Below are 56,629 nucleotides of genomic sequence, written 5' to 3' on the forward strand. Positions count from 1 at the left end.
ACACAGGTTTGTAATAATGTATTTTATTTGTATTTAGACCACATACTGTAAATTCTTAATTTTCGCTTTTAATTTATTTTCGCTGGGGGGTGATTCAGTAAAAATAAAATCCAGCAATTATACCTTTTTTCATATATTTTATATTCAACTTGTCAAAAATGAAATTAAACTGCATACAAAATACCCAAAAAGTCTTTTCAGCGAAAATGAATTTCAACTAAAATAAAACATGTTACAGTATACAGAAATAAGTAATACATGTGTAGAATATAAATAATCTCACGACTGATAATAAACAATACTCCGTAAGCTCCAGTAAATTTATCTTAATTAGCAAACTCCAAATTATTATAATTGGTAACGGCCAACTTCATGTATACTTTCAAATTCATTGTTGTACCTAATTCCACACTATTGCAAATTAACGCTATAATTTATTCATTTGTTTGGAATGGTTCTGAGAGAATTTCACAAATAAGAACAGTGGCCAATATTACATGTAAATACGAGGGGCTGGCCATGCCGGATTTAATAAGAATACTATACGGTGTCAGAACAAATTGCGTTACAAATATCTGGGAAAAAAGTAAACCCATGGAAAATTGTTTTTTAACAACTAGTATTATTTACGACATGCTAAAACAATAAAATATCCAAAAACGATATATTATCAGACAAGTTCTCTCAGTTAATGTCGTCAAAGATAACCGTTACTATTGACATTTGTTAATAAATTGATTTCCCAAAGCCTTAAATTAAGAAAATTTGTTCCACCATTAAGCTATAATTACTTTTATCTATGTAAACTTTTTAACAACCATTGATTCAAAGTCACAAGATTTATATTGTCGTATTTTAAATTATCTGGTTCACATCAATGTCACTATAATATACAATGTCACTACACCACATTGATTCTCCTTAATATGTACTTTTTGCAAAAAGGAGGATGAAACATTTACATTTTACTCTCTCTCTCTCTCTTGTTACTTGTGATTGCGAATCTGTAGTAATAATGAGTTGATTCAAATACCATTGAAATTTATAAATATTTTAAATGCCTTTCTTGCGCCGAGAGTACTTTCAAGTAAACGTTAAGTATTTTGACCGATATTTTAGTCCAATTACGTCAGTTTCTAGTCCATATCTTGACTGGGACAGTTCTAATATTATGATTGTGAATACTTTCAAAAGTAAGGTTCTCGTTTTGACAGCTTTCACCCTTGAGGATGAAGCCTCATATTCTAGGTAAGCACATTATCCGATGGACCCCACCAATAGCCATATGGAGTTGCATCAGTTCTTGTACTATACGGTAGAAATACCATTTGCTGTGCCAGTAAATCAATCAGTAGAAGCATGTTTCTTGATTGAAAGTTACTTTCATAAGCTTTAATTAATTGATGCACATGTTTTATGGCTCTATCCAAAATTGCCATTGCTAGGCATGGTCCCTTTTTTATAATTGAACATTTCACACTAACCCACACACTTTCGCTTAAAGCATCATGCACAGAGAAGTCATATCCAGAGAAGGAAATGAAATGTTTATTTTATTATTATATACAATTGCAAGCAAAAGTATGATATAATGAGTATAACTGTTGGTTAACGATAAAACCACCTTAGCCAGCCAAGGCAAAAACTAATGTCTGGAGCAGCATTGTGGGGATTTTACAAAACATTCATTTGTGTTTAGATTAGCATTTCATATTTGATCTATCAAGTGTGTGTGCACACAAAAGCAAACGCATGATGGTATTCACAGGCTGCTCAAAACTAAACCTTTGTGAATCTTCTTGAAAAACAAACCAAAAATAACTAAGTGAACAAACAAATGCGTCAAACATGGTAGCCTCATGTCTGCAATTGTTGGTTCATACAGAATTCAGATACAAAATAAGTAACATCTCAGATTATAGTCTCCTCAGATTACAACTTTGAATACATAGACACCACAGCTAAATCAGACAAAAATCAGTGAAAATAACAATAAATTGTTCCTGTACTATATACAATGTATGAGTAAAAAAAAAAAACAGAAGGAAAAGTCGAATATTAGAATTAAAGAATACTTGCAAAAAAAATTACGACGAATAACAGATTCACAAGTAGGTAGACCATGTATGCAACAATGATGATCTTGAAAGTGGGTAAGGGGGAGGGGGAGAGGCTACTATACTTTCAAATCATAGGCATCCAGGCTTTTGATAGTTTAAATTGAAGTTAAACGCTGTAAACAGAGTACCGGGTATATGCAATCATTGTTGTTTTATAACTATTTAAGAAATGAAAATTCCAAACAGTTAATGAAGAAGCAAAGACATCAGAGGTTAGGAGATTTTGCTTACACAGGTCGAAATGAGACATTATGCAAATTAGCTACTTAATATGCACAGTCATGATTGCTAAATTTGATCAAATTCCTCTAGGACATTTTTGAAATTTTGCATACACAGAAATGAGATAATTGATATGCAAATTATCTACTTAATATGCACAGACATGGTCCAAAATCTAATATCATTGCATTATCTTATGCAATAATTTGATCAAAATCCTCACACCAAACACATTACCTTCCTTATGTACAAGAGCTGAAGATACAAGAAACATTTGAAAACAAAATATTTTATAATACCTTGGAAACCATATATAATGCATGACATCTCTTAATCAGAGAAATCTTGTACAGCAGAAATCAATTCAGCTAGACAACATGAGTAGAATGCAACATTTTGTTTTGTTGGATAATTTACTGAAACGATAATTATAAGCTTATCAAAAGTACAGTCGATATAATATTGATCAGTAAAGATCTGTTGGCAAACAAAGGCACATGTTAACATGGGGCATTTACAGTAATCATTGTCAACCATGTTTATCATAATCATTGTCTACATTGTCTCAGACTTTGAGTTAGTATCTGTTATGTCTAGACACTACTTTATTTTGGCTCACTTAATTAAAAATACAACATTGTCTATCCAATTGTCGAACCGTGCTGATTTTTCACTGCAAACTTGTGAGAAACTGACACACAAAGTTACCCTCTTTTTCTATTGTGGAATTAATATTAACAACCAGATAACTTTAAACAATATCTTTAAAATACCGGTACTTGTTTTCCTATTCACAATTGAAAGCAATGTTTGCTCGAGTTGTTGTTTTGTTGGCATTTTAAGTGAAAATAATAGTGAGATTTCGTAAACTTGACCAGAGCATGCTGGTCACGTGTGTGGGTCATGATCCCCTGAGGGAATTTATACATGACCTATGACTGGTCCGAAATTTGCAATGTTGAAAAGTGTGGAGAGTGGGTTTGTAAACCACGAGATACACCACCAGTCGACGAATTTTGAGTTTTTTCATGACTGCAATGCCGTCTTATGAATTTTTCGACATTGTAATATCTTTATGCTTTTTCACCTCTGGTTTTTAATTCAACATTTTTTGACAATGTAACAATTGGCTTGAGCTATTAGCTATTCCGATTTGTTCGGTTGTTCCACATATTTTATGCACCCCCAATGGTTCCACAGCTTCCAGTAATTGCATCAGATTGTCTGTGAAATGTGGGTACAAACTGAACGAATGTGTGGACAACATCAGCAGCAATTGTTTAGAGCCTGCCATTTTGTTAATAGATGAACTAAACGAGTGTGATTGACAATAAAGATAATACAGGTACATCAAATTCACCAGTTCACCCAGCAGCTTATTACAAGTTGTGTAAATACCATTAAGGGCAGTGTAAAAAGTTACAGTTACAGTAACAGCCTCAGGGTCTTCAAAGTTAAAAAGCAGTGGTCGTCATGGCATACCATGTTCAATATGGGTCCCATGTCACATATCCAGCTCATGTAAAATACATAGTTTCTTAAACAAATTAAAATGCGAGATGCATATTCCAATTCCTGCAAATTAAAATTGCTCAATATTCTCAATAGTTAGGAATATATAAAACAATGAGCTGAAAATTATGTTACATTCACTCATTTGAAAAAAAGAAAAGGGAGAAAAAAAATTTGGTTTAAAAACAGTTAATATGACATAGTGTATAGAAACAAAAACAACCAAATACTGTCACAAAATTGCTCATATATTGCACTTATTATACAACTGGGTACCAGTTTTAGTATTCCAATTTGCTAAATTGTATCACAAAACACATTTATATCAGAATTATACATCTTAGCTCCACTATACAATAAAAATTTTGTAAAACAACTCTTGCCACCAGAGGGCAGTAATCACTAAATGTATTTTATAAAACACTGAAAAGTGTCTGTAAAAAAGGCTTGACACTGAACAATTAAGAGCTGCATTTGAATAGTAGTGAAAATTGGTTAAAGTTCAGCTGAAGTCACATTATTGCCATGGTGCCTGATTTATCACATAATTATGGTGGGCATTGAGATGCGGTGGATGATTTGGATAAGGACCAACATTAGCAGTGTGGTAACTCGATGGGTAGGTTGTTGTTGGATGCGAGTGAATAGGTGGAGGATTGTATCCATGGTTACCCATGTGAGACTCATTGTGGTGATAACCAGCAATGGCAGAGCTGTACGTGTATTCTGATCCTGGTGAGTGATGAAATGGTGGCGGGGTTTGTTGGAGGTTACTTGTCAATGACGCTGAGGCTCCGTGCTGGTGTTGAGTGATGGAGTGGCAAGAACTTGACGTGGTCATTAAAGGCTGTTCAGGCTTGTCATAGCTGGCAGCTGTTGATTGAATAGGGTGAGATGCTACATTAGTGTTCAGCGATATGACATTTTCAGAATGTGGAACAGTGTGAAGATTTGGTGTAGGCTGTTGCTGCAGATCTTCTGTACGTTCTTGTTGAGAGACAGATGAAGCTGGATACTGAATATTGGTTGTCTGATGGTCTGTATTTGTTGCTTCAGTATACGTGTGATCTTCCTCATTCTGATAAGACTGCAGCAAAGTATCAACAGCAATCTTCTCGACAGCATCGGACACTCCTTTTGATGGCTGAGAAGATTGGACTTCTGCTTCAGGTGATCTGTTAGACTTAGACCGAGAGCGAAATATACGTTGTCTCGCAGGTTTTTCTCTTTCTCGGTAGCCAGTTATTGGTGTACTATCATATGTTAGTTCAACCTGTCTCTTAATTTCAGGCATGTTTTCATCTGTGAATCCATGAGCTTTTTTCATGTGGAACTGCAGCAGTTGTTTGGTGGTGGTGGATGAATCACACAGTGTGCACCTGTATGGTCTGACGCCACTGTGCGTCAACAGATGTACTTTTAAACTGTGAGAATCAAAAAATCCCTTGCTGCATTTATCACAGACAAATGGAAACTCTCCCTTATGTGCTCTCAAATGCCTCTCCAAGTATTTCTTAACACAGAACTTCTTATGGCAGTGTTCACATTCATGCTCAAATTTCCCTGCAATTTGATAGGGGAAAAAATATCAGTATTGTCCATTCCACCATGGGATATCTGTAAGCTATCTTATTAGGACATGGAATTCTCAAAATAGAATTCCTCGCTGTCGATTTCAACTTGAATTTCTATCCTGTAATCACCCATACATTAATTTACAATTATTACAAAAAAATAAGTGTTATCACAATTCTAAAAATATAATTTAAAACATTAGTTTTTCAGAGAAAAATTAATTCCAAAATAAAATACTATAATAGTGTATTATTATTATTGTACAAATCCATATAAAAAGTGTACTGCTGCCACACAATAAGAAGTTTGTAGGTGAACAGCGCCTCCACAGGTAAAAGAGTAAAACCTTTTGTTTTTAGGATCGGTACTCACTAGTATGGATGCATTCAACATGTCGACGAAGGTGAGCTCTACATTTAAACATTTTCGAACATTGATCACAGGGATATTTCTTGGCTTTTTCCTCTGGCAGGTGAGCCTTTCTTTTATGTTCTTTCAGATAGTAATTGCTATGAACTGCCTGCAAATAAAGACGTGAAGTTGAAACAGATGACATGGGACCTAAGATAGACAAGAGTATGACAATATTGATTTTGTCCATTACAAAAAGAAATGAGATACCTTTATAGTGAAATAGATTTTTGGATTAAACTTAATGTATTTATTCCATTGGCATGTGTGGTTTTTTACCCAAAATAAGAAACAAATCTCCTTGTGTGCATAAACATTAAAATTTGGGCTGTAATATTTTTGTTACACGCCTCTCAGTTGATACACTGAAAGTTTGCTTTCCAAAACGGTCGCAGACTTTACATTAAGATAAAAACAAGCTAAGCTTTGATGATGGCTGCCATCTTGAACAACAGTTCACTATATAGCAGTGGCAATGGTCAATACAAGCAAGCTTCAATGGACCACAAAAAACTATAATCCTATTAGAATTCATGTATTGTATTTGCATGAAAGTAAAGGCATGTAATATTTTCATTAGGTCAGTCATGCACTGACCATAATACGCAATGAACCAACTTCTACAGACGTTTTAAATTTCCTGCAGTTGATGTGATTTGTTGGTAAGAATCAGTCATTCACCCCCCCCCCCCAAAAAAAAATAATGGTGTTGTTTGTTGCTACTGTTATTAAATACACATATACATAAATATATCCCTGTTAATGAAACAACTTATGAACAATATTGTCCCAGCAGATCACAAACTAGTATTGATCAGTAAGCAACATTTGTGATCAAACAGTCACATGCTAGTTAATTGTGTTACTATGTATTTGTCTGGTAATTTACCTGTCCAAGGCTATATGACTTTAATATCCTTAGTATCACGCCCTGGCATAATACAGACAGATTGGTTTCTTTTCTAGTATATGCATGAATTATGACAAATTATGTGCTTATGATTTCATACATACCGGTAATGGTGTAAAATTTATCTTATAACAAATCTTGTTGCGTGATTGCTTACTGAAGCTGTTTAAAAATTTAGTAAATAAAATACCTTGCCACATTCATCACACTGCCAAGCTGACGATGTGCCATGTTCCTCCTTCATGTGGCGTATTAGTTTCTTTCTACCATAGCAGATTTCCTTGCACTGATAGCATGTGTACTTGTCAGTTTTCAAGCCATATGGATGGAATATATTTATATGCTTCTGGGTATAGAGAGCATTGTCAAACCGCACATGACACTTGTCGCAATCTAACAGGAGAAAATTTAAAACAATCAATGAACTGTCACCACCACAGTATCTGTACTACACTACATCAATGTGGGGATGTGAACAGATTTTTATGAGAATAAAACAATACTACATCACATAGCACATAGCCAATGAAACTACAGTATGAGCAATTGTTTTCTTGAATCCAAGACAGTGGCCAATCATGAAACAATTCTCAAACTAGAATGCATTTAAGTAAACAATGTATATAAATTTCAGATCAAAGTTAGTGGGTTTGAAGTATTTTATGCCATTTTTCTGTAAAATATTCTTGTAAAGTATTGTGACATACCAGTACGGTAGTTTTTATTCATGATACTAACAGCACACATGTCAATGATGCTACAGCAAAAAAGTCAGATTGGAGCAATTTATTTTTTATTTATTTATTAACACACAACATCCCCCGGAGGGGATGAAAAGGGTTACAAATCAGATATTAGTAAAAGAAAAATAACCACATAAAGAGTAAGGGAACAAAAAGGCATAAAAAAAAAAAAAAAAAAGATAATAAGTTGAATACAAGGAATGTATTACTGGCTTAGTTTATGTAGGTGCTGCTGTCTTGTATTAAAACAGTTTTTTAAATATTGCGCTAAAGGAATAGACATTTTCTCGTCACTTAGTAATGATATGAATTTATTTTCATTACTAAATTTGTCAAAATTTGGTATACGTTTATTAGCTACAATGTAAAGTTTTAATCTTATTTCATTGTAATGAGGACAATTTGTGACAAAATGTTGTTCATCTTCAACATGGTCATTGTCGCACATATTGCAGACTCTGTCTTTAAAATCCAATCCTGTATGCCGGCCTGTTTCAATTTTCAGACAGTGGTTGCCAAGTCTAAATTTTGTTAAGGATTTGCGAAGTTCACTGTTTTTCAATAGAGTACCGGTACATTGAACCATGTGACCCAACTAAAATTAACCCCTATCAACATAAAAAGTTTGAGATCATTCCTTTCAGCGGTTCTCTCACACAACCTTATGAAAAAAAATGGAAGAAAGATGGTCCCATAGACTTGGACCACTAATGACATGTGCCCCTCCACCCTGTGATCCTTAATTACAATGATAAAAATGAAACCTGTCTGAAAAACAAAATTTTTTTTTAGTGTAGTGACTTGAAATGTTGGGTTTTCCAGGGTTGAATTGACTGCCACTCATACTCACCAGTACGCAAGACCTGTCGTTCAGGATCACAAGGTACACATAGAAGTTTACAATATGCAGGTGAAAACCAAAACAATAATTCAGTATTTGGCTTGATATTTCTGATACTCACAAAGAAGAGGGTGTTCTGTAGGTAAAGAACAAAAAAATGGATGGCTTTTAAGTAAGCATGAATGTTGCTAGGCTGAAAACTATGCACATTTCCAAAATAAAATGTTTTCTATTTTCCCATTGCTAGTGCAACAATGTGCATTTTTACACATTTTTTCTGTTTTGATAACAGTTTTGCACAATATCTATCACCAGACGGGTTTTGCCTAATGCAATTTCCCAGCTATACAATGACTTCTACTGTAACTAAGTACAGATATACAAAATCCATATACCGGTATCACCAAAGTGGTATTACCAGCATTCATACTAACCTGTGTATAGCGAACTTCAATATTTTGTAAATCTCTTTTTGGAGCTGGATTCAAATAACGCAGCCAGGTTGATTTGCTCTCATCAGACAGATCCAAATAGTTGGACACTTTACCATTCTCATTAAAAACCTAGTGAAGTTAAAAATATCATCTCTTTAAAGCTTAAAATGTGCAATTCTAAAAAAAATTTAGAAGTCAATGTAGTGGAGAAAAAAAGTCCTTAAAGGGGCACTCCAGTTAAGCCTAATCTCACAACAAATTTACTTTCTTGATTAAAATTACAATGGGTAACAAAAGATAGTTAATTTTGTAAACAACATAAACAATAGTGTCCCATGATTCTTTGGTGCAATCCCTGGGCTTGGAAGGTTTCCCTTCAACATTAAGAGAGCTGTTGTTTGTTATGCACCAACAAATAACAAGTTCAAAGAAGGATGGACAAAATAGATAATAGACACAAAACAAATACAATTATAGGATTAGTTTGCATCAGTGCTTCTTCTGTTCATACTTTCCATCATGAAACTGATCAAAACGCAGTGCAACAGCTTGTAGTACTACCACAGTTGTCTACTATTAAATTCTAGTTCAGTGCTTTTTGTCCAAGTATGTTCTCTGTTTTGACTATTTTATTTATAGCTAATCACGCTATTCCAATAATCTATTTAAAGCTAAAATAGTCCTCCAAATATTTATTTCCAACACTATATTGTTGTCTGAGTATGTCATCAAATTCACCATTTTATTCATCCTATTTCATAGCTATCCATGCTATATTCACTAAAATAGTCCTTCAAATATCTATTTCCAACACTATATTGTTGTCTGAGTATGTCATCAAATCCACCATTTTATTCATCCTAATTCATAGCTATCCATGCTATATTCACTAAAATAGTCCTTCAAATATCTATTTTCAACACTATATTGTTGTCTGAGTATGTCATCAAATCCACCATTTTATTCATCCTAATTCATAGCTATCCATGCTATATTCACTAAAATAGTCCTTCAAATATCTATTTCCAACACTATATTGTTGTCTGAGTATGTCATCAAATCCACCATTTTATTCATCCTAATTCATAGCTATCCATGCTATATTCACTAAAATAGTCCTTCAAATATCTATTTCCAACACTATATTGTTGTCTGAGTATGTCATCAAATCCACCATTTTATTCATCCTAATTCATAGCTATCCATGCTATATTCACTAAAATAGTCCTTCAAATATCTATTTCCAACACTATATTGTTGTCTGAGTATGTCATCAAATCCACCATTTTATTCATTCTAATTCATAGCTATTCATGCTATATTTACTAAAATAGTCCTCTAAATATCTCTTTACCACTCTGTTGCAATTTTAAAGTACAATGTACTGTGAAATCTCGACAAACTGACCTTGATGACATGAACCAACTAAATGAGCCTATGAAATACTGACATACATGTATGCAAACCAAAACCCAACAACAAGCCACTGCAAACAATCCAAAATGGTGGATTAAGTGAATTGCATCAAATACTACATTGCCGGTCAGGAACAAGGTGAGCAGCACACAGATATTAATAAATATACATGCAAGTTAAAATTATGAAAATAAATTAACCATGTACTTACAGGCCACAAGAATCTTGTATTTATATCTGTCGTAATATCATCCTGCATAATAGTCATACCAGTCAATGGCTCAAACACTGTATTATGCTTGATGTGCATTTTACTATAGACTCCAAGTTCACCACCACATGCATCTGATTGCCCAACAAATAATTGCTGTATTAGAAATTAAAACATACCCATTAATTTGTTACTACTGTTATTACTGCCTCAATGGAAGTGCATATACATGTAATTCTTTCTGAAATCGGATGGTTATTACAAATAATTACCGGTATATCCAATGGAGTTATCATAAACTAGCTTCCGAGAGAATGACTACGGTAATATAAATATACTTCATAATCAATTTGTGTGGTTTTTTTTCACTTAATAGCTTACCATAATCATATCAGTAATTACTGCTATAATTTTATTTTAATATGGTAGCTTTGGAATCTTGATGAAGCTCAGAAAAAAAATGGAAATACTTCATTGATGAAGTACACTTGTATCTGAAACATAGACCCCCACCAAAAGATGCACGGTATGTAGTCAATCAACTACCTGGTCATTTAATAACAAAATACAGAACTTTTCTCTTGTACTACATAATATAATTATTCTGGGTTTTGAGAGGCTTGAAACAGGAGATGGCAATTGAGAGTTTTGTCCAGTTAGGACACAATTTCTAACTGTATCTATCAGTAACTTTATATAACTTACCCATGGTAGTGAGCTAATTGCCTTGCTTCCAGTCATTCTGTCTGGCTTTAAAGTATCTCGAACCAGATTATATTTCAAATTAGTGCCATACAATTTTTTCATCTCATTGTATACTCTCAAAGATGGTTCTGATGGTTCTTCATCTGATAGCAGAATGAAAATGAAAGATAATGTAATATAAGCTGAAACACCAAACCCATGTATAAAAGATTGGACATTATACCCACAAATATTATTACCAAATGTCTATGGAAACATATTTTCCTGCATTTACATATTTCTTTTTTCATAAATTTTGATAACCTCTGATATATTTTGAATAGGTCACATAATATCATCCCTGAAAAGAGGTGGTAATATGTATGACAACATCTGTTGTTTCTTTTTCCTGAATGATGTCACTTTGTTTTGGAATCAGAAGCATTATAGAATTCTGTCACTGAACACAAGTTATCCCATAGAGTAAAACATGATACATTGCATTATAATATATTACCCAGTAGGACTTTTTGGCTGACTATAATCTCAATGCCCATTAAATCTAAAAGACACAGTTAGATGTGAAGTGAACAAGACCATACAGAACATGTTTTGGCTGCCACAGTTGTTAGTATTATTGAAATCTAATTGACACATATCATGCGTGTATTCTGAAGCATACAAGACATTTTAACATTATTATCGATATGATAGACTGTTGTACAACATTTCAAAAGCCAATCTTGTGCCTTCCTAGTTCCCAACTCACTCATCCTACCTTCTGAACCAGGGTTACTAGCACAGTCGTCTCCATTATGTAGCATATGCTGCTGTATAACACCAGTCTGGTTAGAAAGAAAAATCCCAATATTGCCAAGTTGTTCATCATCAAGAACTCCAGTCTCACTTGAAACACCAGCACTGTGATCGTGACTCGTTTTCCTCCTCTTTACAGCTTCCACGACTTTGTTCAGATTTTGTCTTTTCTTTTGACGGACTCTGCTGGCAATGCTGTCTGTTTGCCTGCGCTTTCTGTGCTGTGTTTGCATTACATTCTTATTTTCCCTTCTCTCCTCATGACATCTTTCAACAACATTATTATCACCATTTGGGCAAGCAGTTTCTATGGTAACGCCATCCTCGTTTCTGGAACCTTTTTCTCTAGTTCCTTTAAGTCTCATCAAACGTATTTGGGCAGCACGTATTGCTCCTATTACCTTTCTGCTTTTCCTACCCATTGCACGGTTTATTTATAATTCCTAAGAAGATGAAAAAAGATGCAGGTCGTATATTCAGAGCGCAACCAGACTTACATCGTCAACACAAGTTCAAGGCCCGGATATGTTATGTGCAAAGTGGAGTTCCCACAATTTGTGCAAGACTTGTGCCGTTTCTAACATTTCTGAATAGTGCAAGTAACATACAACTGAAATACTCTGACAGTTTATTGTATTATATGCAATTACCTTAGAACGGTCTCGGTCATGTGGCAATTAGTCCCATCCTGCCAAAATATTCGATTTACCAGCGAAAATCTGTCGAATATCAATAATACAGACAAAAATTGGAGAGAGGAAATGACAAACCATCGAATGAACCCAGAAAATGAACTGGGCAGGCGCACAATGTTGCCTTCTGGGAAATTGAAATCATTCGCAACACATAACAGTGGAAGATGCATGACAGCTGACTGTGGTGGTTGTTTCGCAGTGATATTGTTGGATTTGTTCTAGTTTCGAGCATAATACGTAACTTTACGGGAGATCGGAGTACGCTGTCTATATCTAAATAGTAACCGTGATGATGGGCAGGTAGAAAACGTTAGTTTCTGAGCATAACAAACGGACCCGACTTTACTCTGTGAGTGACCGATTGTCGCATCGCGCTAGTCGTGTCCGCCGATGTTGTGTAATCGGCTATCCACCATGGGTGCAACAAACATCGGGAAGCCCTACGATTACATGTTGAAGTTTTTAGTCGTCGGCGATAGCGATGTTGGAAAGGGAGAAATACTAAGTGGTTTAGAGGACGGGGTGGCAGATTCGCCCTATGGCCAATACACTAATGGTGAGTGACGTATTATTTATGTGACCGGTGGCACGATCTTGGCACGGCACGGCGGATCGGTTTCATAATAACATCATGTTTATTTGTCCGTATCGTTATTTTATCGACACGAATGTGCCGAAGTTTGCGGCATTGTTTGGAAAAACATGGCACAGCCATTTGGTTTTCGGACAGTTTTGAGGTATTTTATCATCAATTGCGTGAAAAAAAACACACATTGCGGATGTAATATTGTTTGTAGATTCATGTACACAGTAATTAGTCAATACTCATCATTCGTAACAACGTGTTGTTTATGATAAATCGCTATCATCAATGTTTCAACCGGCTCGAACAGATAGTTCTTGGCACTGTGATGTCAGTGCTACCAAGAAGGATCGTGAATGTAGATTGGTTCTCTGGTTTGCGGATCGAAGTGTTATTTGCGGTCATAACGATGTCAAAACATAGCTCAGAGTCGGGGACAAAGAAATGAACGGGAGCCCAAAACATCACCCAGTATCGTCGATTTCAACATATGCTGGTGTTATTGTTCCGTTGAATTCAAAGCGGAACAAGCCGAGCGTCTTACAAAAACAAAGCCGTGACTCAATTAACAGGGTATTGCGTTTCACCGTTATTCCGTCTGCCACTTGCCACTTCTATTGTATTGAGTATTGACTGGCAATGTGCAAAACTACGAACTTGTCAATTGGCGGGGTGGGGGGTATTTGTTACAGAAAAGTTGCTGGCATTTCATTGTACACTGTCAGTATCTCATTCACATCATGGATAAATCTTGTTATTTTTGCATGTGTGCGCAAATATTGGCACTATTTTTGTTTAGTCAGATTATCATTATTTCTTTTATCCCACAAGCTACTTGTGCAGTATAATACATTGACAATTTTACTGTCACCTGCCAAAGCTAGTCTTACTTTGTGTCAACATGTGCTAGACATTACCCCACATGACCTCAGTTTTCCTTTCCAATTGCTTTGTGTGTGGTTTTCTGCTAGTTATTGGAAGGATGACACTATAATTTATCATTTCAACAAATCATGATTACTAAAATAAGACCGCAGCAACCAAATACAGGGTGATAGATTTCTATGTCCTGTAGGGTATACAACAAGTTTAAGCCACACACTAAGATTAATAAAATTATGACAAGACTGCTCACAGCTGAGACACAGGAGAAATGTGTCTGTGGTATTGGTAATAGATTGGTATATCTTGTTGCATGTACAGATCCAGGCACTAACAAGGGTATAATTATATGGCAGCAGCTGGACACGCATACCACTTTTGCACTTGGCTCTTTATCTTGTTTTTTCTCCAAATTGTTTAGTCTTGCATGATTTTGGTATGTTAAAGTTCTAAATCCAAGTTGTGTATAATATATTCATCAGTTAAAATTATTTAGGTTATTTATTGTCGTCATTTGAAACATTATCGTTGATATTATAAATAACCCTTATCGGTATGTCTGGTCTATAATATTCTAATTATTGTTCATAGATATCACATTTGTTGTTGTTGGTGATGGTGGGGTCTTTAAGTTCTGAATGGTTTGCTGAAAATTGAAAGGCTATGATTGTTATGCAGCATTTGTTAAAATTTTGTACATAAAAGTACTACAGACTGCTTTAATTTCAGAAGAAATAAATGTTCATGAATTTCACGAGTCAATGATAATCACAAAATTTTGTTGCAGTGAAAATTTCTCTGGTGTCTGTGATTTTTCCGAAATTTTTCCATGAATGCCTTAAAATCATGAAATCGCGAGAAATTTCCAGCAGTAAAAACGTTTTACAGTATTTTACGCACATATACGAGTGTCACATGGGACCCATTTGAAACACAACACAACACAACACTTCACAATGACCATTTTGTAACACATATTATAATCTACAGTTTCATACCCTCCCTCAACAAAACATGATGGATAATACTGTCCCTGGGGGAGGTGAAAGTATGCAATACTTCAATCCGTTTCCATTTCCTACAGTATTATTTTCATTTTTCTACCTCAACCTCTAATTAATTAGATTCCACAAACATACAGTAATTGGTTTTGCAACACAATGATCTACTGCATTTTCTCAAATATATTAACATGATGGTTATAAATTTTGCACTATTTCCTGTTGCCACTCATATCATCGCTGATTACATGGTCTTCTAAAGTATCCATAAATTTGCTCTTAAATGTTGTGAATAATGCATGAGAATACACAATTTTAATTAAACAAATTTGTAGAAGGCAGAAAAATAAAACTTAGAGCTTTGCCTTGTATGAACATGGATATGAAACTAAAGGCATTCTCAATATTTGAACATACTTTAAAACTCAATTAGTTATGTTCATTTATTCAGTCAAGTATTTTGTTTTCAGTTCCATCTTTGACACAGTCGAATTTAATGTATTCACCTTTGCATTGCTGTATTTTTGAAAAACATTTCAGAGTTCATTCATTGAAATTTTTCCTTGTAAGTAAGTTGAACGTTTGCCTGGAAATGCTATTGATTTCTTTTATTTTTAGGGTGCAAACACTTCATAAAGTCTGAACTAATATTTCAGGAATGTATCACTGATCTTAACTAGCACCCTGGTAAAGTGCAAATATCATGTTTCTGTAAGTGACTGATCCATGTTAAAACTGTTTATTATTTGTTTACAAGCCTAGGGGAGTGGTATGTCTTGTGTCTTAAAATAAAGCCCTACTGTATATGTAATGTTGTCAGCTTCTATTTAGACATGTAAGCAAAGTGTTGATGGGTCCCTCTCAAAAACCATGTGTATTTCGGAAGTTCAGGAAATGGACATAAATCATATATTTGATAATTAATTTAGAAGTCAATCTAGAATTTGGCGGCCTGATATTTTCTGTGGTATGTGATCATGGATTTAAATATGCTGATGATAGTAAAATGGTTATGGTCTTGTTTGTTTTTAATATACACATCATAATGGTATATTATTATAGCGAGGTTATATCATTAACAGTTTAATGATAACCTCATTGGTTACTAGTATATAAATTGTTTTCTCGTCAGAGGGTCACAATTTATCGGTAATTTTATTCATGTGCATGTTTTCGTAAGAATTCTAATATCCTGAGCAGGGTATTGACAGATGGATCATTGCTGATGAAAATATCCAGGAGTGTTTCCATGAATATCTTGGTCTCCCACCAGTACGCTTCGTTTTAATTACAATTTTTACATGTACATAGTAGATGATCGGCTGTCAAGCTTTTTGTCAGCACTATGATCAGTGAACCATTTCCTTTGAGGTGGCTTTTATGTGCATTGCTATTGCTGAAGCAAAAAGATGATTTAATTTCTGTAGAAACAACTTGTTACTCAACCTGATGAGCTAGCTGTCAAATAGCAAATAAAATTCATGTAATCTTTTGCTTCTGGGGGCACTTTGTTTGTTGTGCTGGAATTGAGCCTTGGGAATCCATTGCTGCTGCTGTATAGGATAACAGGAACGTTATATGTGTACATTTGTATGTGTTATTGAGACATAGATATTTTCTTTCTTCTCTGCCTTGAACTATTGGACATCATGCATTCTTGTCAACAGATTTCCAGCATCGACAGTTCAGTTTGTGGATTCCTCATGCGTATCACCTGTATGTCTAGCAACATGCCCTCTGCTCTCTGAAATTATTAACGTTCAACTGGCTGTCCTGTGGCAGCCTCTCAACTAAAAAATTGTCATTGTTTAGCTACCCGTACGTATCATAGCTGCATTCAACTCTACAACACACACAAAAAACTTATGTCTTAAAATTATTCTTGATTTTAAGATCTGTGCTGAAATTTAGAATGCTTTAACTTTTGATTATGAGTGTTATTGACCTCTCCCTCTCCTAAATCAGAAATTCGCCAAGGTCCCAATCATTTGGGATTTTCTAAGAGATTCACCTCGTTCAATAACCTTGCTGCTGAATGAAACACAACAACATTGTAAAAACTAGGCACTACCAGCTCAGGGCACACAAAAGACATGGTTGTTTTGACTGGATTCTTCAGGTCCCATCACTCCACCATTATAAACATTATCATCTTGTTTGTCTTGTTGAATCATGAGTTTCTAAACATAATGTCCTTGGTATTCGAAGCCACATAAGGTTGAATGACAATATTTCATTCAGTGCTGGCAGCTTGTTATGCAAATATTAGCTTTTAAGAGATCTTTCCTGATTGGCTCAGTGCAACCTGTTTGTGTCAATTTGTCTTTCTGAAGGTATATTTGAATATGATTACTTGTTTTTTAATTAATTTAGTTATTGTATATACTTTATATTTTAATCTTATCATATAGTACAGACCTTTATTAAAGGTTAATAAAGTTAGTCATTTAATATTTTAATGTCATAAACTTAGGTCTTGTAATGTTTCGTAACTTTGATAACTTGGCATTTTTTGTCATTTAATTTATTCACCAGCCAATGTAACTAAATTTTTATCAATATTGTTTATTGCTGTATCAAATTAATCAATAAATTATTTGAATAAAAACAATTGTAGTAAATTTCCAAATTTATGTGTGAAATTGTCCCCCTGGTCATACACAGTGCAAGTGGATGGCAACACTTAATACGATGTCTTTAACATTTTTAGCATGTTCAAATTCTGAAAATGTATTTTATAATTTGGACTTTAATTATATTATAATGTGATATCATCATATATCAAATTAAGAAAGTAGTGCTCCAATGTCTCTCAAAACTACCGAATAAAACACCATGTAATAGGTGCTGTGGCCCGCAGTACATCCTCTCTTTGGCAATTGACTTGTCTGAATTCCATGATGTTTACATCAATAATTTCCCTTTCCCCTCCACCGTTCGCCTCAAAATGCTGAATAACGAACCACAATTTTCAGCGATAAGTCTTTGTTCAACCCAGATATACCACATAAAAGACATAATGTGTATAAAATTACTGACAATCATTCGTATTACCGGTAAAATTTTATGTAATACTTTTTATACAAGGCCGGACAATAATATATCGTTTGTCGCAATTATGTCCATATTTCTGGCTAGATTGTGAATTTCCAGTTAATGCAACTATTGTGTCATTTTCCATAATGTTCGATAAATTAACCGTAAAATAACATTAAGTGCTGTACACTACCATTAATTTTGCCATCTGCCAGTTTCTAATTGAAGGAATCATTACTATAAATTGGCTGCTTTCCAAATTCATTTCATATTATTGCCGCTTCCATACCCTAGTAATTCAGAGATAATTTTCTACAGAAATATGTTGGGTTATCTATACTTTGTAAGTTGAATTCATTCTTAATAATACGTATGTTATACTACTTGTACTGTACCATATTTTTTCTACTAAATAGGCTTATTCACACTTTGGTCTGTAGATTCACCTTTTTTGAGTTTATTCACATAGAAATGGGAGAAAATAATTGAAAGTTGATTTTGTAGGACCAAAAATGAAATCAATGATTACTACTGAGTGGTATGGTGATGTTATTTGCGAATACTTTCAATACTTTCAGTTTGTTTGATAAATATCATACACACAATCTTATGACAAACTTATTTTATACTTATCCCACCTTGCTACATCATTTCCAAAAAGTCTGTTCCACAAACCCATCTACTGGTATATATCTGCCAATGGCTTTATAGAGAGAATACAATATAGTTATGTTGTAAAGTGTGTCCTATGTTTACACATATGTGTGTTTGCTGAGGAAATATACATGAAAAATAAATTATGTTAATATTGCCCTTCTTTTTTTGAGTAACTATTTTTGCAATAATCAGTTAATATTTACCAACGACAATGTAAATTCAGAAATTCTACAGTTTGCATATATCATTGCTATTTGATTAGATTACCTCTTAGTTGCTTTATATTATCATATATTAAAAACTAATAATATTGATAATTCTTATTGTAATATTTGTCTATAATATGTGTTGTGTCATAAATATTGAAACAAATTTAATTGTGGCCATAGTCAAAATTCCTTCTCACTGTTTTAACATGACATGGTTATGTTCTAAATTTGTGACAAGTTGTTTATTATGGGAACCATTTATTGTCTGGGCAATTTAGCAGGAATTTATTGGAGTTTCATTTCTCTTTTATGCCTTATTGGTTTGGACACTACAACATCAACACATTCTCACACTTGAATAATTCTGATCATATCCTATTTCAGCTGTCGATTTTATTGTTCATTTGGTCTCAAATTTATCCCGAAACTACTGAGAAATGTCTTAGAGATAGATGAAATAACCAGACTGACAATGTTAGGTGTCAATGTGTGTAAGGGCTTTCTATTCAAATATCTTCAATGTGATGGGCTGTTGTGAGTTGCTGTTATCGTAAATAATATGACTGGTTAACCACACAGTGACTAGAGCTTTTAAGTACTGTGTTGTAAGAATGCAAGACAAGTGAAGTATGCATGTCAGAGATCACCTATGTGAGTGGTGTAAACCTGTCATATGAAGTCACAAAACATTTATCATGTACATTATGCATGATTTGGACAAATACAAAGTTGAGTGAAATGAAATGGCCAAAAACAAAATAACACACTTTATTTTCAAGATACCATTCTCATCTAAATATTTTCATCTGTTCCATGAGTTACTGAGCATCTTGTCAATTTTAATATTACTTAAAGTCAACTAATCATACCACTGTTATTAGGTAATTACTATCTGCAAACATTAAGCAATCAAGAATGTATGCATGATAATTTTTCTATTTTATCTCTGGGAGGAATGTTCTCTTGACTATGATGTATTCAGTCTGATGTCTATTGAACTCTTGGTGTTCTTGATAAATCATTGACGGTCTGTTATCTTTAAAAATTGTCTAGCAAAATGCTTTGATAACGACTCTCATTGGTAGTGCTTCTGTAAACGAGATACCTTCATGTACAGTAATAATTACCTGTCAAACCGTAAACATTGCCAGCAGCACAAATTGATCGGTTTACAGATCTTTTTGATATGTAACTTGTCTGAAGTGCTGCGTTTTATACCCTAACAACAATCGTTGCCTAGGCATACAATGTACAGCTAATGCTGGATACGCAAGCTGCTGTTCCTCTCTGATAACCTTTGTACAGTAAGTCTGGATATCTATTAACCTTCGAGGCAACCAACCATTACATATAACTTCTATTGTTATTGGTTATTTTAACCATCGTAATACCCAGCTATCTCATTCATCATATTGTATTGTGTTTCTTTGTCGTCCTGGATCAAATATACTCATCGTGTTCGCCATGTGCTGCATTTATAGATAAAATAAATTAATACATAGTAGTGTGAATTATTTCAGTTCTTTTTTACCTTGAGAAACTAAAATCCTGATGTGTTTTGTCTTGTTATCAGTGATGCAAATTTTAATTTTCCATCATAAAGTGTTCGTCAAGAAAAGTCATAAAATTAGGTAGCATCAGTTCTTTTGGAAAAAGTGGTATATTTTTTATTTTTGTGAAAATTCATCTCCATTAACTCTGGCGCTTGTTATTTTTAGTCCCCGTTCGGACGAAGTCCGAAAACGGGGACTTATAATTCGGTCTCCGTCCGTGCGTATGTGCGTCCGTGCGTCCGTCCGGAGTCATGTCTCAGAATCCCTTGGGCCGATTCCGTTCATTTTTTGCATGTACCTAGTACTTTATGTGGGACATATGCACATGCAGTGGTTTAGCGATTCAATTCAAAATGGCCGACTGGCAGCCATCTTGTTTTTGAAAATGTTGTATTTTGGACATGCTTTGTCAGTTTTCATTCAAACTTGGTACATAGATCATACATGTTAGGATACATGTCCGTGACGATTTATTTCACAATTGGATTAAAGATGGCCGACTGGCAGCCATCTTATTTTTTGAAAATGTTGTATTTTGGACATGCTTTGTCAGTTTTCATTCAAATTTAGTACATAGATCATACATGTTAGAATACATGTCCCCGACCGTTCCTGAGTCTGTCTGTCTGTTTGTCCATCCGTCCATCCGTGTGTCCATCCGTTCGTGTCAGTCTGTCCAGAGTAATATTTCAGAATCCCTTAGACCGATTTCGTTCATTCTTTGCATGTGCCTATAGTACTTTATGTGGGACATATTCACATGCAGTGGTTTAGCGATTTGATTCAAAATAGCCGACTGGCAGCCATCTTGTTTTTTGAAAATGTTGTATTTTGGACATGCTTTGTCAGTTGTCATTCAAACTTGGTACATAGATTATACATGTTAGGATACATGTCCATGACGATTTATTTCGCAATTGGATCAAAGAAGGTCGACTGACAAGCATCTTGTTTTTTTTATACCGTATCTTGGACGTGCTCTGTCAGTTTTCATTCGAATTTGGCACATACATGTACTTTATACATGTTAGGACGCATGTCTATGACAATTTGTTGCAAAATCTGGTCAAGGATGGCCGATTGACAGCCATCTGATGTTTTGGCCTTACTAATATATTCCACAATTTATGTACCATTTTCATTTGTATTTAGCACATACATCATACGTATCAGTGTGTTTCATAATCAGATCAAAGATGGCCGAATAACGGCTGTTTTTATTTTTGGCCATATTACTACTACACGAAACACATGTTTTGATGTAAATAAACAATCTGTTGTATACGCCACTTGGAACTCAAGTTTCAAGGACACGCTCACAACAACCCCTCTGTTTTAATATGACGAGCACAAAGAGAACTTTCAAAAATTCAATGGGGATTGTGTCATTTTCAATGACTTGTACTTTATGTTTTAATATGAAAATTTTTATTAAAACATGTAGCGAATAAGAGAGTGTAAGTGGTCTAAAATTAACAAAAAAATACTTAAAAATGTTGACAAATTATGGCGTTCAATGATTTGGACTCCCTTACATTATCAATTCACAAAACTGCAAATGTCTTTTGTATTTTGAAGACAGAGTTAGGGAAAATGGATATGCATTAATTCAAGTGATGATCTACATGGTCTTTAAATTTTAAATGTCAACTTATGTCACATTTCACAAAATAAATTTTGACCAAGACCTGTAGCCAATAGGAAATTATGTATATTTTTATCCTGAAATTATTCAAAATATTTTAGAAAAATATAAAAAAATAGACAAAATCTTACAACAAAATTTTGGCAAGAATGGCCTTAATTAATTAAATGTTAGTTAACCGGGGTGTTGCTGTTATTGGGACATACTTTAATATTCCATGACTGGTTGCTTTTCTTATTAACAAAAGGGTGTTGTCACAAGGACCATTGTTGTCACCAAATTGACCATAATATTTGGATGCTTATAGATTATTACATATCTCTGTCTATTCCTACTTTACCTTGTACCGCTATGTGTGGTAATAGTAATATTATATTGCATATTTAGAAAAGGAACATTTCTATCAGTTATTAGCAATAAATATAGGGATAACAATATTAAGTAATAAAACTAATGAAATGCACATGTGTATGCTTCATAGTTAATTTTCCTGTCATAGTGTCTACAGAAATTTAAGAAAGCCCATTTGATGTGAAATTACACATAGGTGACATTTCTGTCTCAACCTTCTGTTCTTTGTGGTGTTTCGAAGTAAATAGAATTAAGTGGCACTGTTTTGATTGTGTAACCGATAATACAAGGTATATTAGTGTAGTCATGGTCTATAGATGTTGAATCGATCTACGCTTTATTTATTTCACTTCTGAGTGTTCCTTCAGGGTTTAGGGTGGAGTCTCCTCGCTATAAATAACACAAACTTTCCTGAATGGTTTAATGACTACCGTAACACAAGGCTATGTCATTGCATTTTAATGCAGTGCAAGTAAACAAATTGTTGTGAGTAAGCAGTTTTAAATTGAGCATGGTGCTTGTGTTACATATTGCAGTTTTTCAGTAGCGTACCGTGTATTGAATACCTTCTTGATATTCAATGAAATGTATACCGTACTAGTGTGTTATGTATTGCAGTAGTGATCAGGTGATGTTGTGTTTTGAGTATTGCAATTGATCATGTCTGACCTGTACCGACAGTTCAGTGTCCTTAGTCAACTCCCATGTCTTGTACCTTTCATATGACTTCCAGTACTGTTCCAAATTAAAATAAATGTTTGTCATTGTTTTGAATGATTTTTTAAAACCAAATTTCATTAAGAATGTAATTAAGCATTATTCTAATTTATTCTATATAGTGATGAATCAGATTTGAAATATTTTAGGAATATTTTTAGGAAATTTGTATGTCATTTTTATGTGATGGTTAACCCAGGAATTGCAATTGTATATAAGTAATTATGAATTTAGATAATTTTAAACAGTGTGTTCATTGAAATTGGATTTTACTCACAAAATCATATAAGGAATCTTTGCTGTGAACGTTTTTTTTTCTCTTGAAATAAATTAAGGTTATTTTTCACATAGGCATGTTTTAATAAGTTGGTTTTCATTGTACATGTTATAATGTACAACAATATTTTAAACAGCAGATTGAATTATAGAATGCTGACCCCTCTGCCCAGTATGATACCTCATCTGCCTCTTCGGTTAGTTTTGCTCACCATTTAAAACAAGGATTTCTCATTCTGTATGATGAGTAAACAGTTCCTCACCATTTACCTAACCTTATGTTTCGTGTGTGTTTTCCCAAATAGAGCAGGTTTATAACTTAAAATGTACTTATACTCAAAAAATGTCTAGTGGGAAAGTGGGGAGGGGGGTAATGCATACTGTGAGACAAATTGGGACTCTAATCTAATTTTGTCTGCTCAATGTAGATGAGCATAAATCATAATTTCCAAGTTGGTATATAAATCCCACAGTAAAACAAATCATGTATCTGACAAATTTAACGATTTGCCACTGAATAAAACATAAGGATGAAAGCTAGGATGATTTCTTAGGTCTATGATCACTAACAGAAAATTACCATTCAAACAGGTTGTTAAAAACTTGGGTTTTGGCCAATTTAAATTGATAGACATCACCAGCTAACTGCAGACTTATAAGAATGTCAGGTGAGCAAAGTTTAATGAGAATCACGCATGATGGAATGTCACTGGCTTTACCGGGATATTAGAAAGAGATTGGAGAGTTGTCTAAAGTAGATTGGAGAGTTGTCTAAAGTAGATTGGTATTCAGTAAGTTTGTCAATCCACACTGAGAATAAACAGTGTTGCATTCCCCTCATACTGGTCACCATGTTATGACTTGTTTCTTTCCCCACTGTTTACTCAATGTATATACACTGGGACCTTTTCTTCTCTGGTTCACCAATTTTATTTCACTGTTGAACAGATGTAGCTGATGTGAGAAAAAACGAACAAAGTATGTTGTCTATGTTGTGAATTTGTCCTTCCATACTTGGTAGCCTGGTGCTTCATTAACCATGTTTAATTTTTTAATAAACTTGACTTTTGGAATATTTTACATTCATGTTACGATAAATTACATAGTACCGGTAAATGAACATTACACTTGTCTATATACTTATAAACTTAATTGACCCTGTAAGTACAGTAATGGTTAGAATTAGAGGACGAAACATTACTAGAGGCGCCGTTTTTTCAAAAGTATTTTTTTAAATAATGAAATGTAATGCAGTTATGTATTAGCCATGTTTGCAATTTCTGTGTAATTCAATCTCATCTAGCCCACCTATTGATCTGACCATTTTGGATAATGGATAATTTCAAGGCCATGTGTTCTGAAAATTTTAGTCCATTCCATTCAGAATGGCTTTACAGAGCAGTTAAAAATGTACATGAACATAATTAGATATTGACAAATATTTAGTGATCAAACTTTGCTACACTAAAAAAAAATATAAAAAATTGTGTTGTTGGAAACAAAATGTATTTTACTCTCATAACATAGCACAAATATAACTGGAGTTTTATTTCTGTTGTATCCAATTCCAAAATTTTAATTTGGATATTAACAGACTTAAAAACTGATCAAACTATAAATTGTGGAGCTAAATTTTATGAAAAACAATTGGTTAAAACGTAGGGGTCGTCACCTACGCTTGTGAGAAAATTGAGTTATCAACACGCGCTAAAGAACACAATGGCTCATGGGTAGGCGCATGTTTGTAAACAACAACACATGGCTGTTTGCTGCATGCACAGATGATGACTCCCCCACTTTGATTACTTTCACAGTCATACAATATTGATATAATGTTATTATTGTTAAATCTAATAGAAATAATTTAGTCTTATACATTTGCTGAAGGATAGGTACAAGCTCGTCATATTTCCTTTCATTCATGACACAAACACAAGAGCATGTAACATTTACTGCAAATGTCAAAGTTATATTGTAACCCGGTAAGGGTATGATTAGTATTAATATATCATTTTAAGTTTTACATTCCACTTCAACATAATCCCATACTTTGGAAATCCTTAATAGCTGACACCCCTTTGACATAAATGGTACTTTCCATCTTTATACCACATTCAGATTCTCAGCATTCCTTCTGCATCAGTAGACTAAAAGAATAAAAAAGAAGAAGCGAAAAGATAAAATCAGAACAGGTTTAAATTTGCCAAATCATTCAAGATGCCTTTTAACCTACTGTAAGTTTTTTTAATAGAATGGCCATTTTGAGATTGGTTGAAGTGTTGTGTGGCGTAGGGATTAGAGAAGCAATTGAGCTTAATATGTTACTATGGGAACATGTTGCATGTTGGGATGGTTCTTAGTTTATCTGGCTTGCTCACTCTTGCTTTCCTTTTCTTTTACTTTGAGTATGCGTCTCATTAATTCATTTTGTTTCATAACCCTGTGCTCTACAAATACATCTGTAGTCCACTGGGGTTGAATTGTATTACAATATTGTCTGCGGTTATTACATTGTTTGGTACATGGAGGTGTACATGTGTGCATCAACCGATGGAGAGGAATGTTTTATGCCATATTTTCTGGTGTATCCACACTCTCTAGTACATTAAAATCAAATTGAAATCGGAAATAGCTTATTATCCACTGTTAAGCCTGGGGTAAGAATATCATGAATGAGATTAGATGTTCATAACATTTATCACTGGAATGAATCTCATTCGTCCCAAGAGAATTACTGCTATGAAGCAGTGTATGAACTTTAGAGTTTGATAATTATTATTTGGCTTGACCTAATCACCACCATTGCCAACTTTTGTCGCCTTCCACAAGAAGTAATCCTGTTTTAAATCTGTTTTTTTATTCTGGCTGATTGGTTTCAATTCAACACATCTTCTGCGGAAAACCTCCATGGATATAGCCACAAAATGGGGTCAGCAGTCAGCGTGTTTAAACATTGCATAGATTGTGTTTAATTATTTTACGTAATTTTTTGTGTGGTCATTTAGTGATTGTTGCATCAGACCCACAATCTGTAGACCAAAATTCAAATCCTTCTAAACACCAAAAATGAATTGACCCCTACCCTGGGTGAAGTGTGCCACAGACTCAATGGGAAGGCTAAATCCACTGGCTGGGATTTACTGTCACTTGGCACAAAAATAGTATAAAAAAAAACAAAAAAAACAATGTACATGCATTTTGTATAGGACCTTGATGAGCACACAACTGTGTAGCATTTTAATTTTGAATTTGATGAGAATTACAGATTTTCAAATGTCACCAACAACTGCAACAGCATGCAACAACAACAACAGCAGCACATTTGGCTTTCATAATAATCACTGATATAATATGATAAATCCCATGTGTGTTTCTGACTGCACACAATATTTGACAAATCCCATGCTTACTGGCAGATTATATCTCCCTTGCTTACTGGCAGATTATATCTCCCTTGCTTACTGGCAGATTACGGTATATCTCCCTAGCATTCATTCATAATGGCTATGTGGATATAAGTGTGGATCTACCCATGCTGTTACCTGAGGGTGTTTATATAATCTAAAAAGTATTATCCATTGTTAGTTGTTGATATAAGTGTTTTGTTGATTTAGTCTCAAGCTTCTCCAGATCTCTGGATCTAGATCAATACCGCTATCCCTAGATCGATGGAGAGAATGTTTTCATAATGTTGGATCAATGTAGGTTATTCAGCTATATCTATATGAGGGTTAATTGTGTCTGAATAATACCATATTGTTTGTTTTTTTACACTGAAAATTTGTAAATTTTTGTAATAATATGATATCTGTGTGGTTTTTATCAATTTACTAACAATTTTGATCAGGATTTGAAAGTGACAACACATCACCATACATTATATAGAAGATAGATGTTTACAAAATTCCGAAAAAGATTAAAACTATAAATTTCACAAAATGCATTGGAATGGCTTGATGTGCCATTCTGGATTTCAAAAAATCCAATTCTCTGATAAGATAACAGACCTTAATGTTATTTATAGAACACAGCTGATAAAATGCCTTAGTATTTTCACAGCAGTGGCATAACATTACAGTATGGTATGGTATGATTTCATTTTATTTATTTGAATATCTATATTGTTCAATATCATTTGTTGCCACTGTTTCATTCATTTTGGGGAGGGATACTGAAGTATCATATGGGTATGTAAAGAATGATAAATATTTTTATGCAAAATTTGAGATTTTTTTTTTTACCTGACACTGATAATAATCTTCATGGACTGGACTTCATGGCCGTGCAGCGGAAGTGTCCAAGCTTGGGAGGGTGTGTTAGCAGTATGACCAAGGGCCACAAAAGCCATATCCAGTCCATAAAGGTTTTATCTTATGCCTTATAGGTGTAATTACAATTTTACCACAGCATGACCTTAAATGCATGATGTAATTTAAAATGACGTGTTTTATTTTGATGGATGAAAACCAAGCGCACTGGGCCGGGTGTGATACGGGATATTATTGCCCTGATGTGAGGGTGCGCATCCCATAGCGTTACGAGGCTGGGCAATACTCTAGGTATATGATAAGGACAATTAACTTCTTACATTGTGATTGTGAATACCAAAGTTTCAAGACCAGCAACATTTAAACAAGTAAATTAATTACATGTAATTAAAAAAAGAGCCCTTTATAATAAAGTATAATTTACTGCCTGCTTTTTTCATGGTGATAGATTTGGAGACACGCTAAATAGTAGCACTAGTTTTAGAAATGCACCACTGAAAATAAATCTTGAAAACAAGTATTTAATATAAATTATATGGGACCTGTCAGTGTCAGTGATGTCACGTACCAGTCCCATAGTCACGAAAAATGTCCTCAAAAGGTATATCAAGCACACGCTTGCATAAGTGGCAGTGTTTGTACAATTTAAACTACTGAACGGTTTTCCTATTTAATAGTAACTCATTGGTGTACTGTGATAATTTCCAGTGTGCAAGTACACAATAATTTCCAGTGTGCAAGTACACAAAGTAGTTTATTTTAATATGGATAATTAAGTTCATAGTCTTTAGCTGCTTAAGGGGCAACCTAAATACTGAAAAGGATACGGTTACACTTAAAATACTAGTTCTTCTTTCTTATAAAGTACCTCTTAGAATTTACAAGTTTTATTTATAAGTGTGCTTTATGTTAGTTGCTGTGAGATTGTAGATTTTAAAGGTCTGTGGTCGGCGCACTGTGCATGCGCTCTTCTAATGCGCTCTAAATTACAAGTACCGGTACATGTTTTGACCTGGGCGCAACTTGCACTAATTACCACCGGTGATGTCTTCCAATCACCTAAAAAATACCTTATTAAAGCTTGGTAACGTCTCAGTTTGTACTCGTTGATCTGCACAACAGTCATAGCGGCCATCTTTGTTTATATTAGACCCATATCACGTTCATGCGTGGCACGATGACTACTGTTCTTTAACTATAGAATCCAACAGCATGATGAATGACTTGTTGAAAATATCAGGAATGTGTGTGAAATTGTATACCATACACACATATTTAGTTGAATTAAGATATCATAGTGTGTTTGTTTCACTGTGACGCAATTCGGATTTATTGAACTGAAAAAAAAAGGTACATATGTCAAGTTCAATTAAGTTTGTTTTAATTGTTTCACTGTGACACAATTCTTATTTATCGAACCATTTACATTTGTAGTCTATGTAGCTCAAGATCAAAGGTACATATATCAAGTTCAAATACGGTATTTACTCTGCTAAAAATAAGAACACTACAGTAAAAAGATTATCAACAATATGCTGGATTTGTGTCCTTGTACAGCGTGCGCTTCAACATGTATGCTCCGCGATTATTTGGGTTTGTGTTTTCATTGATCGGATAGGGAGGTCAAGGGTCAAGAGAGTAAAAAAATATGTGTACAAAAAAAAAATATTGTAGTGCTCAGCGCCAAAGGTTAGAGATCTAGGCGTGTAATAATATGAGGTTATTACTTGGACAGTACGCCGTTACATCGACAAATGCTTATTATCACTGTAAAGGGTTAATTATTCACTGTGTTTTAATTTTGCTTATTTCGTTGACTGGAAAATGCGCTAAATTGAATGATAAAACCGTAAAATACCGCAAAATTACGACACACTGTAACTTATGGCGTTACGATGACAGATATAATAATATCAAATATGTGAGGGATGCTGTTTTTTCATTGTTTTTTGCACCAGATTTGAAAACAAATATTTTTTTCTGTATTTCCATAGGTATTGAACACAAGACAACAACCATCTTACTAGACGGCAAGAAAGTCAAGTTACAGTTATGGTACGTTATTATGTTTTAGCCCACTTAGTGTGATCTTTCTCACCTGTTCTCTTAGGATTGCTAATGGAATGCATATGATTAGATCGTTTTAAAATCCCCTGCCCCTGTAGATTTCATTCTGCAAATAGCACTTTATGTGTAGTTGATTCAGTGTCGCACACAGTTATCTAAGTACTGTGCTTAGTATCTGATTTTAAAGATAAAAAAAAAGACCCTTTCTACATTTTACTACCTTTGGACACTAGACTCATTGACTCCATGTGTACAGTATATCTGATTCTCTGAATTTGCATAATTGTCTATGGGAAACATACATCAAGTTCACAGTGCACATTCATGAATACATGCTATTTCATGGTGACTGTTAGCATACTTATGTTATCAAAGAGTCTGCAGGATAAAAGCATGATTTTTCACAGTATTTTCCAATCAATCATTGACACTTACATCAACGCTGCATGTAATCAGAGCATGTTATCACCCGTGATGGAATTGACAAATTGTGTTATTCTCATAGTCTTTCTCTAAAGTGAGACTATGCAAACATAATTAGCACAGCCTAGGATAGATATTTGCTGACTACTTGAATGTCATTAGTTATTCATCATCTCAGCTGTTCACTTCCATTTTGTTTATTGATTGACTTTTTTTCCCAAGTGTTTCTGTTGGTTGTAAAAACATGTCACTAAGTAACAGAATATCGTTTTCAGAATTTGTGCCTCATGAAAATACAATTTGCTGTTTTTTACTTACAAAATAATGTTCTGATGTATGCTGACTATCAGGCATGGTGTGCCCTGTATCATAGCAGTTGGCCTTTCATGTTCCATCATTATGCAACTGTGAAATACTTTATTTTAGCTGGAATTATTTTTCACTGAAAATAGGTGTTTTGTATGAATTTATTTTCACTGATTTTTGATGAATTGAATGTAAAATATAGGAAAAAAAGTATATTTGCTGGATTTTATTTTCACAGAATCACCCCTTTAGCGAAAATAGCGAAAATGAATTCCAAGCGAAAATAAAGTATTCTACAGTATTTGCTTTATGAGACATGCATTTTTAATAAATCACACATGAACCAAAATTTACATTTATGCTGGATCATTACATTATGACTCATGCCTACTAATAGAACAACTATGGTTTTATGACCATACACACACCTCTGTCATTTACTTACGTATGCTACTGATAGACCAAATGTGATGTCTGTAGCATAATTATTCATCCATGCTTCAGCTGTTGAAATAAGCCAATCACCATGTAGAGATGTTGTACTTTACAAGTGGTGAACATACTGTTTGATATGATTGGCTAAAAGTTACTGTGATATATCAGTAAACATTGCAATGCATCATGGGAGAGTAAAGTAAATTAGTTTCCTATGTGTAAGCTCTTGGGTGCTATGAAGTTGTCAAATAACAAAGACAAATTTTGAAGTATTGATTCTGCTCGGTAATAGAATGGACACCAGGACACCAAATTGTATTATGTACTTAGCATATTAGTCAGTGCGTTTGCTTTAACAGATGGGTGTGAAATGAATAAAAAACAGTCAATTACAATTATAGGTTTCCTTATAAATGAAATTGGAGATCACAATAATGGGTAAACATCATTCCTTTTTATTATGCTTTTCCCATTGTTGGCATTATGCTAATTTCTAGTAAGTATACGAAATATCTATCATCTCGCCATCTGGCGTGGCTTTGTCATGTCTCTATCATCATTTGACGGATTAAATGGAATTAATATTTCGTAATCAGCACATCATTATCTAGTGTTTCCTTTTGAATTATTGTTTTATGGATTAATTATTTTAAAAATAATGTGAGAAGAATAACAACAGGATTTTGATATGAGAAACAGTGAGAATGGTTATTGACTTTTTAAATAAATGGAGAAAAAAACACTTCTAGAAACCAAAATTTTCAATGACTTTTGGATGAAAAACAAAACGAATTTGACATCTCATGTTTTGCTACAGATTCATACTTGTGGTAAGATCTATGCTTGGTAATGAGAATGCCGTTTTTAGTTATAAATCTAATTATTTTCGCCATCTAAATTATAAATTTATACATACCACCATTGTGTGACTTGGTGTTAAAGGATTGATGTGATTACAGAGATTGGTAAATGCACAAATATAATACACTGTCTGGATTGTGCCAATAATTTAATAAACTGTAAAGAGATATATTGATTGAACACCATGGCATGTTGAGACCTTAAAAGTATATCGATCGCAGTGGACTGTATAGTCCTGTGATACTCACCTATGAGTTTAATAAATTATCAAATGAAATGGTCCATTTACCAAATATAAAAATTTATGCTAAACTGATGGTGTGTCTGCACCAAACTCTGCCTGCCTTGATGGTATCAAAACTGTCTGTACAATAATATTAGTGGCTTTCCTGTACAACTTCTTTTATCAGAAATCATTTCGAATTTCAAAAGAACCACACTGGCTCTTTTTCCCAGCAATTAATTTTTACCAAATTTAAGTTGTGCACCTCATGCTAGCTTTAGCAGTTGTGTCTGACACATGTCATTTTGTTGTAATCCCATTATTCTGTACATTAGTGTATTGTTGATTTATCCATTATCACAAAGAGTGTGCCTTTTATTGTCAAGTGCAAGTTTGGCGTCTCTTTGCTGTCTGAGTATAAATACTATATGAGGCTGAGGCTGTCTCCATGTATTGATTGACCTTGCCTACATTTCATGTCCTCGGCAGGTATTAGCCTGAAAATTTAAGTTGCCAAATCAGATATAATAAAAAAGGGCAATTTTTGTTATTCATCTCTATATTGCAACCCAAATTTTGTTCTCTGGTACCAGCAACTTTATTTCAGAATATTGAAATTGACATTTTTTTTATAACATCACCTTAATTGTCGCTACTACAATGTTCCTCCATTTTGACACAATTGCTTCTTTTTAGCTCCGCTGTCGACTTTGTCGAGCGGAGCTTATCATATGAGTGATTGTCCGTCGTCGTCCGTGTCAATGTTTTACTTTTTCGACTTCTACTTGAAAACTACAAGCCTGCATGCTTTGATACTTGGTGTATATGTACCTTGGGTAGACCTCTCTTAGATTTGTTCATTTCATGTTGATATCTTCAATTTTCTAATTTTGGTGAATATTTTTGTCATTTTTGGTAAAAAGTGATATTTTCGACTTCTTGTTAAAAACCGCAAGTGCAATTGCTTTGATACTACATATATAGGTACTACATGTGGACCTCTCTCAGATTTGTTCATTTCGTGATGATATCTTCAATTCTCTAATTTTGGTGAATATTTTTGTCATTTTTGGTAAAAAATGATATTTTCGACTTCTTGTTAAAAACCGCAAGTTCGATTGCTTTGATATTACATATATAGGTACTACATGTGGACCTCTCTCAGATTTGTTCATTTTGTGATGATATCTTCAATTCTCTAATTTTGGTGAATATTTTTAGCTCCGCTGTCGACTTTGTCGAGCGGAGCTTATCATATGAGTGATTGTCCGTCGTCGTCGTCCGTGTCAATGTTTTACTTTTTCGACTTCTTCTTGAAAACTACAAGCCTGAATGCTTTGATACTTGGTGTATATGTACCTTGGGTAGACCTCTCTCAGATTTGTTCATTTCATGATGATATCTTCAATTCTCTAATTTTGGTGAATATTTTTGTCATTTTTAGTAAAAAGTGATATTTTCGACTTCTTGTTGAAAACCGCAAGTGCAATTGCTTTGATATTACATATATAGGTACTACATGTGGACCTCTCTCAGATTTGTTCATTTTGTAATGATATCTTTAATTCTCTAATTTTGGTGAATATTTTTGTCATTTTTGGTAAAAAGTGATATTTTCGACTTCTTGTTGAAAACCGCAAGTCCAATTGCTTTGATATTACATATATAGGTACTACATGTCGACCTCTCTCAGATTTGTTCATTTTGTAATGATATCTTCAATTCTCTAATTTTGGTGAATATTTTTGTAATTTTTGGTAAAAAGTGATATTTTCGACTTCTTGTTGAAAACCGCAAGTCCAATTGCTTTGATATTACATATATAGGTACTACATGTGGACCTCTCTCAGATTTGTTCATTTTGTAATGATATCTTTAATTCTCTAATTTCGGTGAATATTTTTGTAATTTTTGGTAAAAAGTGATATTTTCGACTTCTTGTTGAAAACCGCAAGTCCAATTGCTTTGATATTACATATATAGGTACTACATGTGGACCTCTCTCAGATTTGTTCATTTCATAATGATATCTTTAATTCTCTAATTTTGATGAATATTTTTGTAATTTTTGGTAAAAAGTGATATTTTCGACTTCTTGTTGAAAACCGCAAATCCAATTGCTTTGATATATTATACATATAGGTACTACATGTGGACCTCTCTCAGATTTGTTCATTTTCTAATGATATCTTCTGTTCTTTAATTGCCATGTGCATTGCTAACAGCGGAGCTATCTCAGCCGACAGGCTGCTTGTTGTAATTTTTGGTAAAAAGTGATATTTTCGACTTCTTGTTGAAAACCGCAAGTCCAATTGCTTTGATATTACATATATAGGTACTACATGTGGACCTCTCTCAGATTTGTTCATTTTGTGATGATATCTTCAATTCTCTAATTAATTTATTTTGGTGAATATTTTTGTTATTTTTGGTAAAAAGTGATATTTTCGACTTCTTGTTAAAAACTGCAAGTCTGATTGCTTTGACACTATTCATATTGTTCATTTTCTAATGATGTCTTCAGTTCTTTAATTGAAATGTGCATTGCTAACAGCGGAGCGATCTCAGCCAATAGGCTGCTTGTTTCATTCCCTGATATTCCAGTGATATGATGATCATATTGGATCTGTGTTTATGTTATTGCCTGAAACTCGACAACCCTACTAACTGGCATCAATTTTTTATTATGGATTGCAATCTACTAGATCATAATTGATTCCTCTGCAATATTTTCCAATTTAAGCCATAGCATTCTATTATTATGCAAAATAATAATGATTCATAGCGTATATTCTCAAAACTGTCCTTACCTGGATTGCTGTCATTGTTGGAACAAGTGACATAAATCCCATAGTTCAATAAAAACAAATGTAAATGTGTTGCTCAAGTCGTTTCAAATCAAATCAGTCAAAACTCATATTTTTTTACTATTACATGTATAAATTTTTATCTTTGAAAAAATTGACCAACTTGTGGTAGAACATTTTTTATCAATTATATCACAGTTCTCCCATAGTCAGATTATATTACAGTCCCACTATAGATGGATTATATTAAAGTCCCACTGTAGACTGATTATATCACAGTCCCGCTATAGATGGATTATATCAAAGTCCTGCTATAGACTGATTGTATCACAGTCTCACTATAGATGGATTATATCAAAGTCCTGCTATAGACTGATTATATCACAGTCTCACTATAGATGGATTATATCAAAGTTCTGCTATAGACTGATTGTATCACAGTCCCACTATAGATGGATTATATCAAAGTCCTGCTATAGAATGATTATATCACAGTCTCCCTATTCTCGGGGGCAGACATCCGGGCGTTTTTCACCGCTTGGCAACCCTCGCGGTGAAAACAAAGGCCAAAAACTCGCAGAAAACGGTACTTTGGGATGGTTGTTGAGACCCCCCTGAAAAGTGTAACAAGATTAGCTCTATGTGTGTAACATATGTAAATTTGGTTGTTCAGGATTACTTCAAAGTTGAGTTTGTGTTGTTTTCTTGAATTTTCACCGGCTCGACCGACGTTCCACAGCAGCGCACACAGAGCCCATAGAAATACATGTACAGTGGTGCGCGTCTTAGCAATGTGGAACGTCTTGTGACGTAGCTCCGCCCCCGAGGATAGATGGATTATATCAAAGTCCTGCTATAGACTGATTATATCACAGTCATGCTATAGATGGATTATATCAAAGTCCTGCTATAGACTGATTATATCACAGTCCCACTATAGATGCATTATATCACAGTCCCACTATAGATGGATTATATCAAAGTCCTGCTATAGACTGATTGTATCACAGTTCTAACTATAGATGGATTATATCAAAGTCCTGCTATAGACTGATTGTATCACAGTTCTAACTATAGATGGATTATATCAAAGTCCTGCTATAGACTGATTGTATCACAGTCCCACTATAGATGGATTATATCAAAGTCCTGCTATAGACTGATTATATCACAGTCCCACTATAGATGGATTATATCAAAGTCCTGCTAAAGACTGATTATATCACAGTCTCACTATAGATGGATTATATCAAAGTCCTGCTATAGACTGATTGTATCACAGTCCCACTATAGATGGATTATATCAAAGTCCTGCTATAGACTGATTATATCACAGTCCCACTATAGATGGATTATATCACAGTCCCACTATAGATGGATTATATCAAAGTCCTGCTATAGACTGATTGTATCACAGTCCCACTATAGATGGATTATATCAAAGTCCTGCTATAGACTGATTATATCACAGTCCCACTATAGATGGATTATATCAAAGTCCTGCTAAAGACTGATTGTATCACAGTCCTGCTATAGACTGATTGTATCAAAGTCCTGCTATAGACTGATTGTATCACAGTCCCACTATAGATGGATTATATCAAAGTTCTGCTATAGAATAATTATATCACAATCCCACTATAGACTGATTATATCACAGTCCCACTATAGATGGATTATAACAAAGTTCTGCTATAGACTAATTATATCACAATCCCACTATAGACTGATTATATCACAGTCCCACTATAGATGGATTATATCAAAGTCCTGCTAAAGACTGATTGTATCACAGTCCTGCTATAGACTGATTGTATCAAAGTCCTGCTATAGACTGATTGTATCACAGTCCTGCTATAGACTGATTGTATCACAGTCCTGCTATAGACTGATTGTATTACAGTTCTAACTATAGATGGATTATATCAAAGTCCTGCTATAGACTGATTGTATCACAGTTCTAACTATAGATGGATTATATCAAAGTCCTGCTATAGACTGATTGTATCACAGTTCTAACTATAGATGGATTATATCAAAGTCCTGCTATAGACTGATTGTATCACAGTTCTAACTATAGATGGATTATATCAAAGTCCTGCTATAGACTGATTGTATCACAGTCTCACTATAGATGGATTATATCAAAGTCCTGCTATAGACTGATTGTATCACAGTCTCACTATAGATGGATTATATCAAAGTCCTGCTATAGACTGATTTTATTACAGTTCTAACTATAGATGGATTATATCAAAGTCCTGCTATAGACTGATTGTATCACAGTTCTAACTATAGATGGATTATATCAAAGTCCTGCTATAGACTGATTGTATCACAGTTCTAACTATAGATGGATTGTATCACAGTCCCACTATAGACTGATTATATCACAGTCCCACTATAGATGGATTATATCAAAGTCCTGCTATAGACTGATTGTATCACAGTCCTGCTATAGACTGACTGTATCACAGTCCCATTATAGCTGGATTATATCAAAGTCCCACTATAGATGGATTATATCAAAGTCCTGCTATAGACTGATTAAATCACACTCCTGCTATAGACTAATTATATCACAATCCCACTATAGACTGATTGTATCACAGTCCTGCTATAGACTGACTGTATCACAGTCCCATTATAGCTGGATTATATCAAAGTCCCACTATAGATGGATTATATCAAAGTCCTGCTATAGACTGATTAAATCACACTCCTGCTATAGACTAATTATATCACAATCCCACTATAGACTGATTGTATCACAGTCCCACTATAGATGGATTATATCAAAGTCCTGCTATAGACTGATTATATCACAGTCCCACTATAGATGGATTATATCAAAGTCCTGCTATAGATTGATTGTTTCACAGTCCCGCTATAGATGGATTATATCAAAGTCCTGCTATAGACTGATTGTTTCACAGTCCCACTATAGATGGATTATATCAAAGTCCTGCTATAGACTGATTATATCACAGTCTCACTATAGATGGATTATATCAAAGTCCTGCTATAGACTGATTGTATCACAGTCTCACTATAGATGGATTATATCAAAGTCCTGCTATAGACTGATTGTATTACAGTTCTAACTATAGATGGATTATATCAAAGTCCTGCTATAGACTGATTGTATCACAGTTCTAACTATAGATGGATTATATCAAAGTCCTGCTATAGACTGATTGTATCACAGTTCTAACTATAGATGGATTGTATCACAGTCCCACTATAGACTGATTATATCACAGTCCCACTATAGATGGATTATATCAAAGTCCTGCTATAGACTGATTGTATCACAGTCCTGCTATAGACTGACTGTATCACAGTCCCATTATAGCTGGATTATATCAAAGTCCCACTATAGATGGATTATATCAAAGTCCTGCTATAGACTGATTATATCACAGTCCCACTATAGATGGATTATATCAAAGTCCTGCTATAGATTGATTGTTTCACAGTCCCGCTATAGATGGATTATATCAAAGTCCTGCTATAGACTGATTGTATCACAGTCTCACTATAGATGGATTATATCAAAGTCCTGCTATAGACTGATTGTTTCACAGTCTCACTATAGATGGATTATATCAAAGTCCTGCTATAGACTGATTGTTTCACAGTCTCACTATAGACGGATTATATCAAAGTCCTGCTATAGACTGATTATATCACAGTCTCACTATAGATGGATTATATCAAAGTCCTGCTATAGACTGATTGTTTCACAGTCTCACTATAGATGGATTATATCAAAGTCCTGCTATAGACTGATTGTATCACAGTCTCGCTATAGATGGATTATATCAAAGTCCTGCTATAGACTGATTGTTTCACAGTCCCACTATAGACGGATTATATCAAAGTCCTGCTATAGACTGATTGTATCACAGTTCTAACTATAGATGGATTATATCAAAGTCCTGCTATAGACTGATTGTTTCACAGTCCCACTATAGATGGATTATATCAAAGTCCTGCTATAGACTGATTGTTTCACAGTCTCACTATAGATGGATTATATGAAAGTCCCACTATAGACTGATTAAATCACAGTTTTGCTATAGACTGAATATATATTACAGTCTTTCTATAGAGTGATTACTGGTATATTGCAGCCCTGCTACAGACTGAATATGACACAGTCCATCTGTAAACTGATAAAAGAGATATTGACAAAAAGCAGTGTCATTCCTGTCAGCGTTCTACTCCAGTAACTACTTTGGGTATATTCCATAGTCAATATAAACAGCCAAATGAATGATAGAGACATCCTGTGATACAGATAGGTGATGAAAGCCAACATCATGTTTTATATCACCAAAATTATACTAACTGATGATCAAAAATAACCTATATGATGTAATGGTATATGATTTATAAGGGTAGTATGCAACTTGATATCAGTGTACGGTGTGATGAAGGTCCTATTCGACGTGTGTGTCCATCAAACCTATTTCCAGCAAATGGCATCACAGAGCACAATGGACACTTGGTAAGATTTGATTACATAAACAGAATTGAGCAAGATCAGATTATCACTGTGTTCAAAAACGCAATGCATACAGGTTTTGTGAATATGCAAAAACAGTTAATAGCCTAAGATGAACACTAATGAGTTCTTTCAGACTCACCTATTTCAGATAGTGGTAGTATGTCTAGTATGACTCTTCAATTCCCATGAGATCTTCCTCACATATCATACCACTTACAAATCTTATAAATCTTATAAATCCGCGATCGTACAAAACTGCACTTTTTAAAGGTTTATAATCACTGGTAGTTGTATATACAGTAGCTTAAATGTTTCTCAATACTGCTTCTGGTCTATCAACTACAAACTACTTTAAAAAATATTGACTAATCAACACAATGAATACATAATAGCCTACATTAGTAGTAAAAGCAGCACTGTGATTGGTCTTTAATATATTACAACCTTGGAATTCATATCCAAGGTTAAAGTACAGCAGTGATTGGCAGTCAGTTGTTTCCAACAGAAGTCAGTGTTTTGTCAGTTTATTAGGTTTCATGACTAGAATATCAGCCTAAATGTACATGTAATAATTATAAAATTAACTGCTGGTATAATTGCTGTAAATATATAATCTTAGTAATTGAAATTTCAAAGGAAAACCGAATGATAATTCTGCTTAATTAGCTGCAGTGTTTCATGTGACTTGTCACCTGAGATATTTATTCTGGAGAGATTTATTACAGTTTTTAATAAGTCAGGGAAAGTTTCATTTTAATGATTACTTATAGCCATGCTATCCTAGCATTTTATTTTTTTGAAGATTACTCGCTTTTTTATAGCTTATACTAATGAAAGAAATGCTAAAAAAAGAAGTACTGGTTAGTAATAATTGGTATTTATTACTCAAATAATTCCATTTTTGTATTAGTGGCTCTGTACTAAGTGTACCCTAAACTGTCCTACATTTGAGATGTTAGTTAGCCTATTTATAACTTCATGGGAAATAGAAAACAAGTCTGCTATATTTAGGACAATATTTACCAAAAACCATTGTATTTCAAGCTCCCACTCATAGCAACGTGTGTTTGATGTGTACCTTGCAACATTTGTAAATCATATTGCATGAAATTGGCATGCTACTTGAGGAATGTAAACTCATTTACATATGACATCAGTAATATTGCAAATTGCCTTAAATTTGGAACACGCAGAGACCAGATATATTTATGCAGTGTAATAATAATAAATTTAAATTTTAAGCCTTCTTGTTTTACTCTTAAGAACTACCTCACAGATTACGAGGAAACTTGATACATAGATAGCCTGAGATAGTGTGCAGACTTGATTAGTTTCTGTTTGCAATCTATGCCTATTAATTACCTAATTTGCATATTAATTAGCCATTCTTTATCTTTTCCACCATTATTGCAATCACTTATTGGTTTTACAAGGAAACTTGGTGTAGATGCTCTGGGATACGCCATATACATGTTTAGTTGAGGCTTAAATTTTGTGCTACTAATTCCTAATTTGCATAAGTTAACCAATTTATAGGTCTTCCACAGATATCAAATTTTCAATGAAATTTGGAACACAGGTGCTTTTGGATAATCCACAGATCTGATTACTTCAGGATTGAAATCCATGCATATTAATTACCAACTTTGTATAAATGGGTTCATGTGACCTCATTAATATGCATAAGTGTAATATCTAAATGACCAAGGTATCAGATGACCATATATGGTCATGTGACCTAATTAATATGCATAACTGTAATATCTCGGGCATTGTATGTTGCAGTCAGGGATATGCATTCGGTACTATATTGACGGCATCAGACAAGAGATACAACTATATATGGTCATGTGACCTGATTAATATGCATAACTGTAATATACTAATCACTACTGCAGACATGCACCCAGTGCTATAAGGCATCATGTATTAGATTACTATATATAGTCATGTGACCTCAATAATATGCATAAATGTATTATAGTAAATACAGTACATGTATTTCTTATTTGTACTTCATGCCTCCAATACCCTTAGCACACAGCAGTTCTTTCTAAGATTTTTCTGATCTTTATGTGCAATTTGCAAAGGCCATTGCTGACACATAGTGCATTTTGCCAACCTGACTATATTCCAGTTTGGGACTACAGGACAGGGCTGTGTGACCATCTTCCTATTATGGCAACTATCCTGGCATCAACCATAAAATAAAAGAATTGTAAATAAAACCCAGTGAGTTTATTGTATTTTTGTGACTACTTTTCATTAAATAATAATAACTGCCCTGCTTTGGATATACCTGCTATTTTATATCTGAGTCGGTGAAGATTGCACCATATATACTTTACATTGTAACCATTGTCCTGTAATTTTAGGTTTAATAATTAATAATTGACCATCCTCAACATTGTTACACCATATCATATTTATTATGACACAGGATCCTGTACTCAGTATTCAGGTGTGCATTGTACATTTATAGTATAATACGTAAATCTGTCTGTCTGTCTGTCTCTGTGTGTGTGTTAATTGATTAAAGCTATGTAAATCAAATGTATCAAATGAACCTTCAGATGCATATTCGCAAGGAGGGAAACCCCCGGTAAATCTTAGTAAACTAGAGTATGCAGACCTACAATTTCATAGTCTGGCCAATCTATAAGTAGAAACAGTGTACATACTATCATTAGACAGATTACATATGGGTGTATATTGATTTTTAAATGACATGTATACATTTCAGTTGAAAGAAAAAATAAGGCAAGACATTATAAGTCAATTTGGTGTACTATATAGGTTTGAAATGAAATATTGCTACATTTTAGCAAATTAAAAAAAAATGGCTACCTGCATGAATTTACATAAGCTTAAAGTTCCACAGTAGTTTAAATTGCATGTACCGGTATATGAACAATTTAATTTACACATGATGTATACTTCGAATGGAACCCATATCAAGTGTGGCATGTCACAGTGATTGTTAATTGTCTATTAAAAATGTTGACATTTTTTGGCTTAGCTACATTTTATGTTATTGTCGCTAAAATGTCATGCTGGCTTACAAAGACACTACCTCCCTCTACACACACACCTCAACTTGTCTCATCTTCATATTAGAGCAGCATATACATGTTGAGATGAGATTATTAAAATAAACTATGATCATCAAATGTTCCATTGAAATAAGGTCATGTATGAAGCATGCTCCATACTGTGTCTCATATGTAGCATGATTTCAAGATAGATAACAATAGTCATTATGGCTGCATAGATAACAATGACTGTCAATATAATACCATTGTCATCAATCATGCAGACAATACATTATTATCATTTGTACCTCCTGATGTTACAATGTACATTTATAAATTCTATCTCAAACATGGATTCATTGTTGTAATCCTTGTCAGTATTGGCTGGTCATCGTCGTCTTGTAATCCATGTCAGTGTCGGCTGGTCATCGGCGTCTTGTAATCCATGTCAGTGTTGGCTGGTCACCGTTGTCTTGTAATCCTTGTCAGTGTTGGCTGGTCATCGGCGTCTTGTAATCCATGTCAGTGTTGGCTGGTCACCGGCGTCTTGTAATCCATGTTAGTGTCGGCTGGTCACCGGCGTCTTGTAATCCATGTCAGTGTTGGCTGGTCACCGGCGTCTTGTAATCCATGTCAGTGTTGGCTGGTCACCGGCGTCTTGTAATCCATGTTAGTGTCGGCTGGTCACCGGCGTCTTGTAATCCATTTCAGTGTCGGCTGGTCACCGGCGTCTTGTAATCCATGTCAGTGTTGGCTGGTCACCGTTGTCTTGTAATCCTTGTCAGTGTTGGCTGGTCATCGGCGTCTTGTAATCCATGTCAGTGTTGGCTGGTCACCGGCGTCTTGTAATCCATGTTAGTGTCGGCTGGTCACCGGCGTCTTGTAATCCATGTCAGTGTCGGCTGGTCACCGGCGTCTTGTAATCCATGTTAGTGTCGGCTGGTCACCGGCGTCTTGTAATCCATTTCAGTGTCGGCTGGTCACCGGCGTCTTGTAATCCATGTCAGTGTCGGCTGGTCACCGGCGTCTTGTAATCCATGTTAGTGTCGGCTGGTCACCGGCGTCTTGTAATCCATGTCAGTGTCGGCTGGTCACCGGCGTCTTGTAATCCATGTCAGTGTCGGCTGGTCACCGGCGTCTTGTAATCCATGTCAGTGTCGGCTGGTCACCATTGCCTTTTTCATGGAGGAATTATAATATCAATATAAACAACTATTAGTCAACCTTGATTTAAAATTCATTCATTGATTATTATCATGAACACAATTAATTTGAAAATCGCCCTACAATGTATCATGCATAAGACATCATTAAATCATTTATCAACTAAATAGTCCTGTTCAACATTTACTCATTTTACTTTATATCAAAATTTGAAAATTTCATGAACAATACTCAGTCTCAATATTATCATTCACGCACCAATTTTTCATGGTTAAAAAACCTGCCTGTCAAATAGTTAAGATGTGGAAAAACATTATTGTAGTATGTACCTGATTACCATATGTTAATTGGTTGTCAATGCTATATGCAGTTACCTATTGTTCATCAATCAGCTGGTGTACTCTGCCCTACAAAATGATTTATGAATGTCACGGTATTCTGAGCTTGTAATTATGTTTGGTCTCCAGTTGACCATGAAGTTCCTTTGCTATCAAATTGAACTGTATGAATAATTAATTGGTGTTCAAAGCACACAAAGGTTTCCATTGCCTCTGTATTCAAATCATTTAATGTAGCTTATGAAAATGTAAACATGTTTCCAACTGTTTTCAACATTAGAAATGATTAATTATATTTTCGCATTTCTTTTGATCGAGAGCGTATTTTTAAAATGAAATGTATTGTGTGAGCAGAGTAAATTGTGACTGCCGGTTTTAATAGAAATAGCACTACCAGTTTCCTACGCAGTTCTCAATTATTATTACTGGTAATAACATGCTATTTTATGTTTTTTTACAGGGATGCTTCCGGACAGGGGCGGTTTTGTACGATATTTCGTTCTTACTCACGTGGTGCCCAGGGAATTTTACTAGTCTATGACATTACAAATAAATGGTCATTTGATGGCATTGATAGGTGGATAAAGGAAGTTGAGGAGGTGAGTTTTGTCAACTTGATTACAGTATCAGAAGAAGCAAAACAATGCAGCAAAACAATACATCATCAATTTACCTACATTGTATTGTTGAATATTTCTTAGATTGTAAAAGGATATAATTGTAAAATAAAGTATATGTAGATCTAAAGAAGACAATGATTACTGAATGAAAAAAAACACATAATTTTTAATCATGTTTATATTTCATTATGATGCTTGTCATCATAAAATCTGCATGCTTTTTTTAGTGCTTGAGTATATAAGTGAAGTGCACCACCTACATCTATAATTCAAAATGTTTATCCACCAATCTTATTATGTGATGCAAACCCAATACGGCTGAATGGTAATCGTTACGTTTCTTGCTGTCAAAACGCATTCTTGAATGTATCTGCTATTATTCTCGGTACTCATAGAAAAGAAAGAAATAACCAACAGGGACTATGCATTCTCAGTTTCTTGAAATATATTGTATTTTGATGATTTTTGATTGACAGTACACGTAATTTGATTTAAATAAATTTGGATGATTGTTGACAGCTTAATTTGTACGTTACAGCATGCACCAGGTGTTCCGAAAATTCTTGTTGGTAACCGTCTTCACTTGGCGTTTAAACGACAAGTCAGTACTGATTTAGCGGAGTCATATGCAATGAAGAATGAGATGGATTTTTTTGAAGTCAGTCCACTCTGTGATTTCAACATTGTGGAATCATTAACAGAGTTATCAAGAAAGGTGCTGAAAAGAAATGGGATGGAGAGACTATGGCGTCCAAGTAAAGGTGAGGATGATTCGATTCTCGCTTCCGGTTTGGAGACCAGATTTATAGTTTAAGACGTCCTAAAATAGCAAGTCTAAACTGGCATCCCATTCTTACAGAAAAAGTTTAAGCACGCGCGAACAATAATGCCACCTTAAAAGCATGCAAGTATTTTAAAGAAACATGGCGATAACAACACTGGCTCAGTTTAGTCTTTATACATGTTTTAACACAGAACCAATTAAAACCATTGTTTGTTTACCAAGTTAGTCAAGCCAGCTCTGTGATACATGTGTGAACATGGTATAGGATTCAGATGAAAAATATTATCGTAGTTTGAACTATGCTAAAATACATGTTTTGGCATGAAGTTTGGATTGAATTGAACAGGATATGTTTTTATAGTTTCAATTTTGGGTTCATTTTATTGCTCACTGATCTGGCAAAATGAGCTTGTGTAGTCAGTGTGATTTATGTGTTTTCTGCCAAAATGTTCATCAATTTAAATCTGTTTCTCATGGTAAAATCTGTTTGTGCAACAAACCTTTAGGATACAAAAAATTAAACCAAAAATTAGGGTAACTGGACAGTTGTTTGCAAAACAATAGAATGTTTTTGAATTTGTAAAAATTTTAACTATGTTTTTGCATTGATTTTCACTGATGAAATTGTGCTAAGTAACAGTAATGATATGAATGTTAATTCATGCATTGTTACAAATTTTTAAAAAATTTACATTTAATTTTAGTGAGATTTAAGTGTGATAATATTTTTGATTTTGTTCAATGAGAGGTTCCCTCTCATAATGCATTGCACATTATACTCAGAAACGTGCTCATTAGATGCAAAACTAGACTTTCTTACCCACAATGCACTGCACATACACCCAGTAGATATCCATTTAATGAGCTATTTACAAAAACTATATTCAATTTCATGAAGTGAAATAAACTGCATATGCATTTCTGTATACCTGATATGTATTCATAACAGTTTTGGCTTGATTCGTAGATACTATGCATACTTAACACTGTCGGCTTGATCTGTAAACACTATGCATTCAGAATACAGCAATTAAACATGTTATATATCTCTCAAATGGCATGTTTATTTTATGTATTCATAACAGTTTTGGCTTGATTCGTAGACACTATGCATACTTAACACTGTCGGCTTGATCTGTAAACACTATGCATTCAGAATACAGCAATTAAACATGTTATATATCTCTCAAATGGCATGTTTATTTTATGTATTCATAACAGTTTTGGCTTGATTCGTAGACACTATGCATACTTAACACTGTCGGCTTGATCTGTAAACACTATGCATACTTAACACTGTCGGCTTGATCTGTAAACACTATGCATTCAGAATACAGCAATTAAACATGTTATATATCTCTCAAATGGCATGTTTATTTTATGTATTCATAACAGTTTTGGCTTGATTCGTAGACACTATGCATACTTAACACTGTCGGCTTGATCTGTAAACACTATGCATACTTAACACTGTCGGCTTGATCTGTAAACACTATGCATTCAGAATACAGCAATTAAACATGTTATATATCTCTCAAATGGCATGTTTATTTTATGTATTCATAACAGTTTTGGCTTGATTCGTAGACACTATGCATACTTAACACTGTCGGCTTGATCTGTAAACACTATGCATTCAGAATACAGCAATTAAACATGTTATATATCTCTCAAATGGCATGTTTATTTTATGTATTCATAACAGTTTTGGCTTGATTCGTAGACACTATGCATACTTAACACTGTCGGCTTGATCTGTAAACACTATGCATTCAGAATACAGCAATTAAACATGTTATATATCTCTCAAATGGCATGTTTATTTTATGTATTCATAACAGTTTTGGCTTGATTCGTAGACACTATGCATACTTAACACTGTCGGCTTGATCTGTAAACACTATGCATTCAGAATACAGCAATTAAACATGTTATATATCTCTCAAATGGCATGTTTATTTTATCCTGCTGTAGTAAGAGATTGAGGTGAGCAGAAAAGTAAAACATCAAATCTAGATATAAATCAAGTGTAAATGAACTAGAAAATATTATTTATTTTGTCCGTTATTAAAAATGAACCCATCCATTGAATCAGTATCTAAATGTTGGTTCGAACCCACTCGCTGTATTTATGTTTCCATAGAGACATTAGTGGGGCGTCACTCTGTGATTTGACTTTAGATTAAACACACTTAGCTGATATTTAAAATAAGTTCTGCATTCGTGTATGTACGTCTAATGGGAAAAAAGTATGGTAAGAGTTTGGTTTGCTGATAATTAATGATGCTGACTGCGGAGAAAAATGAAAGTGTTAATAAATGCAGCCAGACTGTCCTGTCAACACTGTTGACGCTCTCATAACTCACCTGTCTTGAGTGTACATGCTGGCAATGTCAAATTAAGAAACTTTCCTCACACCTGTACCATGCAGACAATTCAGCCATGGCAAATAAGTAAACTGACCTGCTACTTTATGCTACAAGTGTTAACACATACAGTAGGTAATGACTCATGTCTGGAGTTTCAGTGAGCCGTTTACCGTGTCTGAATCTCTGTACGGAATTGAAGGTGTTCAATATCGTTTAAATCACACACTTGACACCTGAGAAAGAATGTGCGTGGGAAGAAATTCTTTAGCGGGTACGAAGAAGCGACAAGTTTATATATTATTCATAATTGTGTAAAGAATACTAATCTTCCTGGACTGGATTATTCGATTTTAGTGTTAAGCCGGATTCTATGCTATTGTAATAGGATGTAATATTAAACCCAGGGATCGTTTCTTGTCAAAAACGTATAGATCAATTTCAAGAGAGATTCAAAACCATATACTCTTTTCACCCATATTTTATTTTACTTTGTCGCATGTTTTGTAAATTTATCTATCTATTATACCCAATAGTACATGTATAGGTATTAAACTTTATGTTTACAGTAATAATTATTGTTTGTGTCAGTAGTACGTTGTTTAATATCGTCTTTCAAGTTTTTCTATATTGATGTAGAAAGATAGTCCTTGGGGGGGATTTCATTTCATGGTCTACTTACGAAATTGCATTTATTGCTACATGCACCACATGTCTAGAAGTCCCATTTCTATGTGTCAGTTACTAACATCTAGTATGCAGGTGTATTGCTTTTAAAAATCAATAGAATTCTATCCTGTCTTACTACATCATGAATATTAAACTCGTCATTATGCTGTATACATATATATATACAGCATACTCCACAGTATCTGTCGATTGGACTACAAATACTCGTAGCTTCCTCACCTATAAAACATAATAAAACTTATATACGATTCCTAGATTTAATTTATACAGGTTTTTATTGTCATCTTTTTAATGAGAAAAAATGTTTTTGGTATTAGTCAGGGGGCAGTTAAAAAAAGTAAAGTTCTGTGATGAATTCTGATGATGAATAAAAAGTCTTTATTATTCAAATGATCGCGCATAATAAAATATCAAGACGCAGATGTTCTCTCATCCATTAATTCTGTCATGGCCATTGTCACCATTCGTCATGAATTGCAATATCCCAGAAAAATCTGTGAGCACTATTCCTGGCTCCAAATGTATCATTAACACATTTCCTGCTAAAATTCTTCACAGATAACAGAAATGTGTCAGCAGGCGCTGTGTTAAAATTAATTAATTAATTAAAATTGCAATGAATCCAAATTGAAGACTGACACAGAGTATTTGATGGTATACCAGTAAAGTCACTAAATGTGTATTGGATGTGCTAAATTTTAACAGAAGCCAGCCATCTTGTTGCAGTAAACTATTTTGAAACAAACAATACTCTCATGGTAATAATAGCGATATAATGTAAAATTTTACAGAATTAAGAGCCTGCATAATTTCTGAAAGGCTTTAGCAGTCGTCCCTTTGAATTCTGACTCTGTGGCACAAAATTAACATGGGAGATTGTTTACCAAATTTTGATGAGTGAATAACACTTATTTTAAGTCGAATTGATGAGACTTACAAGATTGGCTTACATTCAAGCCAATCAGAGAACGGCTTGTTTTTTGACATACCAATTCCTGCCTTCTATTAATGTTTCAACTCAACTCAACTTAATTCTGCTGATCATGAATATCTGCAAATGTAATAATTTTCTCTTTCATTTATTTCAGTGTTGAGCCTACAGGATCTGTGCTGCCAGGCAATTGTAAAATGTACATGTATCTACAGTGTTGACAAGTTGCCCTTACCAACACAATTGCGGTCACGACTTAAATCTTTCGGAAATGGACATCATCAACATAGATACTTACCACACAGAGACAGTAAATCTAAGCGATCAAGGACTATACCTTTAAATCCATACGACTCTCCCCCAATGAACTGTCGTAAGAGCTGCTGCGTGTCATGACAGAAAGGTTCTGGGAACACCCCAGGACATGCAGCCTGGAAAGAACACTGCGACAGAATTGGGATGATTCATTGTGGGATAACACAAAATGTTAATAATGCAAGATATGTTTTTGACAAGCAGGTGATGTGTGGGTATGCAGTGCCTACTGTCCAAGTTACCGTATGTGGTATGATTTGTGATGAATTCATTCACCCAGTGTGAAGATGCTCAAACTATTGCTACAATCAAAAACAACCATGGACCACTGAATTATCACCACTAGAATAATTCATGATATCTCAATGCATTTACTAAATTCTGAAAGTCACTTTGACCCTGCTTTTTACAGCACTAAGTCAGGCTACAGACACCATGTTTGTTTGTTTGTTTTCTGTGCATATTGATACACATTTCATGCATTATATTATGTCAGCAATCTTGTATATAATGATTATGATTGAATGCTTTTGAGAAATTTCGTTGATGGAGGTCACTTTGTTTACCACCATTATGGGAAGCATGTAAAGATGCATGTACGGTATATCATCTTTATATGCTTGAAGCCATAAATAAAATATTCTCTCAAGTGATTCTGTGTATTCAGACGTAGACAACAGTTTGCATTGCCAGTTGCTCACTTACCAGTGCATGCTGGGTAACATTGCATGGCAATATTATTATAATTTAAGTATGTAAATATTTTGATTTATGTTTTTAATTGAGGTCACCTTTTGAATCTCACTATTGTTTATAAATTTCATTTTTCATCTACATGCATTTTTAGCTGCAATATTGTTATATTTAGTTGTATATATTTTTTGTGCTTATAAAACTTAACGCCATTGAAATGACACTATGTTTGATGAAGTAGTGACCCTTACAGATACATTTTTGCTTTTAAAATGTGCATTTTGTGACATAAAAAAAAATTCATAAAAAACTCAAAAGTTATTCATATTCATTTTAAATCCTATTGATAGTAAAAATCATGTTTAATATACATTCTTGGATCATCGATTTAAATTGAATGACATTTTGTCAACGTTGTCTGGAAATGCTGCATATTAACAAATGAACGCAGTAGTTGAAACAAAAGAATATTTAAAGATGTTTTACAAAAAGAAAGACAGACTGTGCATTAGAGTTCATAGTAAAGCCTTGTAGTGTCCATTTCTGGCAATGATCTTTATTGTTTTCAATCAATAGTTCTTTTGGTAAAAACAGCCCCCATTTGTACTCCGTCCCATTGAGCTTTGCACTAGCCAAAACAAGTATGCACTATCTTTGTGTTGCATGTCATGATGACACATGGTTGCACAGGTCATGATGACACATGGTTGCACAGGTCATGATGACACATGGTTGCACTGGTCATGATGACACATGGTTGCACTGGTCATGATGACACATGGTTGCACAGGTCATGATGACACATGGTTGCAGGTCATGATGACACATGGTTGCACAGGTCATGATGACACATGGTTGCACAGGTCATGATGACACATGGTTGCACTGGTCATGATGACACATGGTTGCACTGGTCATGATGACACATGGTTGCACAGGTCATGATGACACATGATTGCACTGGTCATGATGACACATGGTTGCACTGGTCATGATGACACATGGTTGCACTGGTCATGATGACACATGGTTGCACAGGTCATGATGACACATGGTTGCACAGGTCATGATGACACATGGTTGCACAGGTCATGATGACACATGGTTGCACTGGTCATGATGACACATGGTTGCACTGGTCATGATGACACATGGTTGCACAGGTCATGATGACACATGATTGCACTGGTCATGATGACACATGGTTGCACTGGTCATGATGACACATGGTTGCAGGTCATGATGACACATGGTTGCACAGGTCATGATGACACATGGTTGCACAGGTCATGATGACACATGGTTGCACTGGTCATGATGACACATGGTTGCACTGGTCATGATGACACATGGTTGCACAGGTCATGATGACACATGATTGCACTGGTCATGATGACACATGGTTGCACTGGTCATGATGACACATGGTTGCACAGGTCATGATGACACATGGTTGCACAGGTCATGATGACACATGATTGCACTGGTCATGATGACACATGGTTGCACAGGTCATGATGACACATGGTTGCACAGGTCATGATGACACATGGTTGCACAGGTCATGATGACACATGGTTGCACAGGTCATGATGACACATGGTTGCACAGGTCATGATGACACATGGTTGCACAGGTCATGATGACACATGGTTGCACAGGTCATGATGACACGTGGTTGCACAGGTCATGATGACACGTGGTTGCACAGGTCATGATGACATATGGTTGCACAGGTCATGATGACACATGGTTGCACAGGTCATGATGACACATGGTTGCACAGGTCATGATGACACATGGTTGCACAGGTCATGATGACACATGGTTGCACAGGTCATGATGACACATGGTTGCACTGGTCATGATGACACATGGTTGCACTGGTCATGATGACACATGGTTGCACAGGTCATGACAATGATCTATGCTTACAATTAAACCTGCGAAGGTGGTGGATAAATATAAGTTTTTTTTCAGACTGTTTTCCAATCTCGTTACATGAGTACAAAGCTGCGTGGGACAAACTATAAGTCTACAGTGACCCTTGATATTCTTATAAATGCTTGTTGAGGGCGCTCTCTGCATTATCTGAGATGCAGTGCATCCCACCTTTATATAATGTGAATATTGGAAAATTCACAAGTATTAGGTATTTACATTGTCTCCGTCTTCCTATTAAAAACCACTGCAGTTCATGTCTGATAATTTATCTGTTTGTGTCACGCAATAATTACTATTTCTATGTGAATGGATTTTAGTGTTTAATTTAAAAAAGAAGACTAGGTGAGAGTCAAACCCCCCCCCCCCCCCCCGATTGCTATTTTAAGTGCCACAGTTCATGTTCTAAGTTCATGTATTTTTCGCCATCACAATGCCTCAGCCCCTAAAAGAAGTGTTATGCTGCTTTAATATATTTGTTTTTGAGTTATTAATACAACAATAAAATATTTGTTCAACATTTAACATTTATTAAATATTAGAATACACGCATTAAGATTGTTTAGGATTGAAAAAAACTTTGTTTGAAACAGAAACCTTATCTGCTGTACATGGTATGCAAAATTGCCAAAAGTGCGATGCAGGTGTCAAACTGACGATGACAAAAAGCAAAAGTTTGAAAAAATACAGCCAAAATGAATGGGTAAAAAATGGCGTCAGAAGGCCATGCATTGAATTGTTTTCGGTAAAAAAAAAACTTCCTGTATATAAATGTATTGCAATGTCTGTCTTTTACTGCTCTTTTATTGCAATGTCTGTCTTTTACTATTCGTTTTATCAAGATTATAATAAATTTATTTTCTGTTTGATTTAGTCATGTTTCACTCAAACCATCATAATCGCACTCATTATTAAATTATCTGTTTTTACTTGTGTATATTTATATCTATATATGATGTATTGTAAATACAGCACAGTAAATATTAGGCTGTAAATAGTATTTTACATGAAGGCAATAAAATTATAAATAAATTTTTGTCTTTATTGACTTGCTTAGTTCAGACCATACAAAACTTAGATGTGTAAGTGTGGGCAACTTTAGTTATGATTCCCTTTTCAATTCACACTTTTTAACAAAGCTATGTCAATGATTCATCTTATCCTGTTACAACAGCTAAAAAGTGCTTTTACCTTGCCCTTAATGACAATGAAGTTACAAGGTACATGTATATACCATAATTTTCAGACAAAGTCAAAATCAGGAACTGTTAATTTGAGTTGTGTTTTTCTCCACCATGAAAATTCTCAAATCCGATGACTGATATATGATGACTTACAAATGCATGTTGATTTCTATTACCATTTGACTAGCAGCCATTTTGATTCTCAAAATTGCTAAATTCGGAGACTTAAATGTGTCCGGGACTGCTTCATAGAAATAAACATGGCTATGTCATTCAAACTTTGTTTCATGATCATACATATTGGATAACAGGTGCATGTCATATTTTTTTTTTTGAGATTCAATATTTTTTTGTTCGATTTAGTTGAATGTTTGCACACAAATATTATACGCATAGGGTATTCGACGAATTGAAGGCCATGTGCATTTTGATGACATTTGACCAACCGGTGTTCATTTTTATCCCACACTTTTGCACAGCATGTTTTTCAGGCATGTCTGGGCTGATTAGCAATTACATTGACAATGTTCCTCATACTGGGAAATACTACAGTCTCTGCTGTCACTCATTTATATCCAAAATTACAGTCTTCCATCATCCAACGTCTGAATACACAACAAAATGAATAAAAAAAAAAAAAATATATGATGTACAATACATGTGCTTTCATTTGTCCACGTAGTCCAGACAGGGATTTATGTTTGGGTTCCGTTTGTGCATCCATCCATTGTCATTTCTCAGAGACGCCTTGACAGATTTTCTTCAAAGCTGGTACAAAGACAAGTCATAATGGTCGACATGTGCATATCAATTTATTTTTGATTTGGTTGACCTTTGACTGACTGGTGGCCTTTTTTTCTTTCAAAACACACCAAAAATCAACTTTTGGACATGTCGTCAACCATTTCTCGGATATGCCTTGACCAATTTCATTCAAACTTGGCATTGACAACAGTCATGCTGGGTTACTGATGCTTATCAGTTTTTTGGGTGATTTGATTCAAAATGACAGCCCGGTGGCCATTTTGTTTTTTTACAAGTATTCTGCTTATTTTACAAAGATGATTGAACAGATTTGGGTTGAATTTTGTACAAAGACAAGGTATAATTGGTTAAATGTTTATTTTTTAGTTATTTTCATTTTCTTTGAAATTTAGCCGTATGGCAGTCATTTTCGCCAATAACAAATAAAATCACAAAATTCAAACATGTCATCAACGGTTTCTTGAACATGCCTTCACCGATTTCATTCAAACTTAGCATAGACATCAGTCATAGCGGGTTACTGATGCACGTCATTATTTTTTGTGATTCGATTCAAAATAGCCGACTGGTTCTACTCATTTTACAGAGATGATTTTACAGATTGGGTTTAAATTTTGTACAAAGGCAAATTTAGTGAAATGGTGACCATTTTTATGAAAAATGAATAAAAGAGCAAAATTTGAACATGTCAACTGTTTTTTAGACATGCCTGATGACACAACAGTTTGCATAATGATTATTGATCAAGCATCGTGTTCTATGAATCCTAATCAACCAATCAGTGAAAGTAAAGTAAAGTAAACTTGATGGCACCACAGTATGCATGTTGGTTATTGATCAAGCATCGTGTTCTATGAATCCTAATCAACCAATCAGTGAAAGTAATGTAAACTTGATGGCACCAGTGTGCATGCTGATTATTTATCAAGCATCGTGTTAATATGCTAAATGCTATCCCAATATTTAAACATATTGTTTGACAAAGTCACTAAAAACATGGTGAGGACTATGTAATTGACAATGACTTGGTATTATTATGTCAATGTTACAAAGATAAGTTGTGTTACCTTTATTCGATGTTTGTCTTGAATGGTTTGTATCCTATTAGATGCTTTGTTTGTACAATCTGCGATTACCAATATTCGCAATTTTTAAGCTGTCACAATAAAATATCAAAATCCAACAATATATCTATTATTTTGAATGCAGGAAAAATGCCAAACATCTATTTTGGGACTACTTTGTTTATGTTGGTTCTTGAAGTTGCATCCACACTTTTCAAATATGTGAAGGCGCACTCCAAGATAAAGCTAAAAACTAATGGCTATAGTACTAATAAGAGTACTAAGTGTAGTACTAATAGTTATACATGTGTATTAATTGTCAAGATATATTTATCCTACGACAGTGCTAAGATCTTGTGTAGCTGTACGATTATATGAAACGGAACGTCATTGCCGACGTAGATGACAGTAGCACAGCCAATTTAAAAAGCTTGAAATACCAAACATCTCAACGATGGTGCGCCCTCTAGCGATAACGCGCTTCTATGACGTCAAAATGTCTGTTCGGTTATATAGTTTTACAAGTAAGCCCGTGCGCAGTAGTTTGATGTTTAGAATAGAAAATTTCCATATTAAAACGGTATTTTTTATATTGCCTGACGGCTAAAGATAAAAAATATCGACATGGTCAGGTAGTCTGGTCCCCTGCCCCAATTTCAACGCTGAGGGCGGTTAAGAAAATAACCGCCCTCAGCGTTGAAATTGGGGCAGGGGACCAGACTACATGGTCAGGGGTATAAAAAAAAAAAAGACTTCGTGGTCATCACATTTTCGTCCCTTTTCCGCAATCGATTCGGCCTTTTTTTTGAAAAAAAAAAACACCAAGAAAAACACTCGTGACCATTCACATTATACGAGAGATTCGCCACTAGAGGGCGCGAACTATAGTAACGGTGTACTAGTATTATTTTACCAAATTTGAAACCCTTGATGTACAAACATGTTTTAATGATAAGCAACAACATTTAAAACTAGTGTTGTATAACCATATTGTAGAAGACACATTTACACGTGGGACTATAGATCGTTAATCTACAGTACAATATGTATCCCAAATCGTGGTAACAATTGGTTCCAAACTATGAAATACAAATGCTCGTACATTTGTATAAGCAGCTCTGCCAGCACCCACAGGTCGAGTTCCTGTGAAATTGACAAGACAATACCCTGCGGTAAATACATTTTAAAAACTAAACGTTATGCAAGTGGCTGCTGGGTCAATCATTATGAAATTGTCGTTTATGTACCTCAGTTGCCAGAGGCGGTGGCACGAAATTGTGCACGAGGGGCGAGATCTGAAATCTAGACCCTCTGAAACGCCTTTTTCTGTACTTTGAGG

At 34.5% G+C, this 56,629-nt stretch overlaps 2 protein-coding genes across 2 annotated transcripts; one reads left to right on the top strand and one right to left on the bottom strand.

Moving 5' to 3' along the window:
• Positions 1–1,526: 1,526 nt before the first annotated feature.
• On the bottom strand, positions 1,527–12,696 carry LOC100371993 (uncharacterized). The gene is made up of 9 exons (XM_002741183.4): positions 12,546–12,696; positions 11,858–12,338; positions 11,101–11,243; positions 10,396–10,551; positions 8,769–8,897; positions 8,344–8,470; positions 6,941–7,143; positions 5,802–5,949; positions 1,527–5,417 (listed from the first exon to the last, which is right to left on the bottom strand). Exons 2-9 carry the CDS (start codon positions 12,315–12,317, stop codon positions 4,372–4,374), a joined length of 2,412 nt encoding a protein of 803 aa, XP_002741229.1. The 5' UTR covers positions 12,318–12,338; positions 12,546–12,696; the 3' UTR covers positions 1,527–4,371.
• A 34-nt stretch (positions 12,697–12,730) lies between these two features.
• LOC100372140 (ras-related protein Rab-40C-like) lies at positions 12,731–50,804 on the top strand. The gene is made up of 5 exons (XM_002741184.4): positions 12,731–13,146; positions 29,763–29,823; positions 44,398–44,536; positions 45,096–45,318; positions 49,486–50,804. The coding sequence occupies exons 1-5, from the start codon at positions 12,981–12,983 to the stop codon at positions 49,722–49,724; spliced, it is 828 nt and encodes a 275-aa protein (XP_002741230.2). The 5' UTR covers positions 12,731–12,980; the 3' UTR covers positions 49,725–50,804.
• Positions 50,805–56,629: the final 5,825 nt, after the last annotated feature.

The sequence above is a fragment of the Saccoglossus kowalevskii genome, chromosome 8, assembly GCF_978046115.1.
Source record: "Saccoglossus kowalevskii chromosome 8, keSacKowa6.1, whole genome shotgun sequence".
In the NCBI taxonomy this organism is placed as follows: domain Eukaryota; kingdom Metazoa; phylum Hemichordata; class Enteropneusta; family Harrimaniidae; genus Saccoglossus; species Saccoglossus kowalevskii.

What these genes read in the sequence shown, in the direction of transcription:
- LOC100371993 (XM_002741183.4), bottom strand. Translation starts at nt 12,317, where the DNA reads ATGGGTAGGAAAAGCAGAAAGGTAATAGGAGCAATACGTGCTGCCCAA. An exon ending in ATACAAGATTCTTGTGGCCT is followed by an intron (nt 8,898 to 10,395) that starts GTAAGTACATGG and finishes TAACTTCACTAG; the next exon opens with GTTTTTAATGAGAATGGTAA. An exon ending in TGTTGAATGCATCCATACTA is followed by an intron (nt 5,418 to 5,801) that starts GTGAGTACCGAT and finishes ATCAAATTGCAG; the next exon opens with GGAAATTTGAGCATGAATGT.
- LOC100372140 (XM_002741184.4), top strand. Translation starts at nt 12,981, where the DNA reads ATGTTGTGTAATCGGCTATCCACCATGGGTGCAACAAACATCGGGAAG. An exon ending in AAAGTCAAGTTACAGTTATG is followed by an intron (nt 29,824 to 44,397) that starts GTACGTTATTAT and finishes GTTTTTTTACAG; the next exon opens with GGATGCTTCCGGACAGGGGC. An exon ending in GGATAAAGGAAGTTGAGGAG is followed by an intron (nt 44,537 to 45,095) that starts GTGAGTTTTGTC and finishes TGTACGTTACAG; the next exon opens with CATGCACCAGGTGTTCCGAA.